General features: G+C 42.7%; 2 protein-coding genes and 1 non-coding gene across 4 annotated transcripts; all 3 read right to left on the reverse strand.

Moving 5' to 3' along the window:
• Positions 1 to 3,368: 3,368 nt before the first annotated feature.
• Positions 3,369 to 29,675, reverse strand: LOC106583772 (LIM and cysteine-rich domains protein 1). Its single transcript, XM_014168340.2, is given in 9 exon segments — positions 3,369 to 3,651; positions 4,142 to 4,357; positions 12,245 to 12,472; positions 13,686 to 13,794; positions 13,796 to 13,830; positions 20,262 to 20,387; positions 20,505 to 20,625; positions 22,102 to 22,199; positions 29,310 to 29,675. Coding segments are annotated over 9 exon segments (1,098 nt in total). The 5' UTR covers positions 29,337 to 29,675; the 3' UTR covers positions 3,369 to 3,513.
• trnav-uac (transfer RNA valine (anticodon UAC)) lies at positions 19,664 to 19,735 on the reverse strand. Its single transcript has one exon. It is a non-coding gene; the product is annotated as a tRNA-Val (tRNA).
• An 854-nt stretch (positions 29,676 to 30,529) lies between the features above and the next one.
• gmppb (GDP-mannose pyrophosphorylase B) lies at positions 30,530 to 45,293 on the reverse strand. Of its 2 annotated transcripts, none has more exons than XM_014168338.2 (9): positions 45,099 to 45,293; positions 44,039 to 44,260; positions 41,560 to 41,640; positions 41,410 to 41,458; positions 40,068 to 40,210; positions 39,352 to 39,510; positions 37,663 to 37,869; positions 36,231 to 36,413; positions 30,530 to 33,561 (listed from the first exon to the last, which is right to left on the reverse strand). In XM_014168338.2, exons 2-9 carry the CDS (start codon positions 44,165 to 44,167, stop codon positions 33,430 to 33,432), a joined length of 1,083 nt encoding a protein of 360 aa, XP_014023813.1. In that variant the 5' UTR covers positions 44,168 to 44,260; positions 45,099 to 45,293; the 3' UTR covers positions 30,530 to 33,429. The 2 variants fall into 2 exon arrangements, with proteins under 2 accessions (XP_014023813.1, XP_045561019.1); XM_045705063.1 differs by having other exon boundaries at positions 45,095 to 45,280.
• Positions 45,294 to 60,948: the final 15,655 nt, after the last annotated feature.

Here is a 60,948-nt window from a genome sequence, read left to right on the forward strand (position 1 = left end):
AATTATATGAGAAAAAAAATATTCAATTTTATTTGGAACGGCAAGCCAGACAAAATTAAACGGGCCTATTTATATAATGAATATGAATTCGGAGGGCAGAAATTATTAAATATTAAAGCATTAGACCTCTCACTAAAGGCTTCAGTCATACACAAGTTATACTTAAATCCAAACTGGTTTTCTAGTAAATTGGTAGGAATGTCTCATCCTATGTTCAAGAATGGCCTTTTTCCCTTTATTCAGATTACAACTGCTCACTTTCGGTTGTTTGAAATGGAAATAATCTCCAAAATATAGTTATTTTTTTAAACAAGCCTTAGAAAGTTGGTTGCAATTTCAGTTTAATCCACCTGAAAAGACAGAACAAATAATACAACAAATATTGTGGTTAAACTGAAATATACTAATTGATAAAAAAATATATTTTTCGAAGAAGTTTTAAAAAAAGGTATAATTCTAGTGAATGATATCATAAATAGAACTAGTGGAGTTATGTCACACATGCAGCTAACACAGACATATGGAAATGTCTGCTCAACCCAAAATTACAACCAAATAATTGCAGCATTACCACAAAAATGGAAGAGGCAAGTAGAAAAAAGTAAGGAACTTGTATGTCGGCCCTGTATTAAAGAACATAAATGGTAAAAGAAAAGTGGGATAAATAAAAACATATACCAATTTCATTAAAGGACCAAAAAACGGACAGTTGTGCCATATAAATTGCAAAATAGTTGGGAAGAGATTTTCGATGTACCCATTCCATGGCACATGGTTTATGAATTGATAAGCAAAACAACGCCGGATTCAAAACTTCAAATGTTTCAATTTAAATTACTATACAAAATTCTTGCAACCAATAGAATGTTATATATATGGGGGATACAATTTTCCCAGCTCTGCAGATTCTGCTGTGAGGAGGCAGAGTCATTAGATCATTTATTTTGGTACTGTCCATATGTAGCTCGTTTTTGGTCACAGGTCCAGGAATGGCTGAAGAATTGCAACATTTGCCTAGAACTAACGCTGCAGATAGCAATACTGGGTGATTTGAAAAGCCATAGTCAATCAATCAATAATATAATAATTATTTTAGCAAAACAAATTATATTTAATTTACAATCTGTAGAAGGTATGAGAACAGAAAGGTTCAGTACTTTTGTGAAGCATCACATCACAGTTGAATAATATATGGCACATAGAAATCCAAAGTGGATGGTGTTGAGAGCTAGATGGGAGGGGTTGAATGGAGCTGAAGGGTGGGACTACTAACAAGTTAACCAATGTAAAACATACGGGGTCTGTAAAACGTATATAGGTTCAGAAATGTTGTGAAATAGCACAGTTACAAATAGAAATCAAACTGGATGGACATCAGAAATAGAGGAAGGACTAAAAACAAACAAAATATTACTATTGTAAAATAGATTGTGTCTGTAAAATGTGTATAGTATGTATAAACTGAAGGTAGAAGCCTAAGTGTTATTGTTTATTAGTTTACTCCAATTGGGGGAAGGGTGGTGGGGTTTATGGGGAATAATAAAGGTATATTCTTAAAAAAGTATGTATGTCTATATAGGTATGTGCGTGCGTGCATGTATATATATATATGTATGTGTATATATATGGGTATATGTATGCATATTTACCCCAAAAATATATGGGGGATTGGAAATGATGCAGACAATTACATTGATGGAAGCAACAATCTTTCTGCAATATTAAGTTCATCCACCCCTTAACAAATTTAAATAAAAACTCATTCAAGGGGTGTGTGTGTGTGTGTGTGTGTGTGTGTGTGTGTATATATATATATAGAGAGAGAGAGAGAGAGAGAGAGAGGCCAATATAAAGAACCATTAGAATAAGTGTGTATTCTCCTGTACTGAAGTTTATAATACCAGACCATCAAAACAGTTTTATAATGTATATGTAGGAAATGGCTAACTGTACATTAACTACTAACTAGATTAACAAAATGGAAAACTGTACTTCAACAAGGCAGAAATGGTCAAATTGTTAGCATACGAGCACAGATAACTGACGTTTTAAAACAAACACATTATCTTTATTTATTCTCCATAATCTAACAAGATAACAAGGCATTGAACTAATTAAAAAAAAAAAAAAATCTGCTTTACTATTAATACACTGTTATTACATTTTAGAAGGAATTATTACATGTATAATTTATTATTACATTTTAGAAGCCTTCTCTGAAAGCAGAAACCCATCCAAGATAGAGGGGATGTTAGTTTTAATCCCTATCCATACAAACACAGTCGGAGAATAAAATCATCCGATAACATGATTATCATCCTAGCACATGATAGTACAGTCAATCAATTAAAAACAAAGAATTAAAACCACTTATCTAGAAAATAAAATGTATTTAAATATACTCACGTGTCATCATCCTAATAACAGCACAGTCAATCAATCAAAAACAAACAACAACATATCAAGATAATAAAAATGAATTATTAACTTATGAAATACTTTTCTCTTTTTTTTTTAAGTTTCTGCTTTAGAGGATTCCAGGTTTCTACTATTTAGTTCCAATTTTATGGAAGCAAGGCTGGGTCCCAATTGGTACCCTATAGTCTATTTGGAAAGTCTGCATTTGGAAAGTTTGTAAGTCGCTCTGGATAAGAGCGTCTGCTAAATGACGTAAATGTAAATGAAAGTATTCAGAAACCTTCCCTTTTCCACATTTTGTTACATTACAGCCTTACTCTAAAATTGATAAAACAAATTAAATACATCCTCATCAATCTACACACAATAACCCGTAATAACAAATCAGAAACAGTTTTTTTTTTTAAATGTGTGCCTATGTATTCAACATTAAATACAGAAATACCTTATTTACAGAAGTATTCAGACCCTTTGCTATGAGATTCGAAATTGAGCTCAGATGCATCCTGTTTCCATTGATTGTCCTTGAGATGTTTCTACAACTTGATTGGAGTGCTGCCAGGGGGTGGAGTGCTGCCAGGAGAGCTAAACAGGGCTGGGGGAGGGGGTGGACAGTGCGTGCCAGGGGAGCTAAACAGGGCATGGGGGGTGGAGTGGTGCCAGGGGAGCTCCGAACAGGGCTGGGGGGTGGAGACTGGGCCAGGGGACCAAAATCAGGGCTGGAGAACAGGAGTGGCCTGCCATAGGAGGAGCTTGGAAACAGGGCTGGGCCGGGGTAGGGGCGGTGGAGTGGGAGATGCCAGGAAGAGGAGCTAAACAGGGCTGGGGGAGGGGGTGGAGTGGTGCCAGGGGAGCTAAACAGGGCTGGGGGGTGGAGTGGTAGCCAAGATTCTGGAGCTGAATCAGGGCTGGGGGGTGGAGTGGTGCCAGGGGAGCTAAACAGGGCTGGGGAAGAGGAGTGGTGCCAGGGGAGCTAAACAGGGCTGGGGTGGGGGGTGGAGTGGTGCCAGGGGAGCTAAACAGGGCTGGGGGGGGGGGTGGAGTGGTGCCAGGGGACCTAAACAGGGCTGGAGAACAGGAGTGGTGCCAGGGGAGCTAAACAGGGCTGGGGGAGGGTGTTTGGGGGCAGGAACAGGGGCTGTCCAGACTCTGTCCACACTGCCAGCAGCAGTAATGGTCCTGGTGCCACACCCGACTGTCTATTCCCTTCTTGTAGTCCTCGCAGAAGATCAGCTGCAGACAGGACGAGAAAAGACAGAATGTGTTTAAGGGTTCTTTGTTGGGTAAAAGGGTTCTCCCTGTAACTATAAATGGTTATTCTACAGCCTTTATGGTTCTAGATAGCTTCTATCTTTGAGAGAACAGATATTGTGCCTGTGTCCAAAATGGCACCCTACTACCTATATAGTGAACTAATTTAGACCACGCCCCATTTGGGACACATACACTGTGTCTGTGGTAATCTCCCCATAGAATAAAAATGGATAGAATGGGCATCCCTCCTTCTATCTTTATGAGTCCCAGTCACCTCATCACAGCTATGGCAGTGTGGTCTGGTCCTCTGGCAGTAGTGTATTCCACACAGCAGCTCTCCTCCCTCCCTTCCCTCCTCCTTTCCTCTCCTCTCCTTTCCTTTCTCCTCTCCTTTCCTTTCTCCTCTCCTTTCCTTTCTCCTCTCCTTTCCTTTCTCCTCTCCTTCTCCTCTCCTCTCCTCTCCTCTCACCTCGTCACAGCCTGCACAACGGGGTCTGGTCCTCTGGCAGTAATGTCTTCCACACAGCAGCTCTCCTTCCTTCCAGAAGTATACCAGATCAACCAGAGCCTCCCCACACTCTGAACACACAAAGCAGGTCGGGTGCCACTGCTTGTCGTAGCCTGCCCCCTCTGCATACACCACAGGACTGTCCAGGGGGGTGAGCTCCCCGCAACCACTGCAATGCTGTAGGAGAGAGGAGAAGGAGAGGGAATGGAGAGGGGGAGGTAGAGAGACAGAGAGAGAGACAGAGACAGAGAGAAGAGAGAGTAGAGAGAGTAGACAGAGAGAGAGACAGAGAGACAGAGACAGAGAGAGAGTAGACAGAGAGAGACAGAGAGAGAGTAGACAGAGAGAGACAGAGAGAAACAGAGAGAGCGATAGTTGAGAGAGTAGACAGAGAGAGACAGAGAAACAGAGAGACAGAGAGAGATGGGGAATAAGAGGGAAAGAAAAACAATACCATTGAGAATTTTGTGGAACAGTGAAAAAACTAAATCTGAGCACCAGGAAGACATGACACTCATGATCCAGATGGAGCAACTCCAGCCCAGTCCAAGAGAGACGAGGCTGGCTGGGTGTAACCCACGAGCCAGTACGCTGTTCTATCCACACAAAACAACGTGATGATACTGCATGGGCCTCTCTCAAAGTAATCAAACCCACATCACCATAGCAACAGTGCCAAGGCCAACCGTGAACCCAAACCACGGTGCATTTCTGTTATGGTAGAAGCAATCAAATGCAGATGTTTAGTCAGCCTTTGATTCTCTCTCTCTCTCTCTCTCTCTCTCTCTCTCTCTCTCTCTCTCTCTCTCTCTCTCTCTCTCTCTCTCTCTCTCTCTCTCTCTCTCTCTCTCTCTCTCTCTCTCTCTCTCTCTCTCTCTCTCTCTCTCTCTCTCTCTCTCTCTCTCTCTCTCTCTCTCTCTCTCTCTCTCTCTCTCTCTCTCTCTCTCTCTCTCTCTCTCTCTCTCTCTCTCTCAACTGCTTTTCTAAACAGAGTGAAAGGTTTGTCTGTGTATCTGTATGAGAACAAGCTCTCTTCATTCTTTTTGTTTTTTTCCCCCTCTTCATTTCTCCATCAATAATTCATATTTTGGAATGACATTTGGCACATATGCTGAAAAACATTCCCATGCCCCCTGTGGCTCAGTTGGTAAAAAGATTTGATGATAATTTCGCATCTCCCATAGGGACTTTTTTAAGTAACCTCCAATAAATTCTAAAGTTGTTAAAAGTGACTTCAGAGAAAGATTAATTATGACCTTCACCTTCTATTTGAATATCCGAGAAGGGTGTTGTTGATTTAATTAAAAACGATATTTTCTCTGCTATCTTTCCCAGCAAAAACTTAAGCTAAGCTAACTAATTACATAGGGAAAAGCAACCGCTAACACCTAATATTTCATTTTTGCTAAAGGAGAAATAAAAAAAAGATGGACAGAATTAGGATTACAGATCATACAGTCTCAAAGTGAGAATGCAACGGCCCTTGATTGGATATCTACTTGATCTATGTTCGGGCCTGTGACGTATCAAACAGACACCTCCCCAGGTCCCCCCAGGTCCCCCCTAGCCTCCCCAGGTCCCCCCTAGCCTCCCCAGGTCCCCCCTAGCCTCCCCAGGTCCCCCCTAGACTCGCCAGGTCCCCCCAGGTCCCCCCTAACCTCGCCAGGTCCCCCTAGCCTCGCCAGGTCCCCCCAGGTCCCCCCTAGCCTCGCCAGGTCCCCCTAGCCTCGCCAGGTCCCCCCTAGCCTCGCCAGGTCCCCCCAGGTCCCCCCTAGCCTCCCCAGGTCCCCCCTAGCCTCCCCAGGTCCCCCCAGGTCCCCCCTAGCCTCGCCAGGTCCCCCCAGGTCCCCCGCTAGCCTCGCCAGGTCCCCCCTAGCCTCGCCAGGTCCCCCCAGGTCCCCCCCAGCTCCCCCCAGGTCCCCCCTAGCCTCCCCAGGTCCCCCCTAGCCTCCCCAGGTCCCCCCAGGTCCCCCCTAGCCTCGCCAGGTCCCCCCTAGCCTCCCCAGGTCCCCCCTAGCCTCGCCAGGTCCCCCCAGGTCCCCCCTAGCCTCGCCAGGTCCCCCCTAGCCTCGCCAGGTCCCCCCCAGGTCCCCCGCTAGCCTCGCCAGGTCCCCCCAGGTCCCCCCTAGCCTCGCCAGGTCCCCCCAGGTCCCCCCTAGCCTCGCCAGGTCCCCCCAGGTCCCCCCTAGCCTCGCCAGGTCCCCCCAGGTCCCCCCAGCTCCCCCCAGGTCCCCCCTAGCCTCGCCAGGTCCCCCCTAGCCACTCTCTCATCTTGATGAGCAAGAGACAACAACAAAAAATAATCCTAGCTTGCTAACGTTATATCCTCAGCCATATTCAAAATGTAATTCAAGCCAGATAAGCTTGTATTATTTAAATTGTATCGGTTTCTGTTAGTTTGACGTAGTCGTTGCTTGCTAGCTAGCTATCCAGTCTCCAGACTTAGCTGGAGTCTCACAGAAAAAACATGCTGAATAGCTTTGTTAGTGCATAAGTCCAATTAGATTTGGAATTTCCTGGCCTTTTCGGCTTCAGACCAAAGCTAATATTTCACTTAAAACATACTTTTTTGTATTTCATTTCCATTTTTTTTTTTTTTTTTACCCGGAAGATCTGATTATCAGACCTTCCAGGTAAAAAAAATTAAAAACTGGAAATGAAATACAAAAAAGTATGTTGTTCCACCACCAAACATTATTACTGTGCATTATAACTATTAGAAATGGCATGAAACAACATGGCTGTCAATGTCAGCAATGTACACACAACACCCCAGGTTTTAAAAAATTGTTGCAAATTTATTACACAAAAAAAAACTGAAATACCTTATTTTAAATAAGTATTCAGACGCTTTGCTATGAGACTCGAAATTGAGCTCAGGTGCATCCTGTTTCCATTGATCATCCTTGAGATGTTTGTACAACTTGATCGGAGTCCACCTGTGCCAAATTCAATTGATTGGACATGATTTGGAAAGGCACACACCTGTCTATATAAGGTCCCACAGTTGACAGTGCATGTTAGAGCAAAAACCAAGCCATGAGGTCGAAGGAATTGTCCTTAGAGTTCCGAGACAGGATTGTGTCGAGGCATAGATCTGGGGAAGGGTACCAAAAAATGTCTGCAGCATTGAAGGTCCCCAAGAACAGTGGCCTCCATCATTTTTAAATGGAAGAGGTGTGGAACCACCAAGACTCTTCCTAGAGCTGGCCGCCCAGCCACTCTGAGCAATCGGGGGAGAAGGGCCTTGGTCAGGGAGGTGACTAAGAACCTGATGGTCACTGAGCTCTAGAGTTCCTCTATTGAATAGAACCTTCCAGAAGGACAACCATCTCTGCAGCACTCCACCAATCAGGTCTTTATGGTAGAGTGGCCAGACAGAAGCCACTCCTCAGTAAAAGGCACATGACAGCCAGCTTGGCGTTTGCCAAGAGGCACATAAAGACTCTCAGACCATGAGAAACAAGATTCTCTGGTCTGATGAAATGAAGATTGAACTCTTTGGCCTGAATGCCAAGCGTCACGTCTGGAGGAACGGTGAAGCATGGTGGTGGCAACATCATGTCTCTGAATGTCCTTGAGTGGCCCAACAAGAGCCCAGACTTGAACCAGATCGAACATCTCTGGAGAGACTTGAAAATAGCTGTGCAGCAACACTCCCCATCCAACATGACAGAGCTTGAGAGAATCTGCAGAGAAGAATGGGAGAAACTCCCCAAATACAGGTGTACCCAAGAAGACTCGAGGCTGTAATCACTGCCCAAGGTTCTTCAACAAAGTACTGAGTAAAGGGTCTGAATACTTATGTAAATGTGATAAATCTGTAAAAAAATCATTATAAAAAAAAAAGAAAAACCAGTTTTTGCTTTGTCATTATGGGGTATTGTGATGTCATTATGAGGTATTGTGATGTCATTATGAGGTATTGTGATGTCATTATGGGGTATTGTGATGTCATTATGAGGTATTGTGATGTCATTATGGGGTATTGTGATGTCATTATGGAGTATTGTGATGTCATTATGAGGTATTGTGATGTCATTATGGGGTATTGTGATGTCATTATGGGGTATTGTGTGTAGTTTGATGCGAAACAAAATCTATTTAATACGTTTTAGAACAAGGCTGTGATGTAACAGCATGTGGAAAAAGTCAAGGGGTTTGAATACTTCCCGAAGGCATTGTACTGTATAGCAGTCAGTTGGGAAAATCAGTTGGTTATGAAAGCAAAGTTCTAAGTTAATATTTTAAATGACATACAGTCACTTTTTACTGAGAAGTGTTTTGTCCATACCGGAGCTGACAGAAACAGAGAGAGAGAGAGGAGAGAGAGAGAGAGAGAGAGAGAGAGACAGAGAGAGAGAGACACAGAGAGAGAGAGAGAGAGAGAGAGAGAGAGAGAGAGAGAGAGAGAGAGAGAGAGAGAGAGACACAGAGAGAGAGAGAGAGAGAGAGAGAGAGAGAGAGAGAGAGAGAGAGAGAGAGAGAGAGAGAGAGAGAGAGAGAGAGAGAGAGACACAGAGAGAGAGAGAGAGAGAGAGAGAGAGAGAGAGACACAGAGAGAGAGAGAGAGAGAGAGAGAGAGAGAGAGAGAGAGAGAGAGAGAGAGAGAGAGAGAGACACAGAACTACTACTCTACATTTTGTAGTATTTTAAATGACATACGGTCACTTTCTAATGAGAAGTGACCAGGTTTTGTCCATAGCTGAGACAGACAGACAGACAGACAGACAGACAGACAGACAGACAGACAGACAGACAGACAGACAGACAGACAGACAGACAGACAGACAGACAGACAGACAGACAGACAGACAGACAGACAGACAGACAGACAGACAGACAGACAGACAGACAGACAGACAGACAGACAGACAGACAGACAGACAGACAGACAGACAGACAGACAGAGAACTACTACTTCTACATTTTGTAGCTAGCAGGGTTGTTCTGTTGATATTTTAACAGGGCCATAAACAGGACCTTTCAGAGCAGCTGAAAACCGACTCCCTTTTTTAGTCATAAATCTTCTGTTTTATCGTCATCCACCAGGCACTTATAGCACTAGTGTTTAAAGACACGGCCCTAACACACACTTACTAGTGCACATCCCAAATGGCACCCTATTCTCTATATAGAGCCACGGTCAGAAGTAGTGCACTATAAAATGAGTTACAACTGGTATTGCCTTTTGTCTCTTTCTGATGAAAAACATCATAACTTAATGTTATTATTTATGAACTACCATCAATATCGTCTGAAGATTTCATGACTCCACAACCAACTAAATGTATTCAAAATAGCTTCTAATCTTCATCATTGTACGTCTGTTAATGGAGGAAACCTTTTCTGAATATTTCCTGTTTTTGGATTGACTGGTATATTTTCCAACTGACTAGTTCAACAGATCTGAACTCCTGCTTCTATTTACTACCTGTCAATCAACGTATTGTAAAACACTAAATTATCAAAAAATGTATATTTCCTTGTCATAATATGTATTGATATTATACTATAAAGTACATTCGGAAAGTATTCAGGCGCCTTGACTTTTTCCACGTTTTGTTACATTACAGCCAGATTCTAAAAAAAGTTCCAAAAAGAATAAAGACATTACAAATGTCATATTATGTCTTTATACAGTGTTGTAACGATGTGTAAATAGTTAAAGTAAAAAAGGGAAAATAAATAAGCATAAATACGGGTTGTATTTACAATGGTGTTTGTTCTTCACTGGTTGACCTTTTCTTGTGGCAACAGGTCACAAATCTTGCTGCTGTGATGTCACACTGTGGTATTTCACCCAGTAGATATGGGAGTTTATCAAAATTGGATTTGTTTTAAATTGTTTTGTGGATCTGTGTAATCTGAGGGAAATATGTGTCTCTAATATGGTCATACATTTGGCAGGAGGTTAGGAAGTGCAGCTCAGTTTCCACCTCATTTTGTAGGCAGTGTGCCCATAGCTTGTCTTCTCTTGAGAGCCTACGGCGGACCTGGCAAGGCTATGATCACTGAGTCTATACATAGTCAAAGCTTTCCTTAAGTTTGTGTCAGTCACAGTGGTCAGGTATTCTGCCTCTGTGTACTCTCTGTTTAGGGCCAAATAGCATTCTAGTTTACTCAGTTTTTTTGTTAATTCTTTCCAATGATCTTTTTGTTTTCTCATGATTTGGTTGGGTCAAATTGTGTTGCTGTCCTGGGGATCTGTGGGGTCTGTTTGTGTTTGTGAACAGAGCCCCAGGACCAGCTTGCTTAAGGGACTCTTCTCCAGGTTCATCTCTCTGTAGGTGATGGCTTTGTTATGGAAGGTTTGAGAATCCCTTCCGTTTAGGTGTTTGTAGAATTAAACGGTTATTTTCTGTATTCTGATAATTAGCGGGTATCGGCCTAATTCTGCTCTACATGGATTATTTGGTGTTTTACGTTGTAATCAGAGGTTATTTTTGCAGAATTCTGCATGCAGAGTCTCAATTTGGTGAATCCTTGGTTGGTGAGCAGACCCCAGACCTCACAGCCATAAAGGGTAATGGGTTCTTTAACTGATTCAAGTATTTTTTTTGACAGATCCTAATTGGTATGTACATTTTATGTTCCTTTTGATGGCGTAGAAGGCCCCTCTTGCCTTGTCTCTCAGATCGTTCACAGATTTGTGGATGTTAGCTGTGGCGCGGATGTTTAGGTCAAGGTATGTATAATTTTTTGTGTGCTCTAGGGTAATGGTGTCTCTCTCTCTCTCTCTGTCCGCCTCTCTCTTTCTCTCTCTTTCTCTCTGTCCGCCTTTCTCTCTCGCTCTCTGTCCGTCTCTCTCTCTCTCTTTGTCTCTCTCCGCCTCTCTCTCTTTCTCTCTCTCCGCCTCTCTCTTGCTCTGTCCGCCTATCAATTTGTAGCCTATAGGGAACGACTAGTTAATTAGCTAACAGCGACCTAATCTGACTACAGAAAATGTCTAGTTCCCTAGTCTGAGTTGACATACCAGTCAGGAGAATAATATACACAGCCTTGAGTTAGTTGTGATATATGTGAACTTCATGGTTCAGTGTCATTAAAAGTAGTTAAAATAATGAAAAATGAGGCTGGTCAAAACAAGTTATAACTTTTCTCTTAAAAAAATGTCCAATTATACTTTTATATTGTATTGATGTTATACCGCACAATTGTCCCAGCGTCGTTGTAAATAAGAATTTGTTCTTAAAATTAACTGACTTGCCTAGTCAAATAAAAACATATACTAAAAATATCTTTACATTTCATTGATACTTTACTATATGTAGGAATGGAGGGATGAAAGACAAAAGTAAGATTGAAAGGCTTGGAGCAGGAGGCGGGGACAAGAGGCGAGGACAGGAGGCGGGGACAAGAGGCGGGGACAAGAGGCGGGGACAAGAGGCGGGGACAAGAGGCGGGGACAAGAGGCGGGGACAAGAGGCGGGGACAAGAGGCGGGGACAAGAGGCGGGGACAGGGACAGGAGGCAGGGACAGGAGGCGGGGACAGGGACAGGAGGCAGGGACAGGAGGCGGGGACAGGAGGCGGGGACAGGGACAGGAGGCGGGGACAGGGACAGGAGGCGGGGACAGGGACAGGAGGCGGGGACAGGGACAGGAGGCGGGGACAGAACAGACCTGGGTTTAAATACTATTAGAAATACTTTCAAATACTTTATCTGTGGTTGATTGAGCTTGCCTGGCTTTAATGGACCTGTAGAATATTTTCTAAACGGCAAACCACACCCATCTGGTACTCCAGGCTAAAACAAGTAGTTTGAAAGATTTCAAATAATATTTGAACCCAGGTCTGGGACAGACAGGAAATAAATCTTGAACGAATTAAGAAACATCCGGTCTCTCGGTGGACATTTATTTAGTACATTTCGCAGGTTGTTACCAAGTTTCTCAGTTGAAGTCTAAAGTGCAGCTAGCCAACACACCAGAATACTCCTAGTTCAGTGGCATGCGAATGTATTTGTGTGTGAATTAATGAGCGTGGATAAGTTAATGTAGATGCAAATGTTTTTTTTTTTTGGTTTTTTTTTAACTGTAATTACTCTATAGCAAAGACTTACATATTTCCTCTTCTTATAGCAGTCGTCCGTCCCGTTGGTGGTGGTCGTGTTCAGGTCTGACTGGATAATGGTGGCCTTCCCAGGTCCCCTGGTCACAGCCCCGTTCTTCTGCCTATCTCCTTTGATGACGGGCGGAGGATTAGCGCCTCCCTCCCCAGGCAGAGCCACCTCCCCTACTCCTAGAGCCTCCTCCTTGTAGCGCTTCATGAAGACAGACATGGCCTGGAGCTGGTGGAAGGAACAAGACCAACGATGGGAAATAAGCGTTCAGGCTATATTTTTTATTTAACCTTTATTTAACTAGACAAGTCAGTTAAGAACAAATTCTTATTTTCAATGACGGCCTAGGAACAGTAGGTTAACTGCCTTGTTCAGGGGCAGAACGACAGATTTTTACCTTGTCAGCTCTGGGATTCGATCTTGCAACCTTTCAGTTACTAGTCCAACGCTGTAACCACTAGGCTACCTGCTCTATATGGTGTAAAGTCTAGCCACTAAGCTACCTGCCCTATATGGTGTAAAGTCTAGCCACTAAGCTACCTGCCCTATATGGTGTAAAGTCTAGCCACTAAGCTACCTGCCCTATATGGTGTAAAGTCTAACCACTAGGCTACCTGCTCTATATGGTGTAAAGTCTAACCACTAGGCTACCTGCTCTATATGGTGTAAAGTCTAACCACTAGGCTACCAGCTCTATATGGTGTAAAGTCTAACCACTAGGCTACCAGCTCTATATGGTGTAAAGTCTAACCACTAGGCTACCAGCTCTATATGGTGTAAAGTCTAACCACTAGGCTACCTGCTCTATATGGTGTAAAGTCTAACCACTAGGCTACCTGCTCTATATGGTGTAAAGTCTAACCACTAGGCTACCAGCTCTATATGGTGTAAAGTCTAACCACTAGGCTACCAGCTCTATATGGTGTAAAGTCTAACCACTAGGCTACCAGCTCTATATGGTGTAAAGTCTAACCACTAGGCTACCTGCTCTATATGGTGTAAAGTCTAACCACTAGGCTACCAGCTCTATATGGTGTAAAGTCTAACCACTAGGCTACCTGCTCTATATGGTGTAAAGTCTAACCACTAGGCTACCTGCTCTATATGGTGTAAAGTCTAACCACTAGGCTACCTGCTCTATATGGTGTAAAGTCTAACCACTAGGCTACCTGCTCTATATGGTGTAAAGTCTAACCACTAGGCTACCTGCTCTATATGGTGTAAAGTCTAACCACTACTATGGACATTATGTTTGTTACAACTAGTGTATCTTTATACGTAGGCCTACTAATAAATAATAACATGTCAAAAAAAATGAAGAATATTAATCAAAATAAGAATACTAGAAGAAGTGACCTGTTGATAATGTGGACAAAATTCCAAAATGGAGGCTTAAATACAAACATAAAGATGATTTATTTGGACGGCATCAAAATCTAACCTGGTCCTCTGACAGAGGTCCGTGGCACTGGGAGGGGTTCAGATCATAGACAGGTAGCTGTCTCATCAGCTGCCTGCGTCGGTACATCGCACCCTCAGTCCCTGCTACGCTTCTCCTCAGGGACCAACGCCATGTACAGCATGGCCTAAAGAGGGAGAGAGAGGGTGAGAGAGGGAGAGAGAGGGAGAGAGAGGGTGAGAGAGGGAGAGGAGTTAACACAGCCCAGGAGAGAGTAAACTACATGAAACAACAAGGACTGAGGACTCAACTTTACGGCAACAACAACAGCAGCACCAGATCAGTGTGACAGAGCTATGTGAAGCATAGACTCCAGAGAGTTTAGCTTGAGCTAAACTGTACAGTTGGTCTTTGAATGAAGCTTTATATTGTATGTGACTGTAGGCAGCAACACTAACTGGCTTTGGGACCTGGGATTGGTCCTTTTAAACCGGAGAAATACTTCACAGGCCCTGACTTGTGGGACTGCGTCCCAAATGGCACCTTACTTATTCCCTATATAGTGCACAATTTTTATTTTTTTTACCATAACCGCAAGTCAAAAGTAGCGCACTATGTAGGAAATAGAGTGCTATTTGGGATGCTGACCTATGGCTCCAGTTCAAAAGTAGTGCACTATTTAGGGAATAAGGTGCTTTCTTGGGACACGTTTCAGAGTGGTGGCCAAGCAGCCCTCACAGTGCTGGAAAATAGATCATCACTCTCTATTCTAACCTCCAGGCTTCTACTGTCAGCACTCTGTGACCTACAGTAGCACATCCATCCCTCCTTCTCTTCTACTGTCAGCACTCTGTGACCTACAGTAGCACAACCATCCCTCCTTCTCTTCTACTGTCAGCACTCTGTGACCTACAGTAGCACATCCATCCCTCCATCCCTTCTACTGTCAGCACTCTGTGACCTTACACATCCATCCCTCCTTCTCTTCTACTGTCAGCACTCTGTGACCTACAGTAGCACATCCATCCCTCCATCCCTTCTACTGTCAGCACTCTGTGACCTTACACATCCATCCCTCCTTCTCTTCTACTGTCACCACTCTGTGACCTACAGTAGCACATCCATCCCTCCTTCTCTTCTACTGTCAGCACTCTGTGACCTACAGTAGCACATCCATCCCTCCTTCTCTTCTACTGTCAGCACTCTGTGACCTACAGTAGCACATCCATCCCTCCATCCCTTCTACTGTCAGCACTCTGTGACCTTACACATCCATCCCTCCTTCTCTTCTACTGTCACCACTCTGTGACCTACAGTAGCACATCCATCCCTCCATCCCTTCTACTGTCAGCACTCTGTGACCTACAGTAGCACATCCATCCCTCCTTCTCTTCTACTGTCAGCACTCTGTGACCTGACACAACCATCCCTCCTTCTCTTCTACTGTCAGCACTCTGTGACCTACAGTAGCACATCCATCCCTCCATCCCTTCTACTGTCAGCACTCTGTGACCTTACACATCCATCCCTCCTTCTCTTCTACTGTCAGCACTCTGTGACCTACAGTAGCACATCCATCCCTCCATCCCTTCTACTGTCAGCACTCTGTGACCTTACACATCCATCCCTCCTTCTCTTCTACTGTCACCACTCTGTGACCTACAGTAGCACATCCATCCCTCCTTCTCTTCTACTGTCAGCACTCTGTGACCTGACACAACCATCCCTCCTTCTCTTCTACTGTCAGCACTCTGTGACCTACAGTAGCACATCCATCCCTCCATCCCTTCTACTGTCAGCACTCTGTGACCTTACACATCCATCCCTCCTTCTCTTCTACTGTCACCACTGTGACCTACAGTAGCACATCCATCCCTCCTTCTCTTCTACTGTCAGCACTGTGACCTTACACATCCATCCCTCCTTCTCTTCTACTGTCAGCACTCTGTGACCTGGCACAACCATTCCTCCTTCTCTTCTACTGTCAGCACTCTGTGACCTGGCACATCCATCCCTCCTTCTCTTCTACTGTCAGCACTCTGTGACCTGGCACAACCATTCCTCCTTCTCTTCTACTGTCAGCACTCTGTGACCTGGCACATCCATCCCTCCTTCTCTTCTACTGTCAGCACTCTGTGACCTGGCACATCCACCCCTCCTTCTCTTCTACTGTCAGCACTCTGTGACCTACAGTAGCACATCATTCTATTCATCTTTTCAACCATCTCTAACTAAACGTATCTAGCTAGCTGGGCACTAGCTAGTAACTCTAAACAGCCAATCATTCTTCATCTCTCCCCTAATAACAGACAAGTCATCAAATACTCCTCAGTAAATACTAATCTTCACACAGTCAGAAAACGTATTGGAAGAGGACACATCAGTCATAGTGGGTTTTCTTTGTATGCACATCTAGGATGGAGCAGTGGGGTTACAGCGCTCGTTAAGGGGTAAAGCTCTGCTCCTCACTCTCTGCCTGCATCACACTCTACAATCCTGGGGTGAGGCTGACCTATCACCACTCTACAATCCTGGGGTGAGGCTGACCTATCACCACTCTACAATCCTGGGGTGAGGCTGACCTATCACCACTCTACAATCCTGGGGTGAGGCTGACCTATCACCACTCTACAATCCTGCATGTCATTAGTGTGTCCTGATGAAGGCTTCCTGGAAGGCCTGCCCTGGCCTCAGAGCTAAACCAGTCCCAGATAGAGACAGGCTGCACCACACACACACACACACTTGCACACAAATACATACACACACATGCACACACGTGCACACACACGCACGCACTCCCCACAGGCAGGCTTCAGCAAGCAGGCTGCACCACGGACATGGACTGGATAATGTTCCTCGTTGCATCATAAAACTCTGAAGTATTCTTATAGAGACCACAAATATTTACTAGCCCACTAACAGACCAAAGATATTTACTAGTCCACTAACAGACCAAAGATATTTACTAGTCCACTAACAGACCAAAGATATTTACTAGCCCACTAACAGAGTAAAGATATTTACTAGCCCACTAACAGAGTAAAGATATTTACTAGCCCACTAACAGAGTAAAGATATTTACTAGCCCACTAACAGACCAAAGATATTTACTAGCCCACTAACAGAGTAAAGATATTTACTAGCCCACTAACAGACCAAAGATATTTACTAGTCCACTAACAGACCAAAGATATTTACTAGCCCACTAACAGAGTAAAGATATTTACTAGCCCACTAACAGACCAAAGATATTTACTAGCCCACTAACAGACCAAAGATATTTACTAGCCCACTAACAGACCAAAGATATTTACTAGCCCACTAACAGACCAAAGATATTTACTAGCCCACTAACAGACCAAATATATTTACTAGAACACTAACAGACCAAAGATATTTACTAGCCCACTAACAGACCAAAGATATTTACTAGCCCACTAACAGACCAAAGATATTTACTAGCCCACTAACAGAGTAAAGATATTTACAGTAAAATTGCTACACTGAGATTGTGTGACAGATGAATGAAACTTTCAATTGAACAAAAAAATCTTGATCTGATGAAGATTGTGATAAATGTAACAGGTTTCTATCAAACCTTTTAATGTTGGACTAAAGTACGTCAGATAAAAATGTCACCACAGCAAATTTGTCGGTGAACTTTGCAAATGTTGACCAAACAAAATACGCTAGACATGGTGAGATCGTTTTATCTGTAAAATGAATTAGCAGAGAAATGGCAGTAGATATCACTTTTATGCGCAAATATTGATATAATAACCATCATATTGAAGTAAACTTGTAGTCACGCGATGACATGTGTTTTGTGGTCATCCCACTACGACTCGGGACATCACGCAGTTTATTAGGCTACAGATGAAATAAGCGATGATGAACTTGGTGATGAAAGTACACGGTGATGAGCTCCTTTCCAATAAATATCCAGGGTCTTATTCTGGCGACATGATGATCTTGCTCTTTTGCTCATAATTATTCATCATTTCGGCAATACCTGCACTGTATCTGCGATACTGTTGGCAACAGCGCACGTGCCAAAACCGGAAAGGGCACATTCACTATATCCAGTGCTTGACTTGTTCCTCTTATAGAATATTAACTCAAAAGTATTCTGGAGCTCCTGCACCTAAATATAAACAGTACTGGCACCAAAAAATTAGTACTGGTACCTATTTCAGTCCAAGTCGAGCGCTGGACATATAACGAAATAAACTATTGGGGGAACCAGCAGTAGAGTTGAAAATACGATGGAAAACCCATTTAACTTGGATTTTTTTATTCGATATATGGGTATTTCACAGCAAAAGTTATTTTTATGTGCACTACGTCATCACACACAGCCTTTAGTCCACACCAAGTTCATTTGATGGGAACACATCTCTGGTGGGAAAATGTGCATATTGTTCTTCTGCAGATTTTAGAATATTGGCATGAAAATCTGTCGACAATTGGATGGAAACCTAGATACTGCATCTAATTGGATGAAAACCTAGGAAGGAATCTAGAGTTCATTGGGGTTTCTGCTTCAAATCTACTGCCTTCTCCTATCATATCACCTAGCTCTATGGAGGTCCTGAATACTACCTTCTCCTCTCATATCACCTAGCTCTATGAGGTCCTGAATACTACCTTCTCCTATCATATCACTTAGCCCTACGAGGTCCTGAATACTACCTTCTCCTCTCATATCACCTAGCTCTACGAGGGGTCCTGAATACGACCTTCTCCTCTCATATCACCTAGCTCTACGAGGTCCTGAATACGACCTTCTCCTATCATATCACCTAGCTCTACGAGGTCCTGAATACTACCTTCTCCTATCATATCACCTAGCTCTACGAGGTCCTGAATACTACCTTCTCCTCTCATATCACCTAGCTCTACGAGGTCCTGAATACTACCTTCTCCTCTCATATCACCTAGCTCTACGAGGTCCTGAATACTACCTTCTCCTATCATATCACCTAGCTCTACGAGCTCCTGAATACTACCTTCTCCTCTCATATCACCTAGCTCTACGAGGTCCTGAATACTACCTTCTCCTATCATATCACCTAGCCCTACGAGGTCCTGAATACTACCTTCTCCTCTCATATCACCTAGCTCTACGAGGTCCTGAATACTACCTTCTCCTCTCATATCACCTAGCTCTACGAGGTCCTGAATACTACCTTCTCCTATCATATCACCTAGCTCTACGAGGGGTCCTGAATACGACCTTCTCCTCTCATATCACCTAGCTCTACGAGGTCCTGAATACTACCTTCTCCTCTCATATCACCTAGCTCTACGAGGTCCTGAATACTACCTTCTCCTCTCATATCACCTAGCTCTACGAGGTCCTGAATACTACCTTCTCCTCTCATATCACCTAGCTCTACGAGGTCCTGAATACTACCTTCTCCTATCATCTAAGATGATCTAGGCAGAGGCGTTTAACTCTTACCTTACGAGGTCTGGACTACTGCTGGTTTTCTGTTCTACCTGATAATTATTGCACCCACCTGGTGTCCCCAGGTCTAAAGTCCCTGATTAGAGGGGAAACAATGAAAAGGGGACAATGGAACTGGCTTTGAGGTCCAGATTTGAATTTGAAGGGATCTGCACATGGTAATTTGATATTTCAAGTGTGCAGAAGTTGTTTTGCTCAGTGGTCTGTTGTTTAGGTCAGAGGTGATGGAGCCAGTCAAGCAGGCGCCGGCTGTGGCATGTGGACCGACCAACTCTGACTAAGGAGAAGAATGTCCGTAGTCTGCTGGATTTACTGCACCAAGCCTGGGACGTAAGTTGACCTTTATTACATCACAAGCCTGGAACTAAGTTGACCTTTAATACATCACAAGCCTGGAACTAAGTTGACCTTTATTACATCACACGCCTGGAACTAAGTTGACCTTTATTACATCATTTTTTGGCATTTTGAGTCATTTAGCAGACGCTCTTATCCAGAGCAACTTACAGTAGTGAATGCATACATTATTTTTTTTTTATTCGTACTGCTCCCCCGTGGGAATCGAACCCACAACCCTGGCGTTGTAACCACCATGCTCTACCAACTGAGCCACACGGGACATCACACGCCTGGAACTAAGTTGACCTTTCTTATATCACAAGCCTCTAGTTCTCTGTGCTGTTATGTTTCCTATTATTTACTTTAACCAGGGTCCATAAGGTACCATTTGACCAGGGTCCATAAGGTACCATTTGACCAAGGTCCATAAGGTACCATTTGACCAGGGTCCATAAGGTACCATTTGACCAGGGTCCATAAGGTACCATTTGACCAGGGCCCATAAGGTACCATTTGACCAGGGCCCATAAGGTACCATTTGACCAGGGCCCATAAGGTACCATTTGACCAGGGCCCATAAGGTACCATTTGACCAGGGCCCATAACGTACCATTTGACCAGGGTCCATAAGGTACCATTTGACCAGGGTCCATAAGGTACCATTTGACCAGGGTCCATAAGGTACCATTTGACCAGGGTCCATAAGGTACCATTTGACCAGGGCCCATAAGGTACCATTTGACCAGGTATTGAACGTTTCCCTCCCTCCCAGTTGTAGGTGATGTTGTTGAACATCCCTCGCTCACCAGTTTCTGTGTGAGTCCTGGCGGGGCCCAGTCGTAGGTGATGGTGTTGAAGGTGGGGTTCTTCTTTGAGACGACAGGGTTGGTGATGACCATGCGGTTACGTTTGTACACCCGGATGCCCTTCACCTGTTCTCAGAAATAGTCAGAGGTTTGTGTTATCATTGATGATCTTAAATACACTGTATCCACTTAGAACGGATGAATAGGGTTTTAAATGATCTGATTAATCATATAACAGATCACCTTGGCGGTCAGGTGGGTATATTTGGAGTCGGCCAGGAGTCGCCCAATCTTGTGGTCATCGTCTATGTCACAACTGGTGCCGTGGTCCTCCACACTGCAGCCACACACAGTGCACACCTTCCTGGTGGGGAGAGACAGGTACAGTAAGGTAGGGTGGGGCATGGTAAGGTTAGATAAGGTATGATGAGGTAAGTTATGATAAGGTAAGGTATGGTAAGGTAAGGTATGATAAGGTAGGGTAGGATAAGGTAGGGTGGGGTAACGTAAGGCAAGGTAAGGTATGACAATTTAAAGGTTTGGTATTTTTTTATTTTACCTTTATTTAACTAGGCAAGTCAGTTAAGAACAAATTCTTATTTTCAATGATGGCCTACCGGGGAACAGTGGGTTAACTGCCTCGTTCAGGGGCAGAACGACAGATTTGTACATTGTCAGCTCAGGGATTCTATCTTGCAACCTTTCGGTTACTAGTCCAACACTCTAACCACTAGGCTACGCTGCCGCCCCGGTATGATAAGGTAAGGTAGGGACTGATAAGGTATGATGGCTTAAGGTAAAGTATGATAAGGTGTGGTAAAGGTATGGTATGGTCTGGTAAGGTAAGGTAAATGTTTGGTAAGGTCAAGTTAGGTTAAGCTGTGGTAAGTTAAGATAAGGTATGGTAAGGTAAAGGTGTGGTAAGGTTAGATGGTAAGGTAAAGCTGTGGTAAGGTAAGGTTAAACTGTGGTTAAGTTAAGGTATGGTAAGGTAATGTAAAGGTGTGGTAAGGTAGGATAAAGGTTTGGTAAGGTATGGTATGGTTAAGGTAAAGTAAGGTTAAGCTGTGGTCAGGTAAGGTATGTTAAGGTAAGATTAAGCTGTGGTAAGGTAAGGTTAATGTAAGGTAAAGTTAAGATGTGGTAAGGTAAGGTAGGGTTTGGTATGGAATGGTAATGTATGGTAAGGTAAGGTAAAGGTGTGGTAAGGTAAAGGTAAAGCTGTGGTAAGGTAAAGCTGTGGTAAGGTAAGTAAGGTAAAGCTGTGGTAAGGTAAAGGTAAAGCTGTGGTAAGGTAAAGCTGTGGTAAGGTAAGGTAAAGCTGTGGTAAGGTAAAGCTGTGGTAAGGTAAGTAAGGTAAAGCTGTGGTAAGGTAAAGCTGTGGTAAGGTAAAGCTGTGGTAAGGTAAAGGTAAAGCTGTGGTAAGGTAAAGCTGTGGTAAGGTAAGGTAAAGCTGTGGTAAGGTAAAGCTGTGGTAAGGTAAAGCTGTGGTAAGGTAAAGCTGTGGTAAGGTAAAGCTGTGGTAAGGTAAAGCTGTGGTAAGGTAAGGTAAAGCTGTGGTAAGGTAAAGCTGTGGTAAGGTAAGTAAGGTAAAGCTGTGGTAAGGTAAAGCTGTGGTAAGGTAAAGCTGTGGTAAGGTAAAGCTGTGGTAAGGTCACCCTCTAGGTCACAGCTAGAACCCTGCTCCTCCACACTGCAGCCCCATTGGGTGCATGCCTTCCTGATTGATGTGTAGAGTCTACATCTATATGTTGTCTGTATATTCTGTTTATCGTCATAAAAAAAGCCTTCCTTAATCTTCTGTGGTCTGTGTGTTTTTATATCGTTAGGGTTAAATTACCTCCAGGAATGTGGGATGAATCCAGAGCAGATCCCTTTACATGACAGACACGTCTCACCCCTCATCACTGGAACCACTGGCTGCTGCCCCACACACATCTGGAAATACAGGGGCAAGAAGGGGAAGGAAAGGAAAGGAAAGGAAAGGAAAGGAAAGGAACAATGATTAGACAAGGAACACAGAGAGGTAAACACTAAACGGACACAGACCTGAGCATCAGAGCACAAATCCTAAACACACTGTGTAATACCAAGGCTCTATACTGTTTAATACCAAGGCTCTACACTATATAATACCAAGGCTCTACACTGTATAATACCAATGCTCTATACTGTATAATACCAAGGCTCTACACTATATAATACCAAGGCTCTACACTGTTTAATACCAAGGCTCTACACTGTATAATACCAATGCTCTATACTGTATAATACCAAGGCTCTACACTGTATAATACCAAGGCTCTACACTGTATAATACCAAGGCTCTACACTGTATAATACCAAGGCTCTACACTGTATAATACCAAGGCTCTACACTGTATAATACCAATGCTCTATACTGTATAATACCAAGGCTCTATACTGTATAATACCAAGGCTCTACACTGTATAATACCAAGGCTCTACACTGTATAATACCAAGGCTCTACACTGTATAATACCAAGGCTCTACACTGTATAATACCAAGGCTCTATACTGTATAATACCAAGGCTCTACACTGTATAATACCAAGGCTCTACACTGTATAATACCAAGGCTCTACACTGTATAATACCAAGGCTCTACACTGTATAATACCAAGGCTCTACACTGTTTAATACCAATGCTCTATACTGTATAATACCAAGGCTCTACACTGTATAATACCAAGGCTCTACACTGTATAATACCAAGGCTCTACACTGTATAATACCAAGGCTCTACACTGTTTAATACCAAGGCTCTACACTGTATAATACCAAGGCTCTACACTGTATAATACCAAGGCTCGACACTGTATAATACCAAGGCTCGACACTGTATAATACCAAGGCTCTACACTATATAATACCAAGGCTCTACACTGTTTAATACCAAGGCTCTACACTGTCAATACCAAGGCTCTACACTGTCAATACCAAGGCTCTACACTGTTTAATACCAAGGCTCTACACTGTATAATACCAAGGCTCTACACTGTATAATACCAAGGCTCTACACTGTATAATACCAAGGCTCTACACTGTATAATACCAAGGCTCTACACTGTATAATACCAAGGCTCTACACTGTTTAATACCAAGGCTCTACACTGTATAATACCAAGGCTCTTCCTGATCCCCCTTTTGTCACGGAATGTTTTCCTCCTCCACAGGAAAAGGAATGTGACGGCCCATTCAGATCCTGTGATGCTGCAGGTGTAACGCGGGTCGTCTAATGGGGACCAAGACGCGGCGTGTGACGTGCTCATATTTACTTTTATTAACTCAAAAATTAAACAAATAACAAAACGACCGTAAACAGACCCGTCAGGTGCAACATACACAAAACAGGAAACAACCACCCACAAAACACAGGAAAAAAACACCCCTACTAAATAGGACCTTCAATTAGAGGCAACGAGGAACAGCTGCCTCCAATTGAAGGTCAACCCAAGAAGCTTAAACATAGAAATAGACATACTAGAACAAACATAGAAATATACTAACATAGAACATAAACCCAAAACCCCAAAACACATAAAACAAACACCCCCTGCCACGCCCTGACCAAACTACAATAACAAATAACCCCCTTTACTGGTCAGGACGTGACAACAGGACTGATTCTCTCCTGTGACCAAAGGGGTCACATTATCTGTAGATAGATGCACTGGCTAGCACAACTGTAAAAAAAACTAAAAACATGACAAACAGACAACATTTCAAACCCATGTAACTAGACACAGTGACACACAAACCCTGCCTCAAGACACAGACAGTGACACACAAACCCTGCCTCAAGACACAGACAGTGACACACAAACCCTGCCTCAAGACACAAACAGTGACACACAAACCCTGCCTCAAGACACAGGCAGTGACACACAAACCCTGCCTCAAGACACAGGCAGTGACACACAAACCCTGCCTCAAGACACAGACAGTGACACACAAACCCTGCCTCAAGACACAGACAGTGACACACAAATACAGGTGCGCAGGACGGGCAGCGTAGAGTTATATCACTAGTTACAGATACACTGCGATGGAACTTTCCCATGACAAGAATGATGTCATTGCTAAAAAAAAAAGCTATTCATGACTACTCACTGTTGAGACAATAAAATGTAACAGATTAAATATAACAGTAACCTGAAACTACAAAGGAAAAACTGTGTCCTGTGTTATCCTCCTGCAGCGTGTTCTGAGTGTGTGTGTGTGTGTGTGTGTGTGTGTGTGTGTGTGTGTGTGGTCTCTGAGTCTGAGCCAAGAGTCATAACAACCTCATGAATGAAGGGCTCAGAAAGATCACACTGTAACAAATTGGTGTCTAAAAGACGTTTATTTTAACTCGAGACCTGAGACGAGGTTCTCTGTCTGTATTGGAGAAAGCCTGAGGGTGCCAGGGGGGTTCCTAGTCTGACAGAAAATACAATGGCCTGTATTCACAAAGCCTGTATTCACAAAGCAGGTATTCACAAAGCAGGTATTCACAAAGCCGGTATCCACAAAACCGGTATCCACAAAGCTTATTTAATTGATGTTATAAAGCCCTTTGGCATCACCAGTTGTCACAAAGTGCTTATACAGTGCACTACTTTAGACCAGAACTCATAGGGCTCTGTGTAGGGAATAGGGTGCCGTTTGGGACGCAGGCAGAGAGACAGCGGACTGTAACAAGAGGTAGCAACACTATAAGAAGCACTTCTGTTCTGGAAGGTGTGTGGGTTGAAAACACTGTTGAAAAGGTTAGACACACAGCATTAGAAACATTAGAGAAACAAAACAAACTAGAGGGTAACCGTGGAATCAAATCCCTTTTATAATCCACAGCTAACAGCCTCCCTATTGCCCTCAGGCTACTCCAGGCTAGTCCAGGCTAGTCCAGGCTACTCCAGGCTACTCCAGGCTAGTCCAGGCTACTCCAGGCTAGTCCAGGCTACTCCAGGCTAGTCCAGGCTAGTCCAGGCTGTAGTGACACATCCCAAAATGGCAGCCTATTCCCTATACTGTATAGCGTACTACCAGAGCCCAATGGGAACAGCCCTATGGGAACAGCCCAATTTGGAACAGCCCAATTTGGAACAGCCCAATGGGAACAGCCCAATGGGAACAGCCCAATGGGAACAGCCCAATGGGAACAGCCCTATGGGAACAGCCCAATTTGGAACAGCCCTATGGGAACTGCCCAATGGGAACAGCCCTATGGGAACAGCCCTATGGGAACTGCCCAATGGGAACAGCCCTATGGGAACTGCCCAATGGGAACAGCCCAATTTGGAACAGCCCTATGGGAACAGCCCTATGGGAACAGCCCAATGGGAACAGCCCTATGGGAATAGCCCAATGGGAACAGCCCAATGGGTCCTGGTTAAAAGTAGTTCACCATGAAGGGAATAGGATGCCGTTTGAGTTGCAGTAGTAATATGTGTGTGAACAGCGACGGAAGATAACTGCTGGCCCGGGGTAACTAGAAGTATGTTTCAAGTGAGTGTTAGCAACGCAGGCAGGGTGAGGCAGCCACTTCTGATTGGCAGACTGTCTGACACTAAATGGGACCTCTAAAGTAAACAAGAATCTGATCGAGCATCATGTTCACACACACAAAGTATTCAGACCCCTTGACTTTTTCCACATTTTGTTACGTTACAGCTATTTTCTGAAATTGATTAAATTGTTCCCCCCCCCCCCCCGTATCAATTTACACAACATACCCAATAATGACAAAGCGAAACCAGATTTTTTAGAATTGTTAGCAAATTTATTACAAATAAAAAACTGAAATATCACATTTACGTAAGTCAAGGGGTCTGAATACTTTCCGACTCTATCTCCTAAACTCCACAGTGGGTAAGGGTTAACATTTCTTAAAGACTACACTTCCACTGCCTCGGAGTTTCAGACCACACTTCCACTGCCTCGGAGTTTCAGACCACACTTCCACTGCCTCGGAGTTTCAGACCACACTTCCACTGCCTCGGTGTTTCAGACCACACTTCCACTGCCTCGGTGTTTCAGACCACACTTCCACTGCCTCGGTGTTTCAGACCACACTTCCACTGCCTCTGTGTTTTAGACCACACTTCCACTGCCTCGGTGTTTTAGACCACACTTCCACTGCCTCGGTGTTTCAGAAACAAACCATTTCACAGATAGTGTGCTCAGAGAGAAACATGTGCAACCAATAAATGTGTTTCTAATGATGATCTACTATTATAATAATTATGTTACTACAAAAGAAGTGTGCTATTGTATTCTATTAATCTACAATCCTCTGTATAGTTGATTGGATGTGACAAAGTGAAGAGAGTGAAGTGGTTGTTGACCTGACCCTCTTCAGTTTAGACGGCATTACACACACACACACACACACACACACACCAGTTTAGACGGCATTACACACACACACACACACACACACACACACCAGTTTAGACGGCATTAACACACACACACACACACACACACACACACACACACACACACACACACACCAGTTTAGACGGCATTACACACACACACACACACACACCAGTTTAGACGGCATTACACACACACACACACACACACCAGTTTAGATGGCATTACACACACACACCAGTTTAGACGGCATTACACACACACACACACACACCAGTTTAGACGGCATTACACACACACACACACACCAGTTTAGACGGCATTACACACACACACACACCAGTTTAGACGGCATTACACACACACACACACCAGTTTAGACGGCATTACACACACACACACACACCAGTTTAGACGGCATTACACACACACACACACCAGTTTAGACGGCATTAACACACACACACACACACACACACACACACACACACACACCAGTTTAGATGGCATTACACACACACACACCAGTTTAGATGGCATTACACACACACACACACACACCAGTTTAGACGGCATTACACACACACCAGTTTAGATGGCATTACACACACACACACCAGTTTAGACGGCATTACACACACACACACCAGTTTAGATGGCATTACACACACACTCACCACACTATTTGTCTTTTCTCTACACCCTGATGTGGTTGCAATGAAAGACCGTTTTCTTTTAAACGTTTCCATGGCAACTCTATTTATGGCTAAATATGTAGCGAGCATATCTCACATAGCAAGTTGATTTACTGGGTCACTGTTGCTCTATAAAATCACACTTCTTAAATGATATGAATTTGTTCCTGTTTTGAGAGAACCTGCAGTTTGACCTGTTACCAGAGTCTTGTGTGTGTGTGTGTGTGTGTGTACCCGTTTCATAACAATAGTAAACAAACTGAAATTCACATTTTGCCGGTCCTCACTTGTTAAAAGGCTATTTTAGATTAAGGGGTTAGGGTTAGAAGTAAGGTTAGGGTTAGGTTTAGGGGTTAGGGTTAGAATTAAGGTTAGGGTTAGGTTTAGGGGTTAGGGTTAGAATTAAGGTTAGGGTTAGAATTAAGGTTAGGGTTAGAGTTAGGGGTTATTTTGAATGGGAATCAATGGTTGGTCCCCAGATTGACAGATTACTGTGGGAGTACAAGTACTGGGTTGGGGCCTGTCCAGTTAGATTGATGGGTTCTGTCTTGGTCTCTCTGGTGTGACAGGAAGAATAGCTGTGGCATAGCACACAGACAGACACAGAGACAGAGAGACACACACACACAGACACAGAGAGAGAGAGAGAGAGAGAGAGAGAGAGAGAGACAGACATAGAGAGAGAGAGAGAGAGAGAGAGAGAGAGACAGACATAGAGAGAGAGAGAGAGAGAGAGAGAGAGAGACAGACATAGAGAGAGAGAGAGAGAGAGACAGACATAGAGAGAGAGAGAGAGACAGACAGAGAGAGAGAGAGAGAGAGAGACAGACACAGACACAGAGAGACAGACACAGACACACAGAGAGACAGAGACAGACAGAGAGAGACACACAAACAGAGAGAGAGAGACGAGACAGAGAGACAGCCAAGAGAGAGAGAGAGCGATACACAGAGTAGAGAGAGAAACACAGAGACAGAGAGAGGAGAGAGAGAAACAGAGAGAGAAAGAGAGAGAAAGAGAGCGACAGGGAGAGAAACCGAGAGAGACAGGGAGAGAGAAACAGAAAGAGAGACAGACTAGGTATCAGTCCCTTACGGCACCCTATTCCCTTTATAGTGCACTACTTTTGACCGGAAGCCATAGGGCTCTGGTTAAAAGTAGTGCACTACATAGGGTTTAGAGGTGTCATTAGGGCGGTAACCTACAATACACAGGGAGGGAGAGTATTATTGGCTGTGATCCTCTGCAGCGCAACAATAGGTGAATTCAGGATAAACCATCAGGGAGGGTCAAACTATTTCAGAGATGGTTTAGAAAAGGTTGCGGCTTAGTTTTGGTATTTATTTCCATGGTCTGTTCTCCATCTCTGTAGAATCTCACCATGGGACAGGTGATTGTTGAAAGGACATTTTCAATATCAAACTAACATGTAATCTTTTCTACACTTTAAAATGTCTTTCACTTTCAGTGGTTCTTCCAGTAAGAGATATTTAAAAAGGCGCAGTATGTAGCTTCGTGGGCGACCCCGACTAAATTCACATAGAAATTTGAGTTATAGTTCCGTTATTCTCATTGAAAGCGAGTCTAGGAAGCGGTAGATCTGTTCTATGTGCTCTAATTCTACGATTCTCGTCCTTAAACACTGTTTTTTGTTTGTTTTTGTTTTTAGGTGTTACTGGTCAGTCTAATTTAGCCTGTGCACCGGTATGCATTCCAATGAGAAAACCTTTCATCCCCAAACACACACAGCTGAGAGGGTTAACACATTACACTGTAACAGAGTACAACAGTAGAAACGATGACAGGAAATACTGAAGCTTATGCATTCATTCATTCATTCTTAAATTTTCTGCCGATTTCTACTATTTTTGTTACACTTGTTTTGGTTGAAAATGTATAAAACAGAAGTTAAATCAACTCCAAATCTGAGACACGCAATAACGTTTTTACAAGTGTGTTTCACTCACCTTCTCTATTCCAGAAGTCAAATCCATAGTGCTCAAATTGAAGGGCTGAAATACAGTTTCAAAGCAAAAGGTATTGGATACCTCTCTCCTTTTCAGAGGACTGTGGACTTTCTGCTCCACATGAGTCTGACAAACAGCTTAAATGACTGGCTGGAGGGATTCCCTGGAACACTCATGCCAACCAATCACAGCAAATGAAAGAAAAAAAAAAAAGAAAATAAATCCCACAACCAATAGAATTTAAGTGGTATTTTTTCTCCTCCTCCCACTTCGTTCTCTCGTTCCTACAAATCCTCTGGAACAGAGAGAGAGATGACGTCACCGAAGAGTGAGAATGCGATAATCGGGCCCGAGGAATGTGCTGCTCACATAGTACCTGTCCCAAACAGTGCCCTGTTCCCTACATAGGAATAGGCCGTCATTTGGGATGCGGACACCGTGGTGATCTCTTAAAGTTGGAGAGACATTTCCTGTAATGTTAAACCAAACTGCTTTATTTGGCCTTTTTTCACGGAAGAGCGGAAAGGGGTGATTCAGGCGTACGTAGCACAAACCCACGCGCTGAAGTTAAATTGCGGGGGACGAGAATGAGACAGTCAACCATACTCTGGGATGTGATATGAATAATGAATCATTTCCACCGTGTCTTTAAAAAACAGATGTATGACGGAGCCAACTTTGCTTACACACCCAACAGAATATAAACATCGGTATGAAACAGGACACAATGTTCAGTAGAACTAGGGTTTTTTTTGTTGTTGTTGGACAAAATATTTTTTCTTAATTACTAGATCTACAGTCAATAGTGAAATCACACATACTTCAGACAACATGAACTGAAATGGCACCTTATCCGTACACCGTTTATCATCAGAGCACTATGGGTCCCCTGGTCAAATTAAGGGCACTACATAGTGAATAGGTTGTTATTTCAGGAACAACCTTTGTAAATGTTTATCAAATACCGTCACCTGTAGGCGAGGTTAAAAAAAAAAAACCTTCAAAATGACATCACTTTGTGTTTTCTGAATAAATACTTTCCATTTAGAAACTAGAAAGTCATTTTCCATGGAACAAAATGTACCGGACTTGCTCCAGCTGGCCAGAAGTGTTCTCATGCTTTTCCAATAATGGTAGAATCAATTTCAGTTATTGATTGCTGTCGCAAGTCTCATTAATGACCCATTCACACAGAAAAGTATCCAGAGATACGTCAGCCATAAAGTAGGTAGAGATGTGTTTGAGAAACGCTTCTCATTTTTATTGATATCGTTCATCAATAAATCTCAAAACAATATTACATACATTAGACAATTGTGTGATAGAAAAACGAAGGGGAAAAAAATAACAATTTGTTCAATTAATTAATTATATTAATATGATAAAACTACTTCATTAAAAGGAGTCCACTTCATTTGGACATCAGTAGTTACTGTTTGATTGATTGACAGGTCCACTGATAGCTTCCATGGTGATTGACACATCACAAATCGGTTAGACAAGGGATACATTGAAGAACGATCTTTACATCAAACTAGTTGCAAAATTCCCCTGAGCTTTCTTCAAAATCCTGGCTGGATTTCCTGGCTATTCCCTTGTAATTCCAGGAATATTCCAAACAAGGATTTCTGGAAAAACCGGCAAATTTGGGTGAAAGTTAACGGGAATATTCAAACCTACTGCTCACCTTTAGAAGAGAAAGATGTATATTTTACAATCTGGACGTTTAACTCTATATCGCAGTACTCTAGTGGTCTTTGGGGGAAAATACAAATCGGATCAGTCACCGACAAAACAATTCCTCTTAAAAAAGACGAGCTATTTAAAAAAAAATGTTTAGTCATTTAGCAGACGCTCTTATCCAGAGCGACTTACAGTAGTGAATGTATACATTTCTTTTCTGTGCTGGCCCCCTGTGGGAATCAAACCCACAACCCTGGTGTTGCAAACACCATGCTCTACCAACTGAGCTACAGGGAAGGCTGTAGCAATAATATGTGTAGGCTTTGAATGAATCTCAAAAGTGCTTCCTTGATTCCTCACCTTCTTTCCTCTCAGCTCCTTCTCAACGTGTCAGAAACAAAGCAGGAGACAGGATGCGAAGAAGGACTTTTACGAGTATCGTTTGATTTTGATTAGGAAATTTGATTAGGAAATTTGATTAGGAAATTTGATTAGGAAATTTGATTAGGAAATTCAAATGGAACGGCTCACAAAAGGGGGACAATTTCACAGACACTGTTGGGTCTAAACGATCAGCTTAACCAGAATCCTTAAGATCAAAACAAAAAAGTATTATTATATTCTATTGATCGATGACGATCCTAATCAAACCAACAGTAGAGTCAGTAGACTGGCAGCAGAAGAAGTTGGCATCAGAGCATAAACATCCCAAATGGCACCATATTCCTTATTTAGTGCACTACTGTCAACCAGAGCCCCCAGTCAAATGTAGTGTAGTAAATAGGGAATTGGGCCCTTAAGGCCCTGGTCAGAAGTAGGCCATTATATAGGGAATAGGGTGCCATTTCAGACACTGACTGTCTATCCATTTCTACCACCATATTGGCAGGTAGCCAACCCAGACTCAACCCCTAACCAGCCAGACTCAACCCCTCAAACAGCCAGACTCAACCCCTCAAACAGCCAGACTCAACCCCTCAAACAGCCAGACTCAACCCCTCAAACAGCCAGACTCAACCCCTCAAACAGCCAGACTCAACCCCTAACCAGCCAGACTCAACCCCTCAAACAGCCAGACTCAACCCCTAACCAGCCAGACTCAACCCCTCAAACAGCCAGACTCAACCCCTCAAACAGCCAGACTCAACCCCTCAAACAGCCAGACTCAACCCCTCAAACAGCCAGACTCAACCCCTCAAACAGCCAGACTCAACCCCTCAAACAGCCAGACTCAACCCCTCAAACAGCCAGACTCAACCCCTCAAACAGCCAGACTCAACCCCTCAAACAGCCAGACTCAACCCCTCAAACAGCCAGACTCAACCCCTCAAACAGCCAGACTCAACCCCTAACCAGCCAGACTCAACCCCTAACCAGCCAGACTCAACCCCTAACCAGCCAGACTCAACCCCTAACCAGCCAGACTCAACCCCTAACCAGCCAGACTCAACCCCTAACCAGCCAGACTCAACCCCTAACCAGCCAGACTCAACCCCTAACCAGCCAGACTCAACCCCTAACCAGCCAGACTCAACCCCTAACCAGCCAGACTCAACCCCTAACCAGCCAGACTCAACCCCTAACCAGCCAGACTCAACCCCTAACCAGCCAGACTCAACCCCTAACCAGCCAGACTCAACCCCTAGTGTACATAGAGGTTTGAATCAGGGTCAGCAATATGGCAGATATGGATCCTTTATTTATACAGGTTTGCTTCATTGAAAAACAAAAAGGTATTTTGCAAAAGAGAAGTGTTTAAAAACACCCCCTAACCCACCAGAAGGCAAGGTGATGCTACTATCATACTGCATGTACCTCAACTAACCAACTGATTCAGATCTACTTCAGAGTCTATGGTGGAGGAGCTAGGAATCGATTCAGATTTATTTAAGAGTCTATGGTGGAGGAGCTAGGAATCGATTCAGATCTATTTAAGAGTCTATGGTGGAGGAGCTAGGAATCGATTCAGATCTATTTAAGAGTCTATGGTGGAGGAGCTAGGAATCGATTCAGATCTATTTAAGAGTCTATGGTGGAGGAGCTAGGAATCGATTCAGATCTATTTAAGAGTCTATGGTGGAGGAGCTAGGAATCGATTCAGATCTATTTAAGAGTCTATGGTGGAGGAGCTAGGAATCGATTCAGATCTATTTAAGAGTCTATGGTGGAGGAGCTAGGAATTGATTCTAGACCAGGCCATAGCTAGCTAGTTGTCCTTGGTTTAAAATGTTAGCCCCCACTACCCAGACCCTAGCCTGGGTACCAGTCTGTTTCTGCCTTCATTCCACTCCTCCGTGCTAAAAACATATAGCATATGACAGAGGACAAGGAGTGGAATGTTAGCAGAATCGGACCGGTACCCAGTACTACTAGAACCCTTGAAGAGCTTGAGGCCCGGTTCTAATAAAGCCCAGGTGGCCTGTCTGTTGTTGTAGAACTACATGATGATGCGTGGTTCAGGCACTGAGTCGGTGATGGACTTGTGAGGAAGCACATTGGCACCATTGAGGTAGAGCTCATCGTTCACAATAACATCCTCCCCGAGGACTGTCACGTTCTCCATACGCACCTGACAGAGAGAGACAGGGAGAGAGAGAGAGGGAGAGAGAGAGAGAGGGGGAGAGAGAGAGAGAGAAAGAAAGAGAGAGGGAGAGGGAGAAAGATAGGGAGAGAGAGAGAGAGAGAGAGGGGGAGAGAGAGACAGAGAGAGAGAGAGAGAGGGGGAGAGAGAGAGAGGGGGAGAGAGAGAGAGGGGAGAGAGGGAGAGAGAGGGAGAGAGAGAGGGAGGGAGAGAGGGAGAGAGACAGAGGGAGAGAGAGAGAGAGAGAGAGGGAGAGAGACAGAGAGAGAGAGAGAGGGAGAGAGACAGAGTGAGAGAGAGAGAGAGACAGAGGGAGAGAGAGAGAGAGAGAGAGGGAGAGAGACAGAGGGAGAGAGAGAGAGTGAGAGAGGGAGAGAGACAGAGTGAGAGAGAGAGAGAGGGAGAGGGAGAGAGAGAGAGGGAGAGAGAGAGAGAGAGGGAGAGAGAGAGAGACAGAGAGAGACAGAGGGAGACAGAGAGACAGAGAGAGAGGGGGAGAGAGAGGGAGAGAGAGAGAGAGAGACGGAGAGAGAGACGGAGAGAGAGACGGAGAGAGAGACGGAGAGAGAGACGGAGAGAGAGACGGAGAGAGAGACGGAGAGAGAGACGGAGAGAGAGACGGAGAGAGAGACGGAGAGAGAGACGGAGAGAGAGACGGAGAGAGAGACGGAGAGAGAGACGGAGAGAGACGGAGAGAGAGAGGGAGAGAGAGAGAGAGAGAGGGAGAGAGACAGAGAGAGAGAGGGGAGAGAGAGGGAGAGGGAGAGGGAGAGAGAGAGGGAGAGAGAGGGGAGAGAGAGAGGGGGAGAGAGAGGGGGAGAGAGAGGGGAGAGAGAGGGGGAGAGAGAGGGGGAGAGAGAGGGGGAGAGAGAGGGGGAGAGAGAGGGGGAGAGAGAGGGGGAGAGAGAGACAGAGTTAAAGAGTTAGATAAAAGCCCTAGGACACATACTGTATACATGTGAAATAGAGACATTTATTCAAAAACGTTATTTGAAATGTTTGAGCTGATGTGCGTTTGATGATTTTGGCTTGGCGTTTGGGACTAATGATTGCTCACAGACCTCGGTCACACACGGGACACTATGTGAAATACTTTCATTGAGGGAAAAGAGCACAGTCAGGGACAGATACTATCACGACAGGGAGAAACCCAACAAATATCTTCAGTTTCACTGGATATTTTGCTTCTAGATCAAACAGACCTGAGTCACACAGGCAGCGTTTATACAGACCCGCCCAGATTCAGCTCTTATACAAACGATTGGACAAAAAGATCAGAATTGGGCTGCCTGTGTAAACGCAGCCCATACTGTGTTTATGTGAAGTATATTGAAGTATGACTTGGGAGTCTGCAGACTTTTGGGATAATTCCGTTGTGTCATATCCTGTGTACCAGACCAACTGAATCAAGCACACCAAGTATTTGTGATGTCACATCTCCATGTTACTCAGGCAGGGTGTGTTTCCATCAGCGGAGTCATGTTAAACAGTGTCCTCCACCAGCCCAACAAAATAACACATTCCATATCACAGCTATTCTATTAATATACACTACCGTTCAAAAGTTCGGGGTCACTTAGAAATGGCCTCGTTTTTGAAAGAAAAGCTAATATTTTTGTCCATTAAAATAACATCAAATTGATCAGAAATACAGTGTAGACATTGTTAATGTTGTAAATGACTATTATAGCTGGAAATGGCTGATTTTTATGGAATATCTACATAGGCGTACAGAGGCCCATTATCAGCAACCATCACTCCTGTGTTCCAATGGCATGTTGTGTTAGCTAATCCAAGTTTATCATTTTAAAAGGCTAATTGATCATTAGAAAACCTATTGCAATTATGTTAGCACAGCTGAAAACTGTTGTCCTGATTAAAGAAGCAATAAAACTGGCCATATTTAGACTAGTTGAGTATCTGGAGCATCAGCATTTGTGAGTTCGATTACAGGCTCAAAATGGCAAGAAACAAATACGTTTCTTCTGAAACTCGTCAGTCTATTCTTGTTCTGAGAAATGAAGGCTATTATTCCATGCGAGAAATTACCAAGAAACTGAAGATCTTGTACAATGCTGTGTACTACTCCCTTCACAGAACAGCCCAAACTGGCTCTAACCAGAATAGAAAGAGGAGTGGGAGGCCCCGGTGCACAACTGAGCAAGAGGACAAGTACATTAGAGTGTCTAGTTTGAGAAACAGACGCCTCACAAGTCCTCAACTGGCAGCTTCATTAAATAGTACCCGCAAAACACCAGTCTCAACATCAACACTGAAGAGGTGACTCCGGGATGCATGCTGCATATATATATATATATATAGATCGATAGATAGATAGATAGATAGTCTAAAATCAACACACATTTACTCATCAAGGTCTTTTTTACGTCAGCAGGTGTCACAAAATGTGTCACAGTAAGCCTTTGAGTATAGTCTAGAGCGTGGGAGTGACTGAGTGAGCGTGTTGCTTGGGGAGACCATGTGTGTGTGCGTGAAGATGGAGTATAGTTAATGAAGGAGTAAACAGTCCTCTACTCCTAATATCTCTGTGGTATTATTACACAGATATAACTATATTCAACAGGCTCTAACCAACCACTGTGTGTGTGTGTGTGTGTGTGTGTGTGTGAGAGAGAGTGACTCTCTCCTCTCCTCACCCACTGTCCTACGGAGGAGCTCCACCCTACGATGCAGGACTCGAGCCAAGAGTGTGATCTGACCCTTGACCCCTTCAGTACCGTACACCTTTTTATCCTGACCCCGTCCTCCAGCACCACCCCAGCCCCGATGGTCACGTTGGGCCCGATGGTGCAGTTCTCCCCTATCTGGGCAGTAGGGTCCTGGACCAGAACACAGAGCAATGACAGGTTAGAATATGGCATGTATTCATAAAGCTGATCTTGGATCAGGTCCATCCTGTCCATATTATTAGGTTAGAATATGGCATGTATTCATAAAGCTGATCTTGGATCAGGTCCATCCTGTCCATATTATTAGGTTAGAATATGGCATGTACTCATAAAGCTGATCTTGGATCAGGTCCATCCTGTCCATATTATTAGGTTAGAATATGGCATGTATTCATAAAGCTGATCTTGGATCAGGTCCATCCTGTCCATATTATTAGGTTAGAATATGGCATGTATTCATAAAGCTGATCTTGGATCAGGTCCATCCTGTCTATATAATTGTATTCATTATAAATCTAAAGGCTAAACTGATCCTAGATCAGCACACTGACGACAATGAGGCCTGTTTATATCTGATTGTCTGACGAGGCTCCCTCTGGTGGGATGTGTCTGTAACTGCAGGAACATAACACATGTAACTTATTTATACAGTAATTGATGGAAAGGACTAAAATCCTACACCAGTGAATGTCTATATTTTGTGGCTTAGTCCAGAAACACCAAGCCAATCAGAGGGCAGCTAAATGGAGGAGCCGCCACCAAGCCAATCAGAGGGCAGCTAAATGGAGGAGCCGCCACCAAGCCAATCAAGGGCAGCTAAATGGAGGAAACACCACCAAGCCAATCAAGGGCAGCTAAATGGAGGAGCCGCCACCACCAAGCCAATCAGAGAGCAGCTAAATGGAGGAAACACCACCAAGCCAATCAGAGGGCAGCTAAATGGAGGAGCCGCCACCACCAAGCCAATCAGAGGGCAGCTAAATGGAGGAAACACCACCAAGCCAATCAGAGGGCAGCTAAATGGAGGAGCCGCCACCACCAAGCCAATCAGAGGGCAGCTAAATGGAGGAGCCACCACCACCAAGCCAATCAGAGGGCAGCTAAATGGAGGAGCCGCCACCACCAAGCCAATCAGAGGGCAGCTAAATGGAGGAAACACCACCAAGCCAATCAGAGGGCAGCTAAATGGAGGAAACACCACCAAGCCAATCAGAGGGCAGCTAAATGGAGGAGCCGCCACCAAGCCAATCAGAGGGCAGCTAAATGGAGGAGCCGCCACCAAGCCAATCAGAGGGCAGCTAAATGGAGGAAACACCACCATACTACTACAATGTTCTGTCAGATCTGCCTGTCTTGTTGAACGGAGATATATGATCCAGTGTCAGACTGGTTAACTCACCACCAGTACGTTACCCAGGAACCCAGGCCCAGTCTTCAGTCTGTCAGGTGTGTGTTGTCTTACAGACTGCAGGTACATACACATCCCCGTCAGGAAGTCCTTAGGCTGACCAATGTCCATCCAGAACCCTTGTAGCTCCATGGCATAGAGATGGTTCTCCTCAGCCATGAACGGGAAGATCTCTTTCTCAATAGAGGTGGGTTTCAGCTGGAAGAATACAATATACACTGAGTGTAAAACACAAACCAAACACCTGCTTTATCCATGACATAAACTGACCAGATGAAAGTTATGGTTCCTTACGGATGTCCCGCATTGATGTCAAAGAAGGATTTTTAAGACTTGAGACATGGATTGTGTATGTGTGCCATTCAGAGGGTGAAGGGGCAAAACAAAAGATTTAAGTGCCTTTGAACGGGGTATGGTAGTAGGTGCCAGACACACCGGTTTGAGTGTTTCACGAACTGCAACACTGTTGGGATTTTTACGCTAAACAGTCTCCCATGTGTATCAAGAATGGTCCATCACCCAAAGGACATCCAGCCAACTTGACACAACTGTGGGGAAGTATTGGAGTCAACATGGGCCAGCATCCCTGTGGAACGCTTTTAACACCTTGTAGAGTCCATGCCGCAACGAATCGTGGCGTTCCTAATGTCTCGTACACACAGTGTACATGCCACAATCCACTTCAGCACACCATTTTATCCAACGTGACTTACAGCATCGTAAACTCACCCCATTCCGTACAAATGTGCACAACCGCGACATTCAAACCAGGCTGCAAGGAAAACTAATGGGACTGTGGTGACTGTGTTGACTTCAAAATCTGGGGTGTGAACTATGTTTCTACTCAAGCGTTGATCGACATGGTAATGGTTCTATAGTATTGGAGAAAAGTTGAAAAAACCGGTCCCTCCGTTACATCATGACGTGTCGTAACGTTCAGCACGCATAAAGCAACTATTTCTGTCTTACAATCTCTGTCCACCAGGTGTAGCACTTCCCTCATCGTTTAAAAACAAGACATGGACAGTGACGGGGTAAGGGGGGGGGAAACCTAGTCATTTTTTGCGTCATCACTGCAAGCGATCATGACTCTCAAAAGCTGCTGTTTACTTCTGAAGATCACTTTAGCACAGCCCTAAAATACCGATTGAAATTCGACGCAAACCTTCAAATAGGTATGTAATGACACATTATATAAACTCTTTATAGTGTTTCATTTACACTTTAGAGGCGAGTTGGACAGATCGAGTGAAAAAAAAAGCAGTTTTGCCACATGACATCTGTCCTTCTCACTACCACGCATTAGTTTGGCTTCCCCACCCGCCATTTTTAAAAAGACCCGACGGAGCTCGTTGCCTTCTTGAATCATGCAGAAACGGGCAGCGTGGAGCTCATGTCATTGATTCTATTGGAAAGGGGAGAAATTGTGCTTTACAATGGTATTGACATTACAGTTGATCTGGAAGAGCTAAAATAAGGTCTATTGTACGGACCAAGGAGATGTACAAAAGTGAGTGAGTTTACATTACAGTGAGTGGACACATTTTCAGAACAAAAATCGGTTGAAGGTTTCTAAAATAGATTCTAAAATAGGATCCATGAAAGTGACGGTTTGTTTACTAGCTGTGTTGAAACAATCTTATTATGTGATAAATGAAGAGGTTTGACATCTGCACGAACCTTGATCCTCTTGAGCGTGGATGGACTGAAGACGTACATCCCAGCGTTGATCTTGTTGGAGACGAACACCTGGGGTTTCTCCACGAATCGGTGGATGCGTCCGCTCTCTGCCTCGTACATCACCACGCCATATTTCGACGGCTCCTCTACCTTCGTCACCTAGGAACAGTCACCAGCAATTGTTTGAGACTGCAATGTAGTCAGTCTACCAATCACCAGCAATTGTTTGAGACTGCAATGTAGTCAGTCTACCAATCACCAGCAATTGTTTGAGACTGACTACATTGCAGTCTACCAATCACCTTGCATCACCAATAACTCATTTAGAGGTCTTGTCTCGCTCAAGCTGATCCCCTGAAACAGTTTGACAGTGTTGATTGGCCTGCTCTAACAGCAAGGGTCCCTTGCTTTTAAACACTCCTGATAGGTTAATAAGCAATGTGGTAGTATTTCCACCTTGCCGTCCGATAGGCTGGGTGGTATTTTTCACATTTTAGTCATTTAGCAGACGCTCTTATCCAGAGCGACTTACAGTAGTGAATGCATACATTTGATTTTTTTTAAATCCCCTACTGGTCCCCCGTGGGAATCGAACCCACAACCCTGGCGTTGCAAACACCATGCTCTACCAACTGAGCCACACGGGACCCAGCCAATCCTCTCAGATCTACAGGAGTATCTAGGGTGTAGGAGCTACAGAGCCACCGTTAACTCACCACAATGGTTCCCTCTCTGCCGTGGTGCTTGTGGAACTTTAACATGTCCTCGAAGGGGAAGTCACAGATTACGTCACTGTTGAGGACGAAGAATGGCTCATCGTTGTCCGTTAGCAGCTCTCTGGCCAGAGCAAGAGGACCGGCTGGGGAGGGGGGACAAGGAAAACACACACTCTGGGTGAACAATTCTATTAAACTTTTAAAATGTACATAAGGATAAAGGACATACAAAAACTGGAGGTGAACAGCTCAATTCTATTCAATCATCTTGATTTTTATGCCAATGAAAGGATCTATTGCTGCTGGGTTGAAAATGGCCATATTTATTTATTTATTTAACTAGGCAAGTCAGTTAAGAACAAATTCTTATTTACAATGACGGCCTAGCCCGGACGACGCTGGGCCAATTGCGCGCCGCCCTATGGGGACTCCCAATCACGGCCGGATGTGATACAGCCTGGATTCGAACCAGGGACTCTTGCACTGAGATGCAGTGCCTTAGACCGCTGCGCCACTCGGGAGCTCAGAATTGCAACATTTACCTGGAGATACCTCTCCAGATCGCACTACTAGATGATCGGAAAAATCAAGTCAATTGATCAATAATATAATAATTATTTTAGCAAAAAGGTTTATTTTTTTATTTACAATCTGTAGAAACTATGAGAATAGAAAGGTTCAGAACTTGTGAAACAGCACGGTTGAAAAACATATGGCAAATAGAAATCCAATATGGATGGTGTTCTGAGATAGATGGGAGGGAGTTGAATGGAGCTGAAGGATGGGACTGGATGGTGTTCTGAGATAGATGGGAGGGAGTTGAATGGAGCTGAAGGATGGGACTGGATGGTGTTCTGAGATAGATGGGAGGGAGTTGAATGGAGCTGAATGTTGGGAACAACTAATAACAACAAGATAACTCATGTAAAACATAGTGTGTCCATAAAACGTATATTGGTTCAAAACTCTTGTGAAAGAAATAGATAGGAGAGGTTGAGGTTAGAGGAAGGACAGGAGTAAAAAAAATAAAATAAGAATAATAAAACTATTGTGATTTAGACTGGGCCCATAAAATGTATAAGCAGGAAGTAGAAGCCTAAGCCACTAGTAAACTCCAATTAGGGGAGGTAGGGTTAGAAAGTAATAAAATATATATTTTAAAGATTTGTGTGTGTAATATATATATATATATATATATATATATGCAAAAAAAATGTATGGGGGATTGGAAGTGTGGCAGACAATTATTAAAATAAGACACCACTGATCTGGTGAGATTTCTCCCTAACTTGTAGGAGTAGACTAATGACTGTACACGCCCCAGTTGATCAGCAGGTCGTACCTGTTCCAAGCGGTTCCTTCTCATGTGACAGGGAGATTCTAATCCCAAGCTGTGAAACAGAAACAGTACATGTGTCAAGTGCAGTAATTTGTTTACAAAAAGAAAAAGCTAAAATACAATACATACATTGACAATAGGAAAAAGCCTTACCCTCTCTTCCTGAACCCTCATCTCTCGCTCCAACAGATCGGACATGTAACTTACAGCCAGGATCACATGGTTAACTCCAGCCTGTCGACAGTCAGACACAGAATAAACAACATACACTTTACTTTCCTGGACACAAAACAGTTCATTATGCCGAGTGTACAGTAAGGAATAAGAAGGCCTACTGTGTGTACACTGTACTGGAGTAGGTAGGTACGGCCATTTACACTGTACTGGGTAGGTACAGTTGAAGTCGGAAGTTTACATACATCTTAGCCAAATACATTTAAACTCAGTTTTGCACAATTCCTGAAATTTAATCCTAGTAAACATTCCCTGTCTTTAGGTCAGTTAGGATCACCACTTTATTTTAAAAACGTGAAATGTCAGAATAAAAGTACAGAGAACGATTTATTTCAGCTTTTATTTCTTTCATCACATTCCCAGTGGGTCAGAAGTTTACATACACTCAATTAGTATATGGTAGCATTGCTTATAAATTGTTTAACTTTGGTCAAATGTTTCGGGTAGCCTTCCGGAAGCTTCCCACAATAAGATGGGTGAATTTTGGCCCATTCCTCCTGACAGAGCTGGTGTAACTGAGTCAGGTTTGTAGGCCTCCTTGCTCTCACACGCTTTTTCAGTTCTGCCCACAAATTGTTTCTATAGGATTGAGGTCAGGGCTTTGTGACGGCCACTCCAATACCTTGTGTGGCAGACCAGGGGGTTTGGTCAAGACGTTTACCCCTATCAGACACGGACAGAGAAGGATTAGCTCAGATTCAAGGGTGTTTATTTAAATAACAGATCAAAAAGAAAAGGATAGGTCTCCCCTATGAGACCCTCTCCGGGATGACGTCTTCTGGTATTCCGTGTCTGGCTGTATCCTGTCAGGAACAAAACTGAACTCCCTCTTCTTACCTCTGCAACTGTCAACAATACCATGGGAGTCCTTTCTTCCCCCGTTCCTCCTCTGTGCTGCAGCTTTATGGGCCTTGCACAGCTGGTGAGCAATCCGCCCTTGATTACTCACCAGCTCCCAATCAGCCCCAATTGGTCCTGGCTAGAGCGCCTGTCGAGACCTGGCACGTCCAGCAGATGGAGCCATCGCCTCGTGATGTATACTCCGTCTGTCACCAGGCCTCGATGAGTCTCCCCCTTGCGGCTGACCTGCTGTACGCCACACTTGACATTGTTGTCCTTAAGCCATTTTGCCACAACTTTGTAAGCATGCTTGGGGTCATTGTCCATTTTGAAGACCCATTTGCGACCAAGTTTTAACATCCTGACTGATGTCTTGAGATGTTGCGTCAATATATCCACAATTTCCCTTCCTCATGATGCTATCTATTTTGTGAAGTGCAGCAGTCCCTCCTGCAGCAAAGCACTCCCACAACATGATGCTGCCACCCCCGTGCTTCACGGTTGGGATGGTGTTCTTCAGCTTGCAAGCCTCCCCCTTTTTCCTCCAAACATAACGATGGTCATTAAAGCCAAACAGTTCTATTTTTGTTTCATCAGACCAGAGGACATTTCTCCAAAAAGTACCATCTTGTCCCCATGTGCAGTTGTAAACCGTAGTCTGGCTGTTTTATGGCGGTTTTGGAGCAGTGGCTTCTTCCTTGCTGAGTGGCCTTTCAGGTTATATCGATATAGGACTCGTTTTACTGTGGATATAGATACTTTGTACCTGTTTCCTCTAGCATCTTCACAAGGTCCTTTGCTGTTGTTTTGGGATTGATCTGCACTTTTCGCACCAAAGTACGTTCATCTCTAGGAGACAGAACGCATCTCCTTCCTGAGTGGTATGACGGCTGCGTGGTCCCATGGTGTTTATACTTGCGTACTATTGTTGTACAGATGAATGTGGTACCTTCAGGCGTTTGAAAATTGCTCCCAAGGATGAACCAGACTTGTGGAGGTCTACAATTCTTTTCTGAGGTCTTAGCTGATTTCTTTTGATTTTCCCATGTTGTCAAGCAAAGAGGCACTGTGTTTGAAGGTAGGCCTTGAAATACATCCACAGGTACACCTCCAATTGACTCAAATGATGTCAATTAGTCTATCAGAAGCTTCTAAAGCCATGGCATCATTTTCTGGAATTTTCCAAACCTTTTAAAGGCACAGTCAACTTAGTGTATGTAAACCTCTGACCCACTGGAATTGTGATACAGTGAATTATAAGTAAAATAACATGTCTGTAAAAAATTGTTGGAAAAATTACTTGTCATGCACAAAGTAACCTAACCGACTTGCCAAAACTATAGTTTGTTAACAAGAAATTTGTGGAGTGGTTGAAAAATTAGTTTTAATGACTCCAACCTAAGTGTATGTAAACTTCCGACTTCAACTGTAGATACAGCCATTTACACTGTACTGGAGTAGGTAGGTACAGTCACAATACATGTGAATGTTACAGTAAATAGATTACACATCAATGATGAATGAATATTCACAATGACAGGTTTTAAGAGGCACTAACCTTGACCAGGGCTTCAACTTGATGCAGAAGGATGGGCTTGTTGGCAAACTCTACCAGTGGTTTAGGGACACTGAGGGTTAAAGGTCTGAGTCTCGTCCCATAGCCACCAACTAGGATCAGAGCTTTCATCTTGGCCCGGTACGAGATGGGGTCATCAATGGGTTAGAGAGATCAGGGTGGCAGCGAGCATCAAGTCCTGGGAGATTGAGGTTATAGTGGTGCCTAGATACAATAAATCAAAACATGTGACATGAGTGTATCATCCATTGCTGTACAAGAACAGTCATACACGTGCAACATTGGATTCAGAGGTGTAGCTGTAAAGAAGTGTGTTCAGAAACAATTGCTGTTTAGATTGAAATGTAATGATTAAATCATGGCTGAAAATGTGTAATCTTTGGTTTACCCCTTAACAGTTATAACAGTCTAGTTGAGGAAGTGTTGACAGTGTCATGGGCGCTCACCCTCATTCACTCCCCTAGTAAGCGATTGCCCTTGATGGTACAATGCAAATAACCTTACAACATACTAGAAACCACGTATTGTTCCTGAATACACCCCAGCCAGCTAACTACGTGCACCTTTATAGGAGTTAGTTCTGCCTTCCTCAGTCCTAGTAGCAAGCTAGCTGATTAGCTAACTAACTGTCTGTCTAGACAAATACACCGTGATAACAACAAAGATGTTCAGCTGATATGAGTAAACAATCACAGTGGTTAACTCACAGGAAGATTATTTTGTTAACTACCTAAGTTAGATAGTTAGCGTCCTGTCTTGGTTAGCTAGCTATAGAAGATAGCTAAATGAATGAAATATGAAACCAGCGAATGAAATAACCGTCAAACATTTTTGCTGGAGAGTTCAGGCACTTCAAAACGATCTCTTTGAAAAGAAAGAAAACTATAAATACTCTAAATCTCTAGCTAATCAAACTTCAGACATCTACCTAGCTAACGTACAGTAAGTAGCTCCCTAGGCAACAATCGTTAACGTTAGTCGGCTAGCTGGATGGATGGTAGCTAAATCAACAACAAAGTACAAAAGTGCAAACAAAACTCACTCAAAAAAAGTTGATAAATCCCTTGCCAAAGCGTCAAGAAATAGCTCGAACTGACCATGTGTCTATATGACACGTAACCACTAAAACAACATGTAAAGCGGGTTTTAAATCGTTGAATGACAAGACAAGAAACACTTCAAAACCTGTCCGTCTGGGCGGATCTGGACCACAATGCATTTCGACTACAACTCGGGACGTAAAAAAGGGACGTTGGAATAAAAGACGTCTTTCACATTTGCCATTGTGGCAACAAAAGAAAACATAATTGTGGATATAATATGAATTTATTTAAGACTATATGAGTGCATAGTATTATCAGGATCTGTAAACATGCATTTTATTAGAAACCATAGCCGATAATACAACGTCTCAAACCTTGTTTTTTTGGCCGCGCCTCTTCTGTTATTTGTTTCTTGACCAATCAGAGAAAAACAACGTGGCTAGGAAGTGCTGTCAAAATGGCACTTTATTTATTTATATATAGTTGTGTCTTACAATATTGTTTATTTAAGGGAATGGACATGAAAACTAACATCGAAAATCTGGAAACCGTAAAATTGCCCACAATATGAGAGTAAACGACAGTGATTGAGAACCCCGAAAATGGCACAACACGATAAGTGCTCAACTGTCTGAGGAATCATACTGGGCGCGTTGTGAGGGTTAACAGAGAGGAAGAGGAAGAGAGAGACCCGACTCTCCCTCCAGCATTTTGGGGTTCCCAATCACTGTCGTTTACTCTCATATTGTGGGCAATTTTACGGTTTCCAGATTTTCGATGTTAGTTTTCATGTCCATTCCCTTATATAAACAATATTGTAAGACACAACTATATATAAATAAATAAAGTGCCATTTTGACAGCACTTCCTAGCCACGTTGTTTTTCTCTGATTGGTCAAGAAACAGAGTTTCGCTCACCAAGGAGTTTTTAGCCCACAAGTTGCTTTGTGGACAACAACTCTCATTCATAGAGTGGAGAGACGTGTAACTTGTCAGTATAGAGCCCCACAGTGGAAGTGTCATAATACCCATAAAACCTGGCAGTCAAACAGGGAAATATTTCCATTGTTTTTCCACCATCAATTTTTCACATAGGGGATTTTAGAAACCCTTAAAATATGGGCTGTGTTTTGTGTAGGTTTACTCTGGCGGGACGTTTTGATAACCGTATACATTTCACTCGGACAAAGTATTTTATCAATATATACGGCTCTATTTACGCTCAGATTCAAAAATTATAATTAATATCAAAGTAGACATCATGCAAGACTACAAATCCCTGCAAGCTCCTGCACATCCTCTCTAGCTAACACCTTTGCTAACAGGTATCGTGTTAATGTGAAACTTGCCCAAGACAGTTTCCGGAATTGTCAATTTAAGAAATGTATCCAATTTATTCATTACTAAATGTAGTTTAGATTAGATCGTTAATCCACAGATTCTTACCTTTGCCTCAATTCGGCAGTGTCATCCAGAGCGTCATCCATTTGCATTTCTTAATGATAGTTGCTAATGTGGCGAATTAGCATTTCATTTTGGGGGGATAAGTACAGACTAATATATTTATAAGTGATCTTGTCCACGAGAGATTTACACCGTTATCAAAACGTCTATACAAAACACAGCCCTTATTTTAAGTGTTTCTGAAATCCCCTATGGGAAAAATGAATGGTGGACAAATGATTGGAACCAGTTCCCTGTTTGAATGCTTGGTTTTATGGTTATTATCTTTGGTGGTAATAGAGCTCCCCAGCTTGTAGTCCTAAAACCCAGGAAATGAGTTACCTCTGGTTCGTTCAGCCATTCATATGGCAAACATTTATGATGAAAGAATATAGTTTTGGGATAAGGTATGAGGTTAACACAGGCTCAGGTGATCTTACACATTTTGTTTCTATGAGATAATATCAGTCAGTTAACATGACCTTTATGAATAAGGAAACCTTTATGTGCTTTTTAAAAAAATGAAAAAATGCTTCAAAATTCACAAAAAGTGAAGATTAACTCATAGAACAAAAAGTATAAGATCTCCCAAGCCTGTGTTAACCACATACCATAATATCGGTGTTTATCCAAAAAGCCATTCATTTCTACATAGGCTTTGTCCAATGAACCATGGCGGAGTTGGTGCCTACGAAAAGACGTCATTATTATTTCTCTCTATGGTGCTTTCAAGAAAACCGTGATCGGAAAGTTAGTTCCCAGGTGTCTTGAACGCACTGAAGTTGGAAGTCAGAGAGTTCTGACCTGCCAGTTGCTTTGAATGCGGCACAAGGCTTAAAACTTCTTCGGGATTGGTGTTCCTTTCACGGGATGGTTGAGCTAACGTAGGCTAATGCGATTAGCATGAGGTTGTAAGTAACAAGACATTTTCCCAGGACATAGACATATCTGATATTGGTAGAAAGCTTAAATTATTGTTAATCAAACTGCACTGTCCAATTTACAATAACTATTACAGTGCAAGAATCCCATGCTATTGTTTGAGGAGAGTGCACAATTTTTAACATGAAAAGTTATTAATAAACAAATGAGGCACATTTGGGCAGTCTTGATACAACATTTTGAACAGAAATGCAATGGGTCATTGGATCAGTCTAAAACTTTGCACATACACTGATGCCATCTAGTGGCCAACATCTAAATTGCACCTGAGCTGGAGTAATACATTATGGCCTTTCTCTTGCATTTCAAAGATGGTTAAAAAAAATACAAAAGAAAGGTTGGTTTTTTCTTTGTATTATCTTTTACCAGATTTATTGTGTTATATTCTACTACATTCATTTCACATTTCCACAAACTTCAAAGTGTTTCCCTCCAAATGGTACCAAGGATATGCATATCCTTGCTTCAGGGCCTGAGGTACAGGCAGTTAGATTTGGGTATGTAATTTTAGGTGAAAATGTAATTCTTAAGAGGAGTGAAGTCAGGGGAGGTGCATCTGCGACAGCCGAAAGTTGGACACTAATGTGGTTTTCTGACATCAAGGATCAGATCAACATGGCAGTGTTTATGCAAGTTTTTATTTATAATGTTGAAATAACTACCTGGCCTGATGACTCCTTGCTGTCCCCAGTCCACCTGGCCGTGCTGCTGCTCCAGTTTCAACTGTTCTGCCTGCGGCAATGGAACCCTGACCTGTTCACCGGACGTGCTACCTGTCCCAGACCTGCTGTTTTCAACTCTCTAGAGACAGCAGGAGCGGTAGAGATACTCTGAATGATCGGCTATGAAAAGCCAACTGACATTTACTCCTGAGGTGCTGACCTGTTGCACCCTCGACAACCACTGTGATTATTATTATTTGACCCTGCTGGTCATCTATGAACATTTTAACATCTTGGCCATGTTCTGTTATAATCTCCACCCGGCACAGCCAGAAGAGGACTGGCCACCCCTCATAGCCTGGTTCCTCTCTAGGTTTCTTCCTAGGTTCTGGCTTTTCTAGGGAGTTTTCCTAGCCACCGTGCTTCTACACCTGCATTGTTTGGGGTTTTAAGCTGGGTTTCTGTACAGCACTTTGAGATATCAGCTGATGTAAGAAGGGCTTTATAAATACATTTGATTGAAATAAACATGTTTCCAACCACCATATCACATCCTCACAAACTGAAATCATATGTGTGTGGATTACACAATCAATTAGTGAGAGAGAGCCTCAAATTTCCCATTGGTTTGTATATCCACTGCTAGCTAACATGAATACAAAGTTTGTTCCTGTTTCAGTCATGTCTTTGGTCACGGTTGCGTGGGTCAAACAAAAACAACCTAATGATTGGTTGACAATAGAACCTCCCACAATCCAGGCGATGGCTTCAGGATGAAGTTGGTGAAGAGCAACTGCAGAAACTTGCAGTCGACTTTTGTAAAATTCATGCAGTCTACAATTTTTATCCTCATAAAGCAAAACACTTTGAAATCAAATCAAATGTTATTTTTCACATATGCCGAATACAACAGGTATTACATTTACAACAGGTAAGCGTTTCACCTTACCGTGAAATGCTTACTTACAAGACCTTAACCAACAATGCAGTTAAGAAAAATAAGAGTTAAAAAAATATTTACTTAAAAAACTAAAGTTTAAAAAAGTAACACAATAAAATAATAACGAGGCTATATATATATAGGGGGAAGTGATCAGCTTGAACGCGCCCACTTACTTATGGAAAAACAAGATAAAAATCATGATTTCCGAGTTGCCAGATGTTATAAACTAGGTGGTGGGCCGTGGCAAGCAATCTGGTTTTGTTTTCGAGATGATCGATCTCTGTCGAGGGAGGAGCAGGTTTTTAAATAGTATGTATTTATTTATTTTGAACACATTTCTGTTTGTTGGCCATGTCAATTTTTCTCAAAATACTTACTTTTATGTTTGCTAGCTGGACAGGCTAGCTCTAGCTCTGCTGATCACGTCTGCCAATCACGTTATCCGTATCTAAAGGTAGTAGACAGCTGTAGTAGAGACCTGGTGATACCCGACAACGTCATGTTAGGATATATGGAGTTACTTTTAGAGCTTTTGTGCCGGACCCACTGCAGGGTTTCAGGTGCCACGTTTATGGTCATGTCACAGCAGTGTGTAGGAGGGAGATTCAAAGATGTGGGAAAAGTGCAGGAGGGCATGGGACAAAGGGTGTAGTTTCGGTGGAAAAAAATTGTGTGTCAACTGTAGGGGTGCCTATGTTGCTGGGGATCAGAGGTGTCCGGTGTGAGAGAGGCAGGTTGAGGCGGCCAGAGTCACAGTAGTACAGAATGTGTCGTATGCTGAGACGGTGAAGAAAGTAGAGGATGGATCCCTGTGAGTAGTTGATCTGTGCCAGCGCAGAGGGATAGGCCAACCAGTGTCATACAGACTCTACAAAACATTATGAACACCTGCTCTTATGATCCCTCACAAGTTAAATCCACTTCAAATCAGTGTATATGAAGGGGAGGAGACAGGTTATAGAAGGATTTTTAAGCCATGAGACAGTTGAGACATGGATTGTGTATGTGTGCCATTCAGAGGGTGAACGGTCAAGACAAAATAATGAAGTGCCTTTGAACGGGGTATGGTAGTAGGTGCCAAGAACTGCAACACTGCTGGGTTTTTCACACTCAACAGTTTCCCATGTGTATCAAGAATGGTCCACAACCCAAAGGACATCCAGCCAACTTGACACAACTGTGGGAAGCATTGGAGTCCACATTGAAGCTGTTCTACGGGGGGAAAAAAAAGAGGGCTGCAACTCAATATTAGTAAGTTGTTCTTAATGTTTTGTTCACTGAGTTTATGCTTCAGTAAGGTTGGCTTCTTACATGCTGACCACACCGCTCGCGTGCGCGTTGCGTTGCAAAATATATGTACGCACATATTATTCAATCATTGCACCCAGTGTGCGTCTGCATGGCCAGGCGCTAAAATAGAACTTGGTTCTATTTGTGATGCTTGACTTCGCTGCAAGTCTCGCCTCTCGCCTCTCCCATCTCCTCATTGGTTTTTAGGAGCGTATACTCATGTGGGTGATTGAAAGATGAACGGAGGTCCACACTCCAGTCCAGTTGGTGGTGGTAATGAAACTTAAAGTTGGTTGCCAACCGCCATATAAAGTCCACAGAAGAAGAAGAAGCCTGAAGGAGGAGAGATTACTAGAAACAAACTCAGTTTCCCCTTTAATCTGTGGATTAATTGTCAGAGTAGAGGACCTTGTGCATTTCAGGTAAAATAACAAACCAATGTTTATATCCCAGGACAAATTAGCTAGCAACAGCAAGCTAGCTAGCTATGCCATAAATGTTTAATGCTTTTCGACCTGTCCCCAAATTAATATAATTGGTTCAGTTTGTTTTGATATTTCAACCTGCGTGTTCTGATCACGTCTGATGTGGGTGGACAAAAATCAAGACGCGCTTGTGTCAGTGCAGTACATGTTGAGTGCCCTTCTCTATAAGCATGCTGAAAGTCAGTTGTTAATTTGTTTACAGAGAAATAGCATTGTATTTGGTCAAACACCATTTCTTTCCAACAGTTTGCTAAGAGCTCGCAGCAAGCTGATAGGTCTGCTGTTAGAACCAGTAAAGGCCACTTTTCCACTCTTGGGTAGCGGAATGACTTTGGCTTCCCTCCAGGCCAGAGACAAAGACTTTCCTCTAGGCTCAGATTAAAGATATGACAGATAGGAGTGGCTATAGAGTCAGATACCATCCTCAGTAGCTTTCCATCTAAGTTGTCAATGCCAGGAGGTTTGTCTTTATTGATCTAAAACAATACTTTTTTTTCACCTCTCCCACACTAACCTTACAAAATTAGAACTTGCAATGTTTTTCTTTCATTCTTTTTTTAAGAACAAATACGATCGCTCACGGTTCGTTGTTGGCATTTCAAAGTTTGCCCACTTTGCCAAAGATTAAAATAATTGGCAACATTGTTTTTGTTTAACCTTTATTTAACTAGGCAAATCAGTTAAGAACAAATTCTTATTTTCAATGACGGCCTAGGAACAGTGGGTTAACTGCCTTGTTCAGGGGCAGAACGACAGATTTTTACCTTGTCAGCTCGGGGATTCGATCCTGCAACCTTTCGGTTACTAGTCCAACGCTCTAACATCAAATGATTTTGTGATGAATAAGCCATCTGATTGGATGAAAGATGGAGTTGAATTTGTTTTTCTGCCCAATAATTTCAGTTAAAGTACTCCAAAGTTTTTTTTCCATCATTCTTTATATCATTGATCTTGGCTTCATAATACAGTTTCTTCTTATTTTTGTTGAGTTTAGTCACATCATTTCTCAATTTGCAGTAAGTCAGATGTACAGCCAGACTTATTAGCCACTCCTTTTTCCCCCCCATCTCTTTCAACCATACAGTTTCAATTCCTCATCAATCTATGGAGCCTTAACAGTTCTAACAGTCAGTTTCTTAACAGGTGCAAGTTTATCAATAATTGGAAGAAGCAGTTTCATAAATTCATCAAGTGCAGCATCTAGCTGCTCCTTAATCACATCAGACCAACAATTATTTGTAACATCATCCACATTAAGAGTCACAGCAAAATCTTTTGTACAATCTTTTTTTTTAGGTGCAGCGTTTGGAACTTTGTCTTTCCTGGATATAGCCACTATATTGTGATCACTGCATCCAATGGGTACAGATACAGCTTAAGAACAAAGCTGTAAACATGTGATCAATACATGTAGATGATCTTGTTCCTGTAGTGTTTGTAAACACCCTGGTAGGTTGATTAATGACCTGAACCAGATTACAGGCACTGGTTACAGTGAGAAGCTTCCTCTTGAGCAGACAGCTTAATGAAAACCAGTCAATATTCAGGTCCCCCAAGAAAGTACACCTCTGTTTACATCACATAGACTATCACAAATATTATTTTAGATACTGTCAGCACTTGGTGGCCCATAGCAACACCGCAAAAGGAAAGGTTTTACATGTGTCAAGTGAACCTGTGACCACAACTCTTCAATAACACTTGATATAAGATCTTCTCTAAGCATTACAGTGTTATGGCTCTGAATATATACAGTAACACCTCCCCCATAAGCATTCCTGTCTCTTCTATAGATGTTATATCCTTGTATTTCTACTGCTGTAGCATCAAATGAATGATCTAAGTGAGTTTTAGAAATGTCTAATATATGAATGTTATCTGATGTTAGCAAGTTATTGATTTCATTAACCTTATTTCTAAGGCTACATATATTAAAATGGGCTATTTTCAACACTTCCCAGGGTAGCTTATCAGAGATAGACTTAATATGGAAAAGAGCAAACAAAGCAAGATAAAAAAAAAATAAACTTACATTCAGCAGTCCATTAATCAATTGGTGTGTGTGTTCTGCGGGGTTGAAGCTACGAACCCATAGGCTTGGCTCTCTCATCCCTTCCAGACTTCTGGGAGGGAGGGTGGACAATGAGCCTGTCATAGCGGATGTAAGCAATGTCCCCATGTGCTCTGTCAGCTTTAATGGCTGGGATAAGTTCTTTCCACTTCAGGATTGTCCTCGAGAGGAACGTTGATCTTCCTCAACAAGTTCTTGGCTGTTTCCAGAACCCCTACCTTGTCCTTGAACCTCAGGAACTTGACCACTATCGGCCTGGGCCTGTCACCTGGGCCAGTAATTATGTCAATAATTTGCATGATATCGTTATGGACAAAGGGTTTATTGGATAAATGTGGCAACTCCTCTCTTGGGGGGGGGGTAGTTTTTAGGCCTTGTTTGGCAAGCATACAAAAGGCCACTAGTGAACCCAGTGATTTTTACAGTCTCACTAGTGAACCACTTCCTGGGTTTATTCTACTAAGAGTAATTTATTGATCTGGACACTATTGCCATGTCTATTTACTGGCTTCTTGGGAGAGTAACTTTACATCCGATTGATCTTAAAATTGGTCAGTAATATTGAACACGATATAATGGGATAATGTATTAAAATTCTCCAGCTTTACATTTCAAAAGCTACAGGTTTTGGAAAATAAATATACTTTTTAAATTACTATTATAGACAATGTATTATTTATTTTTTTAGATCAATACATAGTATTGTATGAACTAAAACAGACACCTATCATTTCTCAATTAACAGTTAAAATAAAACATTTTAGATGTATTTTTTTGTTGTTGATAGAGTTCTTATGTTGCAGTCCTCACTACAACAAATAAATACATTAATTCCTATGGATGCTGTTCCTTATGAGTATCATAATGGGGGACTTCAGCGTCCCGTCAGTCATCTAGTGAATACACATATATAATTAGTTGGGGAGTAGTGAAATAGCTGCAGGTAGTGCAACTAGTAATTTAACTACATTTTGCCGTAGCTTGGCGGTAGTCGAACTAAATTCTAATGTCGGTAGTGTTTTAAGTAGTTTATTAGTTTTTACCTTGTAGTGGTGTAGCTAACTACCGTAACTACAAAAAAATATATATAAAAAAAAATAAGGGTAAAGTAGGCAAGCTTTTCCTTTCTTGATCGGCATCAGACGTGCCAGATTCTCACTTGAAGAATCTTTGTGTTTAAAAGGCTAAATCACACATTCTGTTTACATCGGACTCCAGAGTGATCTGCAATTTGTAGTCTATGACTTTTCAGATTTAGGTTTAATTTTTCATAAAGTATTTTGAAAAAAAGTTGTTAATTACATCCAAAGTAACTTTAGTTAAGTGAACTATATGTTTCTTTAGTGTAGTCGTGGCCAAAAGTGTTGAGAATGACACAAATATTAATTTCCACAAAGTTTGCTGCTTCAGTGTCTTTAGATATTTTTGTCAGATGTTACTATGGAATACTGAAGTATAATTACAAGCATTTCATAAGTGTCAAAGGCTTTTATTGACAATTACATGAAGTTGATGCAAAGAGTCAATATTTGCAGTGTTGACCCTTCTTTTTCAAGACCTCTGCAATCCGCCCTGGCATGCTGCCAATTAACTTCTGGGCCACATCCTGACTGATGGCAGCCCATTCTTGTTTGGAGTTTGTCAGAATTTGTGGGTTTTTGTTTGTCCACCCGCCTCTTGAAGATTGACCACAAGTTCTCAATGGGATTAAGGTCTGGGGAGTTTCCTGGCCATGGACCCAAAATATTGATGTTTTGTTCCCCAAGCCACTTAGTTATCACTTTTGCCTTATGGCAAGGTGCTCCATCATGCTGGAAAAGGCATTGTTCATCACCAAACTGTTCCTGGATGGTTGGGAGAAGTTGTTCTCGGAAGATGTGTTGGTACCATTCCTTATTCATGGCTGTGTTCTTTGGCAAAATTGTGAGTGAGCCCACTCCCTTGGCTGAGAAGCAACCCCACACATGAATGGTCTCAGGATGCTTTACTGTTGGCATGACACAGAACTGATGGTAGCGCTCACCTTGTCTTCTCCGGAAAAGCTTTTTTCCCCCAGATGCCCCAAACAATCGGAAATGGGATTCATCAGAGAAAATGACTTTACCCCAGTCCTCAGATGTCCAATCCCTGTACCTTTTGCAGAATATCAGTCTGTCTCTGATGTTTTTCCTGGAGAGAAGTGGCTTCTTTGCTGCCCTTCTTGACACCAGGCCATCCTGCAAAAGTCTTTGCCTCACTGTGCGTGCAGATGCACTCACACCTGCCTGCTGCCATTCCCGAGCAAGCTCTGTACTGGTGGTGCCCCGATCCCGCAGCTGAATCAACTTTAGGAGACAGTCCTGGCGCTTGCTGGACTTTCTTGGGCGCCCTGAAGCCTTCTTCACAACAATTGAACCGCTCTCCTTGAAGTTCTTGATGATCCGATAAATGGTTGATTTATGTGCAATCTTACTGGCAGCAATATCCTTGCCTGTGAAGCCCATTTTGTGCAAAGCAATGACGACGGCACGTGTTTCCTTGCAGGTAACCATGATTGACAGAGGAAGAACAATGATTCCAAGCACCACCCTCATTTTAAAGCTTCCAGTCTGTTATTCGAACTCAATCAGCATGACAGAGTGATCTCCAGCCTTGTCCTCATCAACACTCACACCTGTGTTAATGAGAGAATCACTGACATGATGTCAGCTGGTCCTTTTGTGGCAGGGCTGAAATGCAGTGGAAATGTTTTTGGGGGATTCAGTTCATTTGCATGGCAAATAGGGACTTTGCAATTAATTGCAATTCATCTGATCACTCTTCATAACATTCTGGAGTATATGCAAAATTGCCATCATATAAACCGAGGCAGCATACTTTGCAAAAATGTATATTTGTGTCATTCAAAACTTTTGGCCACAACAGTAGCTTAACTTCTTTCAGTGTGAAGTAATTGGTAAACTATATTTTCAGAGAAGCTTCCCCAACACGGCCACAACAAAAAGTATACACGTCTTTTTTGATAATACCAAATGTTGCATAAATGCATTCCTTCAAAAATAAAATTGTACCATGTAATGTTGACACTTTCAAATCCCTTGATTAGAGTGGTTGAGTCAAATAGGGACAAGTACAGTATATAAGAGTCCACTAATTATGAACGTTCAAAGCCGGTGGATGCAACTTTTGTCTGGTTCCTCTGAAGGTTTCTTCTGGGTTTTTTCCTCTTCTTGCAGCTGTCACCTCTGCTTGCTCTGAGGATATATAGGCTGCTGTATGTTCTACTTTGTGTGTATGCAACTTTTTTTTTTAGATAGTCTCCCTTTTTTTTCTCTCCTTTAACTAGTCAGAACAAATTCTTATTTACAACTACCGGGGAACAGTGGGTTAACTGTCGGTCTACCGGGGAACAGTGGGTTATATCCTGCCTGTTTGGCCCTGTCCGGGGGGTATCATCGGATGGGGCCACAGTGTCTTCTGATCCCTCCTGTCTCAGCCTCCAGTATTTATGCTGCAGTAGTTTATGTGTCGGGGGGCTAGGGTCAGTCTGTTACATCTGGAGTATTTCTCTTGTCTTATCCGGTGTCCTGTGTGAATTTAAATATGCTCTCTAATTCTCTCTTTCTCTCGGAGGACCTGAGACCTTGCTGTCCCCAGTCCACCTGGCCGTGCTGCTGCTCCAGTTTCAACTGTTCTGCCTGCGGCTATGGAACCCTGACCTGTTCACCGGACGTGCTTGTTGCACCCTCGACAACTACTATGATTATTATTATTTGACCATGCTGGTCATTTATGAACATTTTAACATCTTGACCATGTTCTGTTATAATATCCACCCTGCACAGCCAGAAGAGGACTGGCCACCCTTCATAGCCTGGTTCCTCTCTAGGTTTCTTCCTAGGGAGTTTTTCCTAGCCACCGTGCTTCTACACCTGCATTGCTTGCTGTTTGGGGTTTTAGGCTGGGTTTCTGTACAGCACTTTGAGATATCAGCTGATGTACGAAGGGCTATATAAATAAATTTGATTTGATTTGAACTGCCGGCCTACCGGGGAACAGTGGGGTTAACTGCCTTGTTCAGGGGCAGAACAACAGATTTTTACCTTGTCAGCTCGGGGATTCAATCCAGAAAACCTTTTGGTTACTGGCCCAACACTCTAACCACTAAGTTATCTGCCGCCCCTAGGGCAGACAGGTTGCCTCCCACATTAACAATGTTCCAGCACACACTAGTGTGGTTACCCTAGGTCTGGGATTTTCCCCGATACTAGATAATATAAATAAAATACAAATAAGCAAAACAGACAACACAGAAACATTTATTTCTTAAATAAATGGTTTTATAGCTCACATTCAAAGTTGTCATAAAGATGTCATATTATAATTTGTAAAAAAATATCCATCCATGCAACAACAACAAAAGGAAAAAGATACTTTTGGGGGTAATATATATTTTTCTTCTACAAGTAATTTTTCAGATCTATGAAAAGACAAACAACATCCACCACAGAGAGGGCCACTTCTCCTTCCACATCCCTTTATATATAGACTCCTATGGATTCTCCTTCCACATCCCTTTATATATAGACTCCTATGGATTCTCCTTCCACATCCCTTTATATATAGACTCCTATGGATTCTCCTTCCACATCCCTTTATATATAGACTCCTATGGATTCTCCTTCCACATCCCTTTATATATAGACTCCTATGGATTCTCCTTCCACATCCCTTTATATATAGACTCCTATGGATTCTCCTTCCACATCCCTTTATATATAGACTCCTATGGATTCTCCTTCCACATCCCTTTATATATAGACTCCTATGGATTCTCCTTCCACATCCCTTTATATATAGACTCCTATGGATTCTCCTTCCACATCCCTTTATATATAGACTCCTATGGATTCTCCTTCCACATCCCTTTATATATAGACTCCTATGGATTCTCCTTCCACATCCCTTTATATATAGACTCCTATGGATTCTCCTTCCACATCCCTTTATATATAGACTCCTATGGATTCTCCTTCCACATCCCTTTATATATAGACTCCTATGGATTCTCCTTCCACATCCCTTTATATATAGACTCCTATGGATTCTCCTTCCACATCCCTTTATATATAGACTCCTATGGATTCTCCTTCCACATCCCTTTATATATAGACTCCTATGGATTCTCCTTCCACATCCCTTTATATATAGACTCCTATGGATTCTCCTTCCACATCCCTTTATATATAGACTCCTATGGATTCTCCTTCCACATCCCTTTATATATAGACTCCTATGGATTCTCCTTCCACATCCCTTTATATATAGACTCCTATGGATTCTCCTTCCACATCCCTTTATATATAGACTCCTATGGATTCTCCTTCCACATCCCCTTTATATATAGACTCCTATGGATTCTCCTTCCACATCCCTTTATATATAGACTCCTATGGATTCTCCTTCCACATCCCTTTATATATAGACTCCTATGGATTCTCCTTCCACATCCCTTTATATATAGACTCCTATGGATTCTCCTTCCACATCCCTTTATATATAGACTCCTATGGATTCTCCTTCCACATCCCTTTATATATAGACTCCTATGGATTCTCCTTCCACATCCCTTTATATATAGACTCCTATGGATTCTCCTTCCACATCCCTTTATATATAGACTCCTATGGATTCTCCTTCCACATCCCTTTATATATAGACTCCTATGGATTCTCCTTCCACATCCCTTTATATATAGACTCCTATGGATTCTCCTTCCACATCCCTTTATATATAGACTCCTATGGATTCTCCTTCCACATCCCTTTATATATAGACTCCTATGGATTCTCCTTCCACATCCCTTTATATATAGACTCCTATGGATTCTCCTTCCACATCCCTTTATATATAGACTCCTATGGATTCTCCTTCCACATCCCTTTATATATAGACTCCTATGGATTCTCCTTCCACATCCCTTTATATATAGACTCCTATGGATTCTCCTTCCACATCCCTTTATATATAGACTCCTATGGATTCTCCTTCCACATCCCTTTATATATAGACTCCTATGGATTCTCCTTCCACATCCCTTTATATATAGACTCCTATGGATTCTCCTTCCACATCCCTTTATATATAGACTCCTATGGATTCTCCTTCCACATCCCTTTATATATAGACTCCTATGGATTCTCCTTCCACATCCCTTTATATATAGACTCCTATGGATTCTCCTTCCACATCCCTTTATATATAGACTCCTATGGATTCTCCTTCCACATCCCTTTATATATAGACTCCTATGGATTCTCCTTCCACATCCCTTTATATATAGACTCCTATGGATTCTCCTTCCACATCCCTTTATATATAGACTCCTATGGATTCTCCTTCCACATCCCTTTATATATAGACTCCTATGGATTCTCCTTCCACATCCCTTTATATATAGACTCCTATGGATTCTCCTTCCACATCCCTTTATATATAGACTCCTATGGATTCTCCTTCCACATCCCCTTTATATATAGACTCCTATGGATTCTCCTTCCACATCCCTTTATATATAGACTCCTATGGATTCTCCTTCCACATCCCTTTATATATAGACTCCTATGGATTCTCCTTCCACATCCCTTTATATATAGACTCCTATGGATTCTCCTTCCACATCCCTTTATATATAGACTCCTATGGATTCTCCTTCCACATCCCTTTATATATAGACTCCTATGGATTCTCCTTCCACATCCCTTTATATATAGACTCCTATGGATTCTCCTTCCACATCCCTTTATATATAGACTCCTATGGATTCTCCTTCCACATCCCTTTATATATAGACTCCTATGGATTCTCCTTCCACATCCCTTTATATATAGACTCCTATGGATTCTCCTTCCACATCCCTTTATATATAGACTCCTATGGATTCTCCTTCCACATCCCTTTATATATAGACTCCTATGGATTCTCCTTCCACATCCCTTTATATATAGACTCCTATGGATTCTCCTTCCACATCCCTTTATATATAGACTCCTATGGATTCTCCTTCCACATCCCTTTATATATAGACTCCTATGGATTCTCCTTCCACATCCCTTTATATATAGACTCCTATGGATTCTCCTTCCACATCCCTTTATATATAGACTCCTATGGATTCTCCTTCCACATCCCTTTATATATAGACTCCTATGGATTCTCCTTCCACATCCCTTTATATATAGACTCCTATGGATTCTCCTTCCACATCCCTTTATATATAGACTCCTATGGATTCTCCTTCCACATCCCTTTATATATAGACTCCTATGGATTCTCCTTCCACATCCCTTTATATATAGACTCCTATGGATTCTCCTTCCACATCCCTTTATATATAGACTCCTATGGATTCTCCTTCCACATCCCTTTATATATAGACTCCTATGGATTCTCCTTCCACATCCCTTTATATATAGACTCCTATGGATTCTCCTTCCACATCCCTTTATATATAGACTCCTATGGATTCTCCTTCCACATCCCTTTATATATAGACTCCTATGGATTCTCCTTCCACATCCCTTTATATATAGACTCCTATGGATTCTCCTTCCACATCCCTTTATATATAGACTCCTATGGATTCTCCTTCCACATCCCTTTATATATAGACTCCTATGGATTCTCCTTCCACATCCCTTTATATATAGACTCCTATGGATTCTCCTTCCACATCCCTTTATATATAGACTCCTATGGATTCTCCTTCCACATCCCCTTTATATATAGACTCCTATGGATTCTCCTTCCACATCCCTTTATATATAGACTCCTATGGATTCTCCTTCCACATCCCTTTATATATAGACTCCTATGGATTCTCCTTCCACATCCCTTTATATATAGACTCCTATGGATTCTCCTTCCACATCCCTTTATATATAGACTCCTATGGATTCTCCTTCCACATCCCTTTATATATAGACTCCTATGGATTCTCCTTCCACATCCCTTTATATATAGACTCCTATGGAT

Source organism: Salmo salar, chromosome ssa22 (assembly GCF_905237065.1).
Source record: "Salmo salar chromosome ssa22, Ssal_v3.1, whole genome shotgun sequence".
Lineage (NCBI taxonomy): Eukaryota > Metazoa > Chordata > Actinopteri > Salmoniformes > Salmonidae > Salmo > Salmo salar.

What these genes read in the sequence shown, in the direction of transcription:
- gmppb (XM_014168338.2), bottom strand. Translation starts at nt 44,167, where the DNA reads ATGAAAGCTCTGATCCTAGTTGGTGGCTATGGGACGAGACTCAGACCT. An exon ending in CCACGCTCAAGAGGATCAAG is followed by an intron (nt 37,870 to 39,351) that starts GTTCGTGCAGAT and finishes GTATTCTTCCAG; the next exon opens with CTGAAACCCACCTCTATTGA. An exon ending in GCTCCTCCGTAGGACAGTGG is followed by an intron (nt 33,562 to 36,230) that starts GTGAGGAGAGGA and finishes TCTCTCTGTCAG; the next exon opens with GTGCGTATGGAGAACGTGAC.